Here is a 72,089-nt window from a genome sequence, read left to right as displayed (position 1 = left end):
AATCTCCAGTGGTTTCAACCAGATGCACAATTAGGAAAGAACATATCGCTTCCAAAATGTGTCATACAAGTTACGCATGCCAGTATGTATTATCTTTGTAAAAACCTCTATATGCTATTTACAGTGTAATATTAAACAGAAAAGGATCTCAAATAGGTTTTTATAGCTTTGAACAGATAAATAAAAAACTAAGCAGAAGACAATTGCTGTACAACATACCTCATCCTTAACACTGCTGCCATTTCCTAACAAAAAGGTGTTGTTTATACAGCATTTATAATAATCCTTGACTTCTAGCTATTATTTCCTAATCGTTTTCCTAATATCTTGTGCCCTGTGTCCTTTGATAGCATTTTTTATGACACTAGAGCAGGGAATGCCACCTCCCTGCCGGGGCTCACTGTGGATCTCAGACACCAGCTAATGCATATCCCTCGCCAGTGGATTACTTCTCAAGCACCCTTGATATCAAATGTTTGAAAACCCAAGTGCTAGCATAACTAAATACAGCTAAAAAGTACTTCAGTTTCTCACATTTAATGAGCTGCCAACCCTTCAATAATTTTCTTGTGGAGCACAGAGACATTAATGACAAATAATAGAGAGTGATTAATTAAGTGACATGATATTCAGTAAAAGTAAATAGTTACTTAAACATAAACCAAAACCAACATAAAATGGCTGTACTGAGCCACACCAAAAGTTCATCCAGCCATGTCTGCTGTTTGACAGCTGTCAGTAACAAAAGTCTCAGAAAGCGTTCAAGATTCATGCAAGCGTAAAATGCTTATTTCATATGACACTCTTCCAGTCGTTACCACCTTGGGGGCTTCTGGTACCAGGGATTGCATTTTCGACCACAGTCACTAAAGCAGATTGCATCTAACACCTTCCTGGATTTTTCTTAGGTAAATATGTCTGCTAACTTCAAAAACTCACAAATCCTGAAAAAAGAAATATTACATTAAATTACCAGTGATTCACAATCTGGACTATTGTAAGAGACTGGAAATGTCCTACGTGAAATTACAATTCTCTACAAATAATAGAGACAATAGGATTTTATGACACTGTGTGCAAAAATACATGCATGGTTATAACTGGATATGCACTTACATGAGGCTACATATACACATGTAGAGATGCTTAACTGCACGCTCAGAAGTCTTGTTAGTCTTGATGGAGAAAGCTCTAGGCTGTATTTCCAGGATGCTCTCAAATAACTAGAAGATATGCGAGAAGCTAAACCTTTGATGGCTTATTTCATCATCCAGTTTTAATTCCTGCATTAGTGGTGAGTCAATTACAATATATATATATATTTTATTATAATACATCCTCAAAATTACTTAGGCTACTGTCTGGAATTCACCATTTTAAATACGTTTCAGATGACAGTCATACCAGGCAACAGTGATATAGACTTGACTTTAAAATACACAAATACAGCAAAAATATTGTTTTCCTGCGTTTTGTGCAATGTCCTTCAACAAATACATTTTGACTGCATTCTCCTGCATTTCAAAGTGATCTACATTGTAAGTGTACACAAGCAAACAGCTTTGCATACAAAATTATTCAATAAAGTTTTTTAAAATATCTTTCAGAGTAGTTTATTACCTCCATGCATGTTAAAAACAGTTCACATGTAAAACTATAAATACTGAATATTTGAAGCAATTCCTTTAGTGTGGAACCTGGAAAAATTCACTGGTTGAAACGTATCTTTAAAAAGCAGTCAGAATAATGAGTAATTAAAACCAGGGAAAGTTCACTAACAAGTTGCAAGAGAATGAGCTAAATACTATGAATATGTTCTCTGCTCTCTATTCTTTCTCTTCCCCTTCTCCCAGTTACTTTGCATAGCATTTTACCTACCTTGAAATACATTTTATAACAATTTTGCATACAAAATATTAATCCTTCAATTTAGCATACCATAAGACCCCACAAAAGATGTCACTCCAAATAAATTCTCTCCTTGTGTTTCACCTACCTTTTTTGTTTGTTTGTGTTGGTTTTGGTTTTGTCCTGGAATAGATTACATTCCAGGACAAGTGCATCAGTTTTCAATGTTAAACCCATAACTCTGAATGTGGGAATGATATATTATGAATTAGCAACTCAGCTGAAAAATCCGAACTGTGTTCACACTGAACTTGCTGGAAACCCCCAGTTCCAGCAGGTTTGCAACCTCTGCACTGTCAGGGGCATCTGCTTCAGGGCACTGGACAAGCCCTCAGGGCTTGGACAGCCTCCTGACTGCCCCAGGAGGAAGCGATGCTTGGGGGACTCACCTGAAGCACAGGTCTGACAGAAGCTGACTAAATCTAGGCAAAAGATAAGGGTAATAGATAAGGATAAGGTAAGGTAAAAACCAAGGAGAAAGACTCCCAAAAAACATGCAAAGTTCAAGTTGGAGCCGACTGGCTTCACCATATCAGCTCCATTCCTGCACTCAGCTTCCATCTCATACTTAGGATCATAAAATGTTGTAGTATCTTTCTGAGTAACAGATGTTATTTGGCTTATACAATGGCTTCAAGTACCAGATTGCAATGACTTACAAGAATCAGAGTACAGTATGTTTCTCTAATACTTGGCAATTTGTGAAGCTGAAAATATGAAATATCATAGAAACCAACGTACATCAAATTTTTTAATGGTAATTTGCTGTATAGGAAACTGTAGGGTTTTATCGGGCTTTTGTATTTCAGAAACATCTATTCATTACTTTCTAAAAGGAGAGATCTGTGTGGCATTTGAAGCTGGTGGATTTACATTACCCTTTCAGAGCACTTGCACGGACAGAGCCCATTGCTGGCAGCCCCCCACCCCACCCCCTCCTCACGAAGAAAGGATCACTCACAGTCCTGTATCTGAAACCGTGACAGCACAAGGGAATACCATTCGGGCTGCAAATCTTGAATGTGTTGGGAAAACCCCAGGATATCTGGGACTGGTCCTTCCTTCCAAGTAATCCCACAGACCACAACTGAGAGCATCCACATTTTGGAGGTAAAAATCCTGCCTCTCCTAAAGATGCTTTTTCCCTCTGATCCTTCTTCCCCACATCTTTCCTGCACCAGGACCTTACTGCTGAGTAGCAAACACTACCGCAGCTACAAAACTATCCCCATTTCAGTTCCCAGGCAGAGGAGACTCTAACCCCTGTGCACCACACAGTCCGGAGGGTGGCTGTGCTATAAACAGATGCATAGCCTCCAGATTTGCATCGTCTGGACAGCACGTCGTGGTTTAATTAGCATTTAAATTCCAAAGGTTCAGAATAAAAACAGAGTGCTGCAATGTTTTCTCAGGCTGCACCACACAGTCTCTATATTTTATGACACAGTTAAAACAGCATAAACAGTAATATATTACAAATTGTGTACACGGAGGGTAGGGCCCCGCATCGTGCCATACAAGTACGCTTAGGGATTAAAAACTGTCAGCAGATAATCTGAAACTGTACGTAGCTCTTCAAGTATTTTACTTGAAAGCAAAAAGTTAAGCCAAAGTAGAAGCAACTTAAAATATTTTGATAGATAACAAATAATAAAAGGACAACCAAAAAAGTGAATACATTTTGGACTCAAGCATTATGCAATCGAAGTAGTTACAAGCTAGTGGATTTATAGAAACTATAGAATACTATAAAAATGCATATGTTTATATCAGTAGAAAGGAAGGTGCAGAAGGCATAAGTGAATAAAATTTTGCATGTTATAATTGTTTCTACAAAAGACTGAGAACTTCGTATCAAATGACAGCTGTCTTTTTCCCTGAGAAGCAGACGTCTCACTAGCTTCACCACCTTTATTCAGCTGTCAGCAGGCAGCATGGTTCCTTTGGAGCATTTTGAGTTATCCACAATCATACTTTTATTTTTTTTTTTTACATGTAGATGAGTAATATGTTTTTCTAATTGCAGCTATAAATTTAAAAATTATCAAGAAATATATTCTTTAGTACCATAAATTGGCGTGTTGCCATCTATGCAAGATGTTACCAGGCTGTTACAATAATTTAATTTTTATTAAAGACACATTCTTTTAGCAACGTTCTCTTTGCCTGGGATAAACAGATTTGGCTATACCAATTCTACCTATTTACATATACTGTAACAGGGAGGGAAAGACTATAAATCTCTTTCCACATTTTGAAGAAAGGTACACTGAAATCAGGAAAACTTTGCAAATTTTTTCCTGGAAAGGAAGCAGCACAGGAGGCAAAGCCTCCTTTGCCATCCTATAAGCAGTAGTAAAATTCCTGCTGAGGACCTACAGAAAAGATGGAAATATGCAGAGAAATAGTCCTTCAGGAGACGAAAGAGCTTCTCAGCTTGTGGAGGTACCCCTCATCCACAAAGCTCACGGAGTGTGAACATATGCAAGCAGGATCCCAAGGAGATCCCTGATTGCTCATACACTAAGCATAAGGAAAGATGTAACTCACTGCTCTTGGCAGCTTTATTTGTAATGCATAAGTGCATAAATGAAAGGAGACATTTCCCTTATACTCGCTGCCCAACTTCTCATCATGCAGTACCTTAAGCACGCTTCTTTAAGATGCGCTGATGCTACTTCAAGGTAAGTGTTACTAGCATATTTTTGTTGCAGCGACAAGTGACATGACATGTATTATCCTCACAATCCCAATCCAGAAACAAATTTGCTGTTGCTACAAACAACAGCAGGAGCCAATCAGCTCTGAATGTGATTTTAGAACATCAAAAAATTTGAAACCCAGAGCCAGATTTGAAAATGTATTTAAACATTGAATCTGAGTACATCATTTACAGACAAGAGAGCATGGAAGTAATGTAAGACCTTTAAGCCCACATACTTAAAAAATATTTGAATACCTTATTACTCAATGTATTAATTGAAAAGAAAGAGCAGAGCAATTAGGCAAAGGATGTAGAGAAATTCTCATGGCTTAAAATAAGTGACATAGAGAGATTGCTACTCTTACCAGTACCAGTACTACTACTTATTAATACTGAAGACACAGCAGTACCTTATGGTCTGTATGAAAATCCAAGCACTTTGTTCTAACAACGTTCTAACATACTGAAAAAAACTCAATTTATGGTGAGAGAAAATTGATAACAAATATTTCATTCTGTGGTTAGATTTTACATCCTATAACTACTAAAGGATTAACAATCATAATTTAAAAATTACAGTGCAAACAAGAGATATATTGCTAGCAATCAGTGGTTGACTTGTAATAGGAAGTATTTTTAAAAACCCAGTAAAATGTAATGAGTGAACTCGAGTTGCCCACCAGTAGTACTGCTGGCCTCCTGTGAGAAGGCTGTCATTCTGGAGACTCACAGGCTATTTATAGTGGCCATTTATTGGAAAGATTTTCTATAAAACCATGCAAAAAAACCTCCTAATGTTTAGTAAGGAATCTCTCAAGACACTGCTTCCTCTGCGAGGCATCAGATCATGCAATTAGCACATCCATTACTCAGAAGATAAACAGTTTTCCTGAAGTGCTTGCTTAGCCAGGATTTTACTTGCCAAATAGTTTTAGCTCTTATTATATTCTTCATGCAAAAGACAATTATTTGGAGCTGTATCACTTTAAAAAAAAGTCTTTCATAATCTCCCATGTTTCCTTTTTTTTCTCTTATGTGATACATATAAGAAAGAATATTTGTCATAAGAAAGATGGTGAAACCAAACCTATACATCCTTCCATTTTCATAGGTTTTTTGAAGATGCCCTTTACTGGGAGTATCATGCATGTCTCATAGGAAATAGCTGGCAAATGGCTACAACAATCCTTACAGTCCCATAATGGAATGTACTGTTTATTCACTGAACTTCGCTCACTATATCCCATTTAACACCTCAACATTTCAAAGAACAATTCAGCCCCCTATTTAATGTGAGAGAAAAATTGTGATGAACAGGACTCCAAGTGGAAGCAGAGAAGTCTTTAAAGTCAGATCTCTGATCTTCGCTCTTCCTGCTTCCTTAGCACTACTGCAATGGTTTAATTATTCAGGAAAGCAGTGAGCAGATGTGTTTTGCCTTGAAAGCAGAGGTCTCTCCACTTATATAAGCCAGCTCACAGGACCTCTTCCCTCACTCCAGCTCAGCCACAGGAAGAGCTAACTTAATAGGTTTTCATCATCAGAAACCCAGCATTTGAGAATTGCCTCTATCAAATTCTTCACTGGGAGCCAAGCTGGCTGTGGGTTCAGGAGAGAAGTGCACTGGGTTGGGGTAGAAGCAGTCCACATCTTCGTAGGCAGAAGCATTGTTCACCCTGTGGCCAGCCAAATCCCTCTGCCAAAACAAACCCCAAGGGAACCAACCCCAGGAGAACCAACCCCAGGAGAACCAACCCCAAAAGCTGCGCATGTGCACAAAATTTCCAAGGCAAATTGACACTGAGCTTACCCTAAGGAAGCAAACTTCTCTCCCTTTTTGGAGAGAGAGGAAAAGAAAAAACAAACCACCACAAAACCAAAACCAAAAACAAAACCCTAGTAAAACATGAATCATGTACTGATGATGCTCAACTTAGAAATTTCTAATAGACATTGCCAAAATAGCAGACAGAAGGAATGAAAGGTTCTGACTTTTCCTTTATAAAAATAAAAGCATGAGAAATTGCACATTTGCAGATATTTTAAACATATATAACACAAAAGCACAAAACATAAAGCATATTAAAGTATCATAAATTCTGGTAAGATTTAAAGAGCTTAAAACTTCAATTAAGAAAAAAAGTTTTGTTCATTAAGCTGAATATTTTGGACTTCAAGTGAATCCATGTAAGTAGGAAGACCATTACAGTGACAAAAAAAAGGCAGATTTTATCAAAGTATTACTTAAAGAAAATGGAGCCAAGGACTATATCCAGACCTCCCAGTATAAAGCCAAATCTTTTTTTTTTTCCTAATCTAAAGCATTTCCAAAAAAATACCCTGCTAAAATGTTCAAAATTGGAATTCATTGTATTAAGAAAATCTTTGTTCTTAATAAAAGTATTTACTACATGTAAAAACATAATGTACATAAAAAGTGCAATTCCAATGTCTAGCTTTATTTTTCATTCCCAGACTCATTTATTTTTGCAGCTACTTCAAATTCAATTTAAAAAGGGACAAATTAACTAGGACTTTGTGTAATGGGACTTTATGCACAACACTATCTTACAGACTTTACACAGGGTCTAATCTACGTAGAAATATCGCTTTCTTTGTTACCCAGTAAAATTCTCAGTACCTCAAAGCTTCTATTTAAAACTGCAATATTTTCTGATGTAGACTGGTTTTAGTGGTAAGGTTGCTTAAGAACAGGCATGCGCATTACACCCCTAGCAAAGTTATTGCTTAAAGAATAGATGGTGGAAGCTGATGAAGCAATCTACATTTTAACGCATTTTTGCTGCAAAATGCATATATTCCTACTACAAAGCTCTGTTAGTGATGCTGGAACCATTTTCTGTTCTTCTGGCTTTCTGTGTAAATTTACTTGCTGTAAGGGCAGCAGACCACTTTGCTAGCCAGGAGCGTACCCACAGCTGTACAGTGTATTTCCACCGAAGCATCAGCCAAACGGCCAAAACTAAAAGGTCATTCCAGTGAAATCTGAACTGATGTAACAGCCATTCTTCTTTAATTCCGCTAACTTTGTTCATGGACTGAACAACACCATGCCTACAGCCAACTGACAGGAATTCTAACCTGATTAAATGTCCCAGTATGTTTTAATACCCTTAAATGGAATTTTTATGGCCTGTTCTGCATGCATATTATTAATACAGAACCATCAAAGAAACCACAGACACACATAATAGCTCATCAATTTGTAGCTAGGCACTTTTGACCTTGAAAAATCAGCTGTCTTTCAGATTAATGCAGCTATGTTTTGGGCAGGATAAAGAAAAAGCTATAAAATTATCACGCTTATTTTTGTCACATGTCAGCACTGCAGTAAGGAATAAAGGCCACGCTGCTGGCTTTTTATTGATATTGCCATCAACCTCTGACATCTGAATTAGTATCTGGGAGACCTATTTCTAATAAAAATCCACTTAGACATTAACATTTCAGCTGCAGCCAGTCTCGAGCCGCAGTGCTGGTGGAAGGTGGTGTTCAGCCTGGCTCCCCCACCCCCACATTTCTTCTCCCTTGCAGAAGACCCTAAAGCACTTAAAAAACAGCTTGAGTTTGGACCACAACATCCACCTATGGACGGGGTCAAAAGCTCTTCTGGGGGAAGAGGCGGTGAAGGAAAAGGACAAGTGGAAGGTACCGATACCATCCCCATCTGTAAAAGGGGTGGCAGCATACGCAGTGTACTGGCCATAAATTTATAATGGTTGAAACATTCAGGGAACAGAAACGTGTACTTTGGGAATAAGTTTACCAATTAATACTTTGGGAAAAATATGGACCAAACAAGGATGAAGGCTGTTAAAAAAGGGGAACTGTCATACTAGACAGAAGCCACTAATGGGATTTCTGAAGGACTGGTCCTAGGATTTGAGACAGGGGGATGCTCTCTAAGGTAAGAGGAATTGCAAATCATTTGAGACTGCAGAACAACCTTTCCTTGTATAACTGAAGAAATCGCCCAGACAAGACAGCCTTACAAACAGGTTTTTAATATTCCCCCCCCCCCTTCAGTATCAAACGGCTTGCTATTGGTTATTTCTGAGGAGCCTCTCCCCTTGGAGCTGCATAAATAACCAAATGTACCTCTGAACAGATATACTGGTCTTCCATTTTCAAGTTATATATATACACACATATATATACATATATATATAACTTGGGAAAAAATGTATATATTCCATATATATATATATATATATATATATATATATATATACTGGTCTTCTATTTTCCAGTAAAATGCTCAGGCCACTGGGGTAGGGGTACAGGAACCATCTCTCATGCTTTCAGAGAAATACTTCTTGTATCACCAAAGTGAAGATAGAAGCTTGAACTTTCAATTTACCATGGCATTTAACTTAAAGAGTGCGCTTTAATTACTATGGACTTGATCTAGTTATCAATATTATTTACTTAAATACTTGGCACTAGGATAAACTTATAAAGGGATTTAAATTTTTACCAGATTTCCAAATACTTTTAACCAGCCTGAACCTGCATTTTTTATTGCAAGAATATGTTCCTTCAGAAAGCAAAACCAAGAAGAGCTCTTCCCCACGTTCTCTTCTTTTTAACAGACCTGTTTGGAAAATTAAGTAAACCACTATTCATATATATACTTATTTTTGACGTAGACGTTCAGTCTCCATTTTCTTCCTTTTGTCTTTACTAGATTTGTTGGGAAACAGCGAAAGTGAGAAGATTCTGCTTCTCCTGGTCTGGCTTTTTATCCTTTAGTCTTTAGAGAATATAATAAAATGAAATACCAATAAAACAAACAAACAAACAAAAAAACCCAAACCCAAGAACAGTATGAGAAATACTCCCACACAGGGCTTTGACTGCTCTTTCTAGCTTGATTAACAGCCTGTGCTACCCAATCAATTAAAAACCCAACCATGATAGACATCTTCCATTCATTTGTGTAATTACAATGTGGCATCCTGAAGAACCATTATCGTAACAGGTGACAGAATCCCTCCCACACATACTACTATTTACCCAAGCTTCCAATTACGTTAATTGTCTTTTAAAGGAGACGTTATCGGAGGAGGCACATACAAGCATTATTCACTACCAATATCAATATCTGACAAGGTGAAAATAGCTAGACCAGCACTACAAACCATCACATTTTCACCGACAAAAACGTAGCTATTAAAAGCCAAGGGCAATACTAGTATCTCCCTCATGCTCTGAATTCTATCAAGTAAAAATTTGAAAATGAAATTAAAAGTTTAAGGTGCCCTTCTTGAAACACATTCAGGATTTTCTGAGAGATCTAGAAAGGCTTTGGAGAGGAGACCATTACTTAGCAAGGGTGATTTAGAGGCAGTGAAGGTGGAAACCAAAGTGTGAGCAACCAAACAAAATCCTGCAAGACTATAATTTATAAACCAGGAAAATCAAGCAACCTACACAACCAGCAAAGACTCCTTACACACAAAATTCAATACTAACTGCTACTTTGTGATGCTCCTAAGTTTTGACTTTAGCTAAATGTCAGGCTCCTCCAAACACACGGTAATGATGTGAAAATCACCGAGTTCTCCAGCAATCATCTTCAACACCACCCTCATTAGAAGTGTCCCAGAAACAGCACCTGAACAACCTACCCTCACCAAAACAACCTTGTGATTGTGCCAAGAAGAATCACGGGAAGGAGAAAACCCCACTCCCAGCTTACATGTAAACACCCGGAATGTTCCCACAAGTCACGGCAGGCTGCCTAAAGGTTTCCAAGGCTCCATTTTGTCTCAGAAGACTCCTCTGTTCTCTTAGAGACTATTTTCCCAGAGCAGAACAGAGACAAACGGTCTGGAAAAACACTTCTGCTCCTTTAGTGAAACGACATATTGAACGATGCAATGAAATATGCACCGTCCTTCCAAGCAGAGGTGTACTGCTGCAGCTAGAATTACCACCACACTACCCAAAGACTTCTGAAAAATGAAAATAGCACAAGGAGACAAGGGACAGAATCCAGTTCTTTCCAACACAACACGTGAGGGCTGCCATTTTTGTTGTTTTTAAAGAGACACCCCAATCATTACCTTGTTTCACTTTTCCCAAAGGAGAAGTGTTGAAACACATGAAAGGAATTCTTTGAGGACGAAATTGCACACAACAAGGCAGTATCCAAGAGCCAGCCTAAAGCACTTTTCTGAACTGCCAGGACTTAACCACAAATGCTACAGGATAATCTTCCTTCCAGTATATTTCATATGGATGTAGCATCCTCATGACCAGCTATTCCTCTCTATCAGACCTCTATGGGTCCATGCTGCTTGCTAATGTGGGTATACTGCCTTACTATCCTTTTGACAAAAGGGGTTGAGTACATGTCGTGTGGCATTTTCTACAGATTTTCATTTCTTCATTTTCAGAGTTTTAAGGCTTGAAAAAATTTACCTCCTTAACCTAAAGATTTCAGCCAAGTTGAGTGCAAAATTCAGGCAGGCAAAGTGCACAGTAAAACTGTTTAACATCTGTATTAAAGTTTTCTGAAGCTCAGAGTAACTACAAGCTCATTAATCAATATAAAAGAGAGGTGGGAAAAGCAGTTGAATAATTGTGTAAAAAAATGTAAGTTCCACGCTTCACAATAAAAAATAGGTCACATGTTTTACCCTCATGTTTAGCCAAGTAAAAGAAATAAGGCTGACGTTTTTCAATCATACCTCATAACAGATCAAATAAAAATGACTAAAACTTACGTATTCACTTCCCTAAATCTCTATTTGTTCTTGTATTTGCACCTACTTGATATAACATTGGAAAGATGTTCATAAAAGTCTATATGGCCTAAGGGGTTTGGATTTCACAGTACATATAGACTCATTTCCAGAGCTAGCCCTGTTTGTAGAAAGAAACTCTTAGGAGTTGTTGGTTTTTTTCTTAGTTTCATTGTGCCTTCCCCAACTGATCTCTAGGCTATGGTTAACATCCCTGCAAAGGGAAGAAAACACACTATCATGGATCTTTGAGATTAAGAGGAAATTATACTGTGCTGCCTTTTATCCCCATTAGTCCAACTTTGATCCTAAATTTGTGACAAACGCCATAATTCTATTCTGCAGCAAGAAACTTTGCTACGATCACCCAGACTGCTTTTCCAGACTTCAGTGTGTATTTTCCTTATACTCCTTGACAATAATTTGGAAGCAAATGCTAAATGGGGTAAATACAGCTCAGCCATGTACCTGCACATAAAAGCTCAAGGTAACAGGAGGAATCTGAGGCTGGACTAACTGAATCAACTTCAGTAACACTGCTGCTGCAAGCACAACCCAGAGCCTAAACGTAGAACGTTCACACAAGCCCTTGGAAAGGCTTTACCTACCATCTTCATACTCTGAAATATATTAAAGAACTTTCTGGGAGACCTTAAGTCACTTTAATTATCATATAATCTGTTAGTAAACAGCACAAGCTATCTGAAGTGTATAATGTATATATAGGTCTTTTTTATCTTTTACATAGCAATTACACTAAAACCAAAACTTCTTAATACAAACAAATCAGTAACATCCATTTTGCTGAAATGGATAAAAACTCCAGTTATTTCAGACAAAAAGAGTTTCGGTCACTTTAAGCCTGCCAAAGGAAATTCTTATAAGACATGGAGAGAATCGCCTGTCATGGGTATGATAAACAGCGAACTGTAATGCGTCTAGGTGCCGGGCTTTACTTAAGAAACAATGAGATTAGAGCTTTTACCCTACCTCCTTCACACATCCACACCTGCTCCCTGCACCACCGTTTCAGTGCTAAATTCACTTGGTCTCCAGGTCCCTCCTCAGGAGGGAGTTCCAGGAAGTTTGGACAGAAAGTCACATCAATCTGTGCCATGCAGCTGCTCACAGCTACCAGTCCTGGGTGCTCCTTTAGCACCTGTCTCCACAGATCCCTCTTCTCTCCAGGACCTTCTTCTACTTCCAAGATCTTTCCTCCAGCCAGGTGGTTCATCCTCCTCTGCAGTCAGCCTCTTGTTTGGTGATTCTGTCTCATGTCCCTTTAGTCATGACAGAATTCAGCACACGCCTCTTTTGTTTAGTCCGTGCCTTCACAAAGTTTATAACTAGCCTGGACTGGTAGCAGCTAGCAATCAACAGTTCCATTTTGGACATACATGCCCATACATATGCCCAACTATCTGCCTGCCTCTCCATCAGCATTTACAATTTAATCTTAATTATTTTTTTCCCCCAAAAAATGTGCCTTCACTTACACTCTGAATATTAGCTGTATTTGCTGTTTAATTTCTGATGGTGAATTTTTTTAGTTGCTTTTTTTCCCCTCTAGCACTACGGTAGAATCACACCAAAGTCCCATCTTAAATATCAATTTTAGCAATTCAAATTAAAATACTAAAAACTTGCACTGGCACGATATTGTTTTAGAGGAATTTTGGATTCTATTCACAGAAAAGTAATTAAGACTAGCATCTTATAGAGCATATGATTTATTTTCAAAAGTAAATAAAGGTGAACCTGAGTTATATGGACAGCAAAAGAATATTTCACTCCTTATCTCAGTAGAGAGCTGTGTTCCCATTATTGACAGAGCAATATCTTTGCAGGGCTCTAAAATGTGTAAGAGTTGCAAAGGAAGCAGGTTAAGTGATAGATTTGCTGAAACCATTCAGGCCAAAATAAGTATTTATCCATATGTTTAATCATACAACGCCTGACAAGTCAAAAGTCTAGCTTCTAGAGATAGCACTGATGTGAACATGCATCTGAATCATAATAAAAACTACCCTTAGACTTGGAAAAAAAGACCTAAAACTGCTGCCAATAAATAGTGAAAACTGCGGGGGATAAGGAAATGGATTGTTTGAAGAGAAAAGAAGGTTCTTGCAGCACTGACAGACCCTGATTTCCATTGTACTTGCACCAGCTTTACACCAGCATAGCCTTCTTGACTTTGCTGGTGTTATTTCCAATCCACAGCAATAAAAAAGAAACAGCATACAATGAAAACTAACTACAACCACTGTAATAAAGGGAACAAGTTTCTGTATTAGGATGACACTGCTAAAGAACACTCAACTCAATGTAATCTCATGTTTTTCTTGAATTTTCTGTAAACATATTCTAAGGAAATGATATACCAGCAGCAAATAGAAAGATGTCTGAAAATTTGAATTTTTATGACCTAATGCTATGACCATCACAATAATTCATTTTTTTATTTCCCACACACACTTGGTAAGGAACAGAACATAAATTTATTCTACTATTGACTATTGTATTTCTTAACACTGAAAAAAGAAGCAAATCACATGATACAGAAGTCTGCAAACACAGAAAGAGAATGATACTGCAATTTGCTGATGCTATAAAGAGGTTGGGTTCACCTTCCTTCCAAACACGCATGAAAAAGATTGTATGGCAGTCCTTTAACTTCCGAACTTTGGCAAAAGAGACCAGATCAATAAATAAGTTATGTAACTTAAGTTATAAATACTATCAAGGTATTAATATAGTCTTTCATTTATAATTCAGCCCAAGACTATTTCTGCCTCCTAAACTTTTAATTACATTTCTGTCTGGTTTATTACAAGTTATCAAGTACCATCTTCCCATGCTTGTTTCTTCCAGAGAATTGCAGGTACCAGTAGTACGGTGTCCTCTGGTTTTCCCTATCTGACAGGTATTTCTCCTTTGTCATTTTAAGGATGAAAAGCAGGGAATTAAAATAATCCACAACAGCAATAAACTTAATAAAGGACTGTACTAAATTTCCAACTTAAATTATGTACTAACACATATTATATAAAGCCAAAACACAAAGAAGTGACCTAAAAATCTTTGCAATATAATGTGGGGGAAAGGTGCCACTTCCTATTACCAACAAACCAATTTCAGATTTAGCACCTGGTTTGCTCTATTTTATAAAATTGATTTTGTTTTTACTATACTAAATCCTTTTTGTGAAAATTGTCATCATGCCTCTGTTTCGCTAAAAGTGTAGCCAGGACAGCTGAGTGACTACCACAAGCTACATACATGATTTTTACCTCAGTCAAAGCAAGTGTGTCAGTGCTTATGCTTAATTATTAAGAACAGTGACCATCTGCATTCACAGATATGTAGAACAGATTGCACTTCAATTTTGAAAAGGAATTCATGTTCTGTACTCCAAATTTCATACCTGTTTTTTTAAAAGAAAACAAGACTGGACAAGTAGAGTCTGAGTTTTGTGTTGCAGCGCTGCTCTCCACCTACCTTACGTGTATTTGGCTGTTGCTGCTGCTATACTTCTGCTGACTTGATCCCTTCTTCCAGCCTTGACCTTATGCTTGCTTTTTCTGGAGGTTCAAAAATATTTCTTCCCACAGCAGTCTGTAAAAAATTAGAAAACAAAAATTAGAAAACAAAAATTAGAAAACAAAAATTAGAACAATTGGGAAAAAATTAGCAATTTCTTTTCTGATCTGGTCTTATTTAGTCACTCATAAAGGTGTACACTTCACTGGCTATTTACCAGGACACGGCTGCGGCTCACAGGCTGCGGCTCAGCTGGGTGAAGGCAAAAAGGGAAATGCTTGCCTGCTCCTGTAGCTGCCAAAAGCACTTCTTTCACCTATTCGTCTTTTAGATAATTCAAAGCAGATACTGGCTAAAATAGCAAGCAAACAAGTGGACTAAAAATACTTTTAGCATACTATTAAGTACACATAGGTCTAGATTACAGAGAGAGTCCTAAAGGTTTGAGACCTGAATCCAGACTCCAAACCTCACCAGAGTTCAGTGCATCTCCAGTATCACTTGTGCTCCAGGGACTGGGGGCCTAGAGAGGACTGCAGCGCAAGGGCTCGTTGGAATGCTATCAAAGCTACCAGAAACGAGAAGCATTTGATTTGGTACTTCTGTCCTACATGACCTCTAAATGTCTACTGTACACAAAATACGTGGCCAGTTTCCTGTTCTTATGTACTGTACCTAAACTTGTCTAGTACAGTCATAGAGTTTCACGTGTATTATTAGCATATATGTAAACAAAATATTTCTAAACAATTTTTTTTTTTCATTCCAGCACCAAAACACATTTACAAATATTGGAAAAAAAGCATGGTGATTTTCTGGACCATAACTCAGTGTCCCAGAACACAGTTATTAACAGTTAAAGGGGAACACGTAAATCTGGCTAACACCACTTCAGCAAATCAGCACTTAAGAGAAGCACATATGGTTCTGCCTTATGCCTGGCTGCACGCTGCCAACAGGAAGAATAGGAATGTGATTTAATGTTGGCACTTACTAGGAATCTTTTTTCTCCTTGGTTTTTTCTTGGGTTTTGGTTTTTTTTTTTGTTTTGTTTTGTTTTTTTTTTTTTTTTTTGTTAGTAGAACCTTGTTGCTTCGTATCTCTGGCACAAGATGGACAAACTTTGAGTAGGATGACTAAGCTCCCAACACAAATAGGAAGCTCCGTTAAATGCATTTACAAAGTTTTATGTACCCCATTGAGATCAGCCCATCAACCAGCTACTGCACTGGTTTAACTCTGAGAAACCCGGGAGCCAGGTCACTTATTTGCAAGAAAAAATAAGTAGAGGCTTTTACCTTTGCAATGCAGAGCGCCAGTCGATTAAACACTTCAGGATCAAAAGCAGCATTGAGCTGTAAAATCATTATCCCAGTCTCTCCCGGTAAGGATACACATATCCAGCCAAAGCAGTCAAGTACGCAGAGCAATTACATGGGACCGAAGCTCTGCTCGCTCACGGAGAGGCTGGCTACCACCGCTACTGAAGGTGGAAAGCAGGCTGCTTTCCTCCCAGCCACAGCCTGGGGTGTTACACACACTTTATCATCCCTCAGCCCTACTCTTGTTATATGCAAGTGGCACTGGTTTATCAATCTTACTTTCTTGTACAGTACCTGCAGTAAAAGCGATCAAAATTTTGGATGTAACATAGGCTTGTTGAAGACTAGCAGAGAGGAAAGAAAGTATACTCTTAAAAATACTTGATATTCAGTGGAAGTTTATTTCCTTAATGCTTCTGCAGTCACAGCAGCAAAGCTGACCCTGCAAGAAATGCTCCCTTAGCCCAAGAGCCCTTCCAAGTCCCATCAATTCCAGAAAAGACTAAGTCTGCATCATCACGCGGTCATCTTAGCCCTTGGACTAAGTCTGGTAATCCATTGCTGCTCTGTGGGAAAGATTACCATAAATGAACTTTCTGTGCAAACATTTATTAGCAGTGAATCTATGTGACTGGAGAATATAAAAACTTTTATGTAGAACTGACAATACATTAAGATTTTCAGTTTGTATTGGCATCTGCCTCCAAGTTGTCAGGAAAAAAAACCTTATTCTTGGAAGCTCTCAGTTGATAGGTAAGATTTTAAAAAAAGGGAAATTCTATGCAGTCATATATTAATATTTTTAATTTAAATTAGCTCATAGGTAAATACCCTCCTTTATCTGCCTTCTTCTTTTAAATAATCAACTTTAAATATTTATGATCCACCAAAGGATTTATGAAACTGAGCTAAACCTGGTAGAAGTCTTTATAATGCCATTTGATTTGTCAGAAATTTTAAAATAACCTGAAGAAAATGAAGGAATTTCCATTAACAGTGGATCACTGCTTTAGGGCTCCCAGATCCTCAATACTGTGGCTGAGTTTGCAGCTTTGGAGCTGACATAGAGGAATTCAAAATTTGAGAGGATGCAGGCAAACGTATTGGCTATCATTTAAGTTCTAATAAGCTCTTTTCCCTGATGACTGCACACACTGTGCAGAGGAAAAAAATACTTAATACAAGAAGATAGGCTAAAGCAAAATCATTATTCTTTATCCTGACTCAGACATGACTTCTTTAGGATATTGTGAGACACATTTTGTATGTGTGGTCCCAGTTCTAATTAACACCCCTGGCAATTACTGATTTTAATATTGCTGTACTATTTTAGCTCAAGCTCAAGCTGCCTAAGAGATTTCTTTTTTCCCTGTTTTGTTTCCCAAATTAACAGTTGCTGCTGTCTTGCCAACGGACCACATACTCATTTGCTGCAGCTTCACCGTCTGTGTACAAAGCTCTGAGTTCAATGGTTTGGTTGTGCTGACAGTTCCCACCGGTTCTGAACAAAACTATGTTTTACGAGTTTGTATTTATTTTAAATAAATCACCTGCATGGAGCTATGATGGTAATGCCATAGGTAAAGTCTCCAAGACACGGACATTGTTTCCATGTGGTGGACAAAGATCTGGGTCTTCCTTGCCTTGTGAACACCATGATGCTTTTCCCCCATGTACTTTTGGTATTCCTTAAGACGACAGACTACAGCTCTCCTGGATCCTCAATTCCATTTCTGGCTACAAGTGTGCTCTTAGGTATCCCCCACTACTCACCCAAACTGCACCAGACAAGCACCACAACTTTGCACCCAGCCTCTTGAAACACTAAAACACTTCAGTTAGACACTAAAGCATTAACACATCATCCACAGGGAGGGAAAAAGCCAAGAAATAGGAAGCAATAGTAGAGATCAGGCATAAGAATAGCCCTAAAAAGGGAATTTAGTTCATCCTGGTTTCCAGAGCTGATATAAATCTGTTTAGACCCTACAGTTAAAAAGAAGTATATTTACAAAAGGGAGAACATGCAGGTCAGACAACATAAAAAAGCCAATGTTTCTACAGCTCGTTTGATTGCTTAGTTCTGCAATTCAGACATGAAGATATGAAAATAAACATGAGAGCTTGCAAATTTTTTTTTCCAAGTTAATGGAATTCCAAACTTTATCATTGAATCATCTATAATTAGTTTCTGCACAGTAGCTAGGCTCTGGGAGCTAGCAGAAGTTCTCAGACCTCAACAGTATTATTCAAATGTCAGCATGAACCAACAGACTGATGTTCTCAAGAAAGTTCACCATAGAAAAGAGAGATAACCCCCAGTTACTGGTCAATCGATTTTTTCTCACACCAGCACAGCGATCAGTGCCATGGACTCTGCAAACCTTCTTTACACAGCTGCACTGAGACTCACTGTAAGTATTAAAGTTATGGGAATGAAGTTGAGACCTCATCATCTTCTGTTCTTTCTTACTCCAGGAAAATGAAGACACCACAGCTGTCTTAGAAATATTATATAAGTCTCCAACGAAAACCAAGATGTTATCAGAGTCAAGCCATATCTTCTTTATGACTAAGGTAGAGATCTCTTCTGTTACGAAGAATACTTTTGTGTTACGGCTGGGCTGTGGAAACCCCACTGCCTCTGAGGTTAGCTGGGACTATCAGCTTACCCTTCTCTCCTGCCTGTCCCTTTTCTCGCCACTGCAAAGGCTGACTTGCTGTCCTAGAAAGATTTTTGAAGTTAAAACCCTAATACAATTTCTTCCTTTGAAAAGTGGCTGGAAATCTGCCTGGTGGGAAAGGCCCTGGGGGCGCTGGGTGATGTCTGGCTGAACATGAGCCAGCAGTGTGCCCAGGTGGCCAAGAAGGCCAGCAGCATCCTGGCTTGTACAAGAAACAGTGTGGCCAGCAGGACCAGGGCAGTGATTGTCCCCCTGTACTTGGCACTGGTGAGGCCGCACCTCGAATGCCGTGTTCAGTTTTGGGCCCCTCACTGCAAGAGGGACGTAGGGGTGCTGAGCGTGTCCAGAGATGGGCAACGGAGCTGGGGAAGGGTCTGGAGCACAAGTCCTATGAAGACCAGCTGAAGGAACTGGGACTGTTTAGGCTGGAGAGGAGAAGACTCAGGGGGATCTTCTTGCTTTCCACAACTACCTGCAAGGAGACTGTAGGCAGGTGGCGTCAGTCTCTTCTCCCAAGTAACAAGCAATTGGACAAGAGGAGATGGCCTCAAGTTACACCAGGGAAGGTTTAGATTGGATATTAGGAAAAAAAATTCACTGGAAGGGTGGTGAAGCATTGGAACAGGCTTCCCAGGGAGGTGTTGGAATCACCATCCCTGGAGGTGTTTAAAAAACATATAGATGTGGTGCTTAGGGACATGGTTTAGTGATGGACTTGGCAGTGCTGGGTTAATGGTTGGACTTGATGATTGCAAAGGTCTTTTCCAACTGAAATGATTCTATCTAGAAATCTCTGACCTTTCTCTCTTTAGGATTCTCTTCCACTGTTTGTGTCCCCCTCAGAGCTCTGAGACACAGCTCTGAACATTTCAACAAATTTTATTCTGAAAAATCTGGATTTAGAGTTTGGTTCGTGTGTGTCTGTGTCCTGCCCCATCCTTTAACATAAATCAAGCCTCAAATACCTAGACCAAATTTAAAGTAAATAAAGCACTCCAAACTTCTCAGATAAAGCAGTTTTAAAGTCTTTTAAGACTGCTATAATCTTTCATAAACCATTCATCATAAGAAAGATATCCAATGTAAATTATCTTACCAAATGAACATTTTCAAGTTCATTTTTAATATTCTCTTAGATTAAAAAATTCCAAAATTCCTTCCATTTTGCCCTTTCTTGTTACCTTGAACAGCTGAATTCATATAGAGTGAAAGGAGCAGAGATATAAATGTGCAAAATATATTTCAATATCTCACATTAGAAGAGAGAAACAAAGATCTAGATTTTGTGGCAGAAAAGCATTTAAAACAGCAATATATGAAACTGAACTATATCTCTAGGGCAAAATCAGATTGCTCCCTTCCTAGGCATTGCAATAGTAGATACAAACAGAAATAGAATGATTACTGTCTAATAGGGTAAACAAAGAGGAAAACAATCACAAACATATAATTCTGAGAGATGTGTATGTGGATTTCCTATACATACAATTAAGAGGTTTGTGTCTGCATAAATATAGATGTATATATGTGTAAAAAAAATGTAGGTATAGATATATGCATCTGTGTTTAAAATGAACCAAAAAAAGCAGCTCATTATTTCTATGTACCTACACACCCCTTAAAAAATTTCTTAGCTAGCAAAAATTGTATTTGCTCTAATTGTCAGTTACGGTACCTAGGCACAATGTTGTCCTCATTTCTTTTATATTAATTGTTTTCTACAGTTTTACGTCTTCATAATTTTAAACCCATCTATAATAATTGTATTTTTGTTTTGCTTAGCAGTCTACAAAGTTATTAGCAATATATTAGTTAATTGAAAATCTCTTCCAGTTTATTTTACCACTGCCAGAGTATTATGAGATAAGGTACCAGCTGAAAAATAATACTTAATAAACTTTAAATTATTAAAATATAAATGAAGTGAGAGTAAATGAAACTAAGAAAGAAAATTATAATTTTCTATTTCTAATTTTGTTGTGATCATGTTTTTAGTCCCAGATAAGAATATGTTTTACTACTTTTCTCATGATGGTTTACCCTTCTTACTCTTTGTCTCCTTCATAAACGTTAGCTTAGATAAAATTTCTGAAGCCAGAGGATGCACGTTGCTTGTGATTATCATTCTTTCTAGAACTAGAAAAGTCTTTTACTTCTCCAATGACTGAATGCATCAAAAATTAAAGTACTCAGATAGCAAACTGATATGTACCTTTTGATCATCACTTCTGCTTCTGAGCTTAGAGCTATAGAACATACATCTTTCAGTCAGCAATTTAAAGTTTTTGTAATAGATAGAAACACTGGAGTCATATCATGAAAAAGAAAAAAAAAATTCATCCAGAGCATTTGTCAAACCTAGGAAGCCGAGTGGGATTTTCTCTTGAAGGAAGTAACCAAGCTACAGGTGTTTCTTGAGACAAAAATATTCTTGTGGCTAATGCTAAGCTATCTTCATCTTTACAAGGCATGTAGCAATAGGACAACGTGTAATGGTTTCAGACTAAAAGAGGGTAGGTTTAGATTAGATATTAGGAAGAAATTCTTCACTGTGGGGGTGATGAGGCACTGGCACATGTTGCCCAGAGAAGTTTGTGGCTGCCCCATCCCTGGCAGTGTTCAAGGCCAGGCTGAATGGGGCTTTGAGCAACCTGGTCTAGTAGAAGGTGTCCCTGCCCATGGCAGGGGGGTTGGAGCTAGGTGATCTTTAAAATCCTTTCCAACCCAAACCATTCTGTGATTCATGTGAGAACAAGTGCAATATATAGTCTTCTGGTTGCATGTTTTCTGGAGAGCACCCAGCAGACAGACAGGTACTGTACAGTAGAAGAGCAGGATACCTTCCTGAGCATAAGGGTGATGCTCTGAGCATGAAGCTGTAAGAGGAACTGCGCTGGAGGGCTAGAGAAATGGACCTTCTTTTTCCAGCAAGCTCAATCATTTGTACAGTCCCCACCCCACCAGACAATGCTTCTGTCTGCCAGGGAAAGGAAAAACACAACCAGTAAGTAGACTTACGACAAATTATTTGGTCACTCACATACCAATAGCTTTGTTCCAACAGCTACCAAGCAATGAATTAACACTATTTAGGAATCTGAGCTAAATCCCTTTAACTCAAATAAGGAAAGACTTGGTCCAAAGCATTAGAATAACTCCATTTGTGCAGTGAGAGGTGTTATCCATGTACAGCTCTAACATGAAGTCCTGCTTGGGCTTGCTTATTTTGTTGTTTTTGAAAACAGCTTCCAAAACATTGCTGATTTCTGGGAAATCTTTTTAGCAGCACACTATGCTGCTGAGAACTTAACAGGATCCTGAAGCAAGTTTTGCTGAGACAAGGAGAGAATGTCATCTTGCTAATTAGAAGAGGTTCTATCATTTAAGAACTTGGAACTATTTTCAGACTGTTTAGCAATTAGGAAAAACTACTGAACACTTCTCAAAAAGTTATAAATAGACTACTTGACTGCATTAAAGTAATAAATAATTGATCTACTGCACGGCAGCTGTGTGGTTCCACTAGTCCAGCTTCCCTCACTTTCACAGCAGATGAACTCTACAAATTTGCTCCTTCTCAACCTCCCAGGTTAAAGGTTTTATAGAGGAAAACATTCAGCGTAGAACTAAAAGCAGAGGAAGGCAGAGTTAACAAACCCCCACCGCCTCGCATCAGCCCACTGGTGTGGCAGCGCTCGAGGCACAAAGCCTGCAAGTCAGTGCTGGAGGAAAGCAAACCTGGTAGCATCCTAGCCACGTGGCTTTTAGGGAGTGGTCCCTGGCGCCCTGTATCTTCTGGATAGTTTCTGATCTTTGCTGTAGCAAGAACAAGAGGGAATGATCCAAAATAAAGCCAGAAACCTGATCTTACAGTTAAGTAGTGCAGATGATCAGGTACCACTCGTGCTCTCTGACCTTGCTAGCAGTGGACGCACAGCTCACGTTTCCCAGAGAAGCAAATGCAGACAGAAACGAAGGATTTGTTATGCACTAAGTCTTTTTCTAAAGAGACTGCAGTAAAGCAGTAGCTCCTTGTGATACAATTTCTAGTAGTGCCACTACATAGTGCTATACTAATTTGTGAATGTACATGATTTTTTAAATTTTTTTAAGAGGTTTATTCTGCTTTGGTACAGAAATGGAACATTTCCCAGCTCTGTTCTGCATAGTTCAGGGAATATAAACTAGGTCTCCTGCGATTTCAGTAATGCCAAGAAATTCTTGGATTTTACACTGGCAATCTCCCAAGAAAAGGAAGTCAGTGATTTATAGGAAAAGGCAACTATAAAAAGCCCTTGCTTTCTTCAGTTTTAATCGACTACAGCATCACTGGCCTTTTGGATTTACTTCCCCTCTAGATATCTTTTGAAGATACAACATGCATTTTGCAGAGTGCAGATTAGACTGCATTTGCTTTTGATTTGCCATTTCTCTTCTAAGAGAAAACCTGAAAAAAACCAATATCAAAAACATGGAAACCAGAGTCATGTCCATCCCAGCCCAAAGCTGCCTGCGAAGTCATTTCTCTGGTGTTAGCATTTCCTATCAAAACGGTGGATCATCAGGCTGTGGGCACTGCGGTACATCTGACACCGAGTATAGCTACTGCATATATGTGTGTATATATGCAAGGCACGAGGCCAAGCCTGCAAACACCTCTTACCAAGCAAACTGTTTCATACCGACACTACCACCAGTGAAGCATCCTCTCAAACAGTGTAGGATACTTACCCTGAATAGCAAAATTACACACTGTTCTGGTTTGCTGGGACATGGGATGCTCAGATCCTAGCAGAACAAAACCCTACTTGAAAAGATGGGCAGAATTATTCTCACCCATAAACCCAGATATATGCATAAACTAGACCCATTCTGAATAACGCTACAGCCTATAAATCCACTACACCTGCTTGTGCCGCTCCTCCAAGACATTTCCAGATGATATAAAACAGCAGCTGCCCAGGAGAGACTGAGGCCTGGCCCTTCAAAGCAACCCTAGTCATGCCCTTCTCTGGGCTATTGCTCTCAGTATAGAAATGCTGTCTGATTTTTTCTGCTGCTGAAGTTAGTCTTATTTGCCTTCAACACTGAGAAGCAAAGGTGTTTGTACGATATTAAGCAAATCATCACACTACAGAGAAATGCCTGGGTACAGCATGTAAGTGATCAGAGAGCCATCCAGTGGACCAGCAGGAAAAGGAAGAAAAAGTCACCTCAAAAAGGGAGGAGATGAAGTTATATCTACAGAAATAAATATCATTCCCCTCTGCTGAATGTTTTTATATATCTAACTTCGTTGTCACCAGTGACCAACAGATAAATAATTGTTATTTAGAGAATGGGAAAATGTAAAACTTGAAATATGTGCAGAGTCTGCACACATGTTAAAGGGCATATTTTCCTAACCTTATAGTATCATCTCCACCTTCTCTTTCCACAATAAACATTGGAAGGAAGGGATTATTTTTTCCCCTTCCCTTTCCTAATGCCCCAATGCTATTTTCATCCATTTCTGCCTTTGTCGTCTTATTTTTATACTGAAAACTCTTTCATGGATAAAATATTCATAACTAATTATTCTTGATCAGTCTTCACCCACTTCTACATCCTCAATATCAGAATAAAAATGAGCTTTCTTTAAATAGCTTTTTACAATGCAAAGCCTACATTTTACTTTAATCTGAACCAGCACACATTTCAACTAGCAAGGCACAAGAAACCCCATACACTTTACAAATATTTACTACCTAAACTCCTCCCTTCTGCCTTGTTCTCAGTCTTGAGCAAAACAGTATTTATTGTTACAAATGGTACGGAAGAAAAACAAAATAAAAGGTTTTCCATAGTAGGAAACAGCATTCAGTTAATGAAGACACCAGGTGAAATAAAAGCATCCCTGGAATTACAGGAATATTTGCACTAGAATTTATTTAAATTTTCCCCACTCATTTTATAATTTATTTCAGTTTAAGCAATGTGGTTTTGTTTTTTTTTTTTTTACCTTGTCATACAAAGCATTGAGATCAGCAAAAAGATTTGTCTTACTCCAAAAAGTCTGAGATTCTAGTTGTAACTGAAATTTTTACGTAATCGCCCAAGATTTTGTCACATCTGGAAAAGAGGAAGCAGAAAGGACTTGCAGCTGATTAGATGCCCTGATGGGAAAAAGACTGCATGGAGGCTCTGGATGGGACACACAGGCTAGTAGTACCCTCCTTGGTGGTCCCAGGTTATGAAAGGGACATGATTTAATTTGCTACAGTAAGCAAACGTGTTCCTAGATACTGTGGGCAAGAAACATAAATATAACTCATCATTCTGCTAAAAGTGACAGTTCCCACCACTGTTACTGAAATAAGCTGCAGTTATAATTAGATCTATTCTCCAGGTTCCAGAGCATCACATTAGCTCACCTTTGACAAAATAAATAGCATGCTTTTGCCTCAACCTGAACTTGCAAATTGTTCAAGCGGCACAATTGTTAATGCAAAATGAGCATTTCTGAGAAGTGATTGAAGCATTTTGACCTTGATACATTCCTCCATATGGATTTATGCTCGCAGGTCTACTGTTATACGCTTGCTTGAGAGCGATAGTAAGAAAGAGTGGAAGTACCAATTAAAAGAATCAATGCTGATATGCATCAGCTGCTTAATGAAGTCTCTGTACCACCTCCATACTACATACACCACCACACCACTTCCATACGACATCACACACGTTACTCTGATTGTAGTTCTGTACAAGAAACAATCCTACAAAAAGGTATCCTATTGAAAAGAAGCTGAGCCTTACTCCTCCATTTACCAAAGATATAGTTAAACAGAACCCTGCTACACTTCAGAGCACGATTCCTAGGGTTTAAATGCTTGCAAAGGGGAAATTCCAGAGTCTGCAGCAAAACAACGCAAAGTTCTAGAAATGAACCTAGGACAGGCAGAATGAGACCATTCATTGTAAGGCTGGTATTCCTGCTCTATGCATATGTGATGAAATTTCCATGCTAGGTATATGAACTTATTTTATATTAAAACGAGTCACTTGTATTAAGGTATATGGCAGATGACTAAACAGGGTTGCCACTGCACACCTACAGAACAAACTGCAGTGATATTTATATTATATTTCTACACACTTCGCAGGTAAATTCTAATTATGTTTAGTGGTTTTAGATCAAATCTGGCTCTTCTACGGCATTTCTGTCGCAATTAGAATACCTCAGAGACACACTGAACTTCTCTACATCATATATTTCATAAGACAATTTTGAATACTATTTTAAATACTGCTTGAAAATTATATTACTATTTTTTATTAAAATAGACATACTTGCATGCTCTTTATCTAATCATTGAAAATATATGGAGGATTGAAATCAATGGATTAAGGTATAGGTGGTACTTAGTGAATTGACTTATTTTATTCAGTTTACGCTATATGACATTAAATGAAGAGATATATACTGTGTTTTCATGAAAAATACAAAATTACCTATTTTCCTGTGATTGGAATATACCCACAGGTATCATTTTATTATATGACTGAATTAGTGATAATTAATTACTATAATTACCATTTCTAGGGAAGTCTGTGATGGTTCTAGAGGGACTTGGGTAGGTAGAAAAAGCTCTGATGTGTTGATAGGAGCCATGAACTTGGTGAAGAAAACTTGGCAGCGCAGCACGCTCCTCTATCTTGAAGCCCAAAGTATGGGTGCCATTCTTCCTCCATTAAGATGGCTCATCAGCACTATGGTATGCTGCAATGCAATGGGATTTCTGAATTTTTAAAAATGGAGGATAACCATTCATGTGAAAGTGTCACTTCAGTTATCCTTTGACAAGATAACCAAATATGAATATAATCACAATAATTGTTCATATTATTTTAAACAGAATCATAGCCAAAATACCTAAAAGAGGTCAAGAAGTCACCTAGTTCATTTGGGTTCCCAAGGCAGATAGCAGCTGTGCTCAATCCACTCCTGCAACATGCTTTTCTAACCTTCAAGCACTCCAAGAAGCTCCCACATAGTTTAGTCAAATGTTTAATTGTTGTATTTCCTACCATCAAATTCTACAATACAAAAGCCTAAACCATGATTCATTTAAAAAGAAAAAACGAAACTAACCAAAAAAAATGGACCAACCGCATGTATATTCTTGAAACTCTGGACAACCAAAAGGGAACTGGTGTAAGCACACAAGACAATTAAATAAAGCAAACACCTTGAAGGCCCAACTTCATGTGTAATGTTTCTTTGTAGCGATATATAGTGTGAATGCAATGTTCAATAAAAAGGGACAATCTAATAATATTACAATACTACGGAACAATCAAGTTCTATCAAGGTCCTTATTTTATCAAACACGTATGTGCTTATACATAGAAGCACAACACAATTCAAAGGAATTATTGGGCTGTGCATACATCATAATACTAGAGAGTAGAAAAGAGGACTGAAATGTGTTTCACATAAATTTAACGTATTTTATTTCAAATCAAAGGGACCTGAAGAAAAAAACCTCAACAATTCTTAAAAGTATCGGTTTTTAATCATGCATTGTCATAGGAGAAAAGCATTTTCAGTTCATTTGTGTTAGGCTGGGAAAAAAAGGATCAATTCGGTAACATATATCAAACTTCCTCTTCTCAACAGAGTCCAAGAAAGCCATGAAGCAGATCTAGACTTCTGGCAGAAAAATAAGCTGCAATGGAAACAGCAGTTCACCTCACTGGAGGACAAACACAGACTTGCTAATATCAAAATAAGACAAAGAACATCTTACAACAGTATAGCAATTATATAAAGGAAGGAAGGTAAACAGAATTTCTTTGTAGAGAACTTTGTAGAAAATTGGGAGTGCTATCACTATTTATGGACTGTTATTAAATGTCCGAGATCCACTTTTTCATAGGGGTAAGTGTAAATCCATCACAAAACATATCCTACTGTTTTTTCTGCATTCAGCAGCGATTAATATAAATAAATAAATGAATGAATGAATAAATAAGATACAAGTTTAGTAAAGACAAAGATTCATATATCCTAGTAAAATATACAGGTGTGAATACCAAAACATCTTCCCCAATTTTACCAGCTTCCCATTTCAAGTGTCACTTGTTTTCATTGCTATTCACTAAAATAATCTTAATATTCTAGCTAAATATTATAAGAAAAACAGAATACAAGAGAGGAAATAATCCATTATGTAGTAACACTTGTTCATGTTCAAGTACATTAAGATGGCAACAAATAACCAGTAAAGTCTCTGCAGAGAAATGCAGTGTCAGTTGTTGTTCTTGCCCTCCAAAATAAAATTATTCCAAAAGAACAGACGCTGAGATAACTATCTAACAAAGCACAAAGAAACCCTTTTTCCCACACTACATGTTTCAATACAGACAAAAGAACAATCCAAAGTATCTAAGATGGTGATACAGGCTCTCCAGACATAAAACAAGCGAACAATGTTGGATATCCTTAACCTCCCCCACACAAACTCTTACAAATGGATACTTCCGCTTTCATTACGGTTAGAAAATACAGGAACTACCAAACTCCTCCCCACCATGTGCAATAACGTAGTTTCCCCTACAAACTAGTGCAACAGTTTACATTAGGAAGCACAAGCAGCAGCAGCATGAACAAGTAAGATACAACTTGCTCACAGAGAACATCTATTTTCAGTCCCAAGTATTTTGTAATTGATTTATAAGATGACATTTATTATTTGATTTCTGTTATGAAAACTGTATCCTAATGCAACTGCAAATGATTGAACCGTATCCAGAAATACATGATCCCTTTCTCACCGATTTATCTTGCTACAATGTATACAGGTATTTGGGGTATGAATTCCTCCCTTTAAACAATTAAAGTGGTCCTTCCTCCCCCACAGAAAAAAAAAAAAGAACCTGGAGTTGGCTGACACCTTTCCCACACCAAGTCTGACCTGCTGCCATAGCAAACACCACATCCCAAAAAGTTTTTTTGCACTTATCAGTTCACACTTTCAAAAGGCAATTTAGTTATTCACTTCCATCCTTTGCTCAGCTTGATAGTCAGGAAATTCAATTCAAACATTCTTACTGGTATTTGAAAACTGAAAAAAAAAATTATCGTTTGCAAAGCTTTATCTTCCCCACCAGATATAAACACAGGATTCCTTCGACATGCTTCTGGGTGTGCACAAAGTCCCCTCTTACATAGGAAAAGGCAAAATATCAAAGGCCAAAAGCCTTCATCTTCGCAATTGGCATTTACTACAACGTATTACACACTAGAGAACAGCAACTGAAGTAGTAGGGATAAGGGAAAACAAGCAGATCTGAGAAATCGTGCGCATTTCATCTTCAAAGTTCCATAAACACAAAGCAAAACTTCTTTCTATTTTAAATCAAAGCTGACTTTTTAAATCAGTGTTCTGCCCATTAGGTAAGATAAAGCTCGGGAAACCTACTTGTTGCCAAATTCAGATGGCGAGTCCAGAGACTAGGGGCTGGAATTTTTTGAGACTAGCTTCATTCAGTGATCACACCATTTCCAAAAATCTTTTCTTTGTCACAGCAACCTAAGCAATGGGCAGCAAGCCAGCCTTACGCACACTCCTCCCCCCCCCCCCCCCCCCGCGCACATCCCACTTGGCATTTATTTCACATCCAAAAGAGTTCTCTTCCAAGAGCTTGCGCAACTCTCAGCAGGCAGCCAGTTTAAGCATCATGTTTTCCTTTAGGAATATATGGCACGGCTGACATTTAGAGTAAAGCATTTCATTTTGGTCAGACTTCATCCATCTCACTTACCAAATGAGACTCCTGAACAGCAAGATGATCTCTGAATCCTCAAAGCAGTATGTGTCAAGATCTTACAAAGCCCTGAGACATGAAATAACAGCACGGGCAAGGCACCAGCTCCTTGACAGGAATGACAGTAACTTAGCGTTGTCTTGCTTATTTGCAGGAGTAGATTGCGGCCACAGCTGCTGTGCAAACCGAATCACACTTTCCACAGAGGGGAGGGAAAAGGAGACACCTTTCAGGAGCCAGGCTGTCTGGCGGAGCCCTTCCAGGTACAGCACCACGGGCAGGGCACGCTCCCTGCTCTGCGGAAGCAGGGGTAAACACCTCTGCAGAAATCACGAGTCCTTCAAAATCTTCAGGCGTAAACAAGCCCTTCTGCTGGTTTATCATCGTAGGTGTTCTAACTAACCCTCTGTGGGCTGTGGGGGAATGAATAGGCCTGGGAAAACGGGTGATGAAGATTTGTCTGGCTGTACTGGGGGAGGCGAAAGGCAATATATCCCACCAGCAGGGTCCCGTGACAGTGATTCACCGAACTTGCACCGGGAAGGATCTCCTCAAGAACAAACCATCCTGGCTCACAGAGCCAGATGCTCACCTCTGGCTTATTTTTATCATGGTGTTGTTGGTCCGTGGGTTTTTTTCCCCTAAAAGTACTTGGCAAGCAATAAACAAGTTTGATATCATAATGTATGTCAAATCTAGCATAACCATATGAGGCTGAGGAAGCCTTCCAGCTAAAAATAAGGCTGGAAGAATGAGGGAGCAGGAGGATCGTGAGTGTGTTCTAATATGGCTTTTCCCTATGAATACATTTATGGCTACAGGCAGAAACAATACAGCTGTTTATTCATGTATAAAAGCAGAAGTTTTAATATAAACAGTAGCGGCATGTAAAAATCTGACAAACTTTAATCATTTTTTCCAGTGTTCCTTTCTGGATATGTTATTATTAGCTTGGTCTGAACTTGAACTTCCATTTTGAATGAACTCAAATTTTGCTGTAATAATTTCCATTTGTGAGTGGGCAATGATTTATTGTGGTGAGTAAATACTGTCAAGTAATCTTTACCATGAGATGTAAATGAAAAATACTCCAATTGTGGTTCAAATGTCCCAAGTTAGAAGCACTTCACAATCATTTAACTTTTCCATTGACACCCACAAGAAAACATTTTTCAAATGATCTCTAAACACTTGCATGACAAATGGCATTTTAGAAGCACAAAAATAGCAGTACCTGTCATTTGTCATTTCTTCTCATCGGCTACTGTTTTGATCATTCCTTCCTCAAAAAATGAACATTTACTGTACGCAATATGTAGATGTGAAGGGAAACATAAAATAACTAGATTCAGAAGAGACCACTCAAAGAATGTGTGATAGATTCTCTTTGCCTTTTAGCTGTAACATACCCCTGATTCTTAGCCAAACTAACCCAGTGTAACACCACTGAAGTCAATATTTGATTATTTTTTTCCAATGAATTGTCAGTGCTGTGGATGCAGCTAACAAACTTCTTGTTTACCTGACATCATCTTTTCCCAAATAGGGATACTTCATTTATAAACCAACTCCAAAACAAAAATTTTCAGGCGTACCCAAAGGTAGAATCTATCCTTTCCACTACTGCTCAATTAGTTCTCCACATAGAAGTAAAAGTACTCCAAAAAGTTAAAAAACATAGCTTTAACATTTACCCTTGTTGGAACGATGGCAGTCCACACATGCAGTTATATTACAAGTCATATGCAGAAGGTTTTTTTAAATAGAAAACAATTTCTATCTAAACTGTTAAAAGAAAAACAAATATATAAAATGCACATATTTTATTCCCTTATTAATTTTTAAAATCGTTTCTCTGGCCTGCTTGCCTTACAATTATGTTTCACCTGATTGCTTATGTCAGATGTATTACTGTCATGTCACAAACCATGCTGTATTCCAAAGTAGATTAATGATGAATATTTGGTTAGAGATGAGAAAACAACATCACATGGATTTTTGGAAGGCAAGGTCTGAGCAGAATTAATAAGGCAATCTGCACAAGGTAGGGATCCGCTCTGCACAGCACCGATGTTAACCACAGAATCCGTAGGCTGGCTAGCCAAAAAGGCAGGCTGGTACAGTACCTACGTGCTTCCAGACAATGAAACTTGAGGAATGATTTTCTGATGTCAACATCAATTTCTGTTTGGAAATCAAAGTTTCACTGAAGTAAATGGGACATACAACATAATACATTACATTTGACATTTTGAAATGAGTGCCCTTGCTGAACTTAAGCAGCTGGGAGTAGGCAGAACATGGAAAACCTTACCTAAAGATATGTCATTCAGTCTGATCATAAAACAGTGTCCCACTGAAATCAATACAAATTTTTTCAAATTATTAATTTGCCACTTCCCCTTGAGGTACTTATTGCAGGTTTTTTTCTGTTGAGCTGAGGCAAAACAAATTTAAGCCACTATATTGAATTCAGTGTTAGTTTTATAGACATAGGAGGAAATACCCCTGGTTTGAAGTCTCTCTTTGCAAAATTTCCACTTATTTCAAAAAAAGCTCACTGAAGTCACACATATTTAGCAAATGTTGCTGTACAAGTATGTATTTCTTAGGATCATCACCAACCTGAAAAAATCAGCAGTCCCAAACACCATTCCATTCTTTATTCTCACACAAGACACCAGTTACCGTGATGAACTCACACCACAGATAAACTGAATTCTGTCTTAACATTTATAAATTCAAGACACGACAAGCTCCAGCACACTGCTTTTCCCTCTCTACTCTGCAGCATGCCTGTTTGAAATCTGCTGCTCCAGAGACTCTCAAACTGTTTCCCAAACCTGTTCTTTAGTGTCAGTACAGCATTCAATGGCTGGGCTACAATGTGCTTATCTTCCTTTGACATTATGAAATGGAAATCCTTGGCCGTGAGAAAGGGAAAAAATTTTCCAGATGCTAAACTTTGAGGCCATTTCTAGGTAAACTTCATATATGTTTATAACTAATACGCTCCTTATTTTATGATGGGAGTGTCTGCAAAGGTTCAGTTTTGCCAATTTTACTTTACAGGTGAGAAACAACAGGCTGAGCAGTGCATGTAATGTTTGTTCTACTGTTTATTCTACTAGTTAAAATATTGTTGCTGGAGAAGAGCAACAGAATACAGAGTTCTTACACCGTGCTATTGATCTATCAACTACATCATGCCTTCACCCACCCAATTCCCAGTAAAATCCAACCAGCTGGCTGGGGCAGTGAGGTAAAGGGGACATACTACATCACTTTTGAAAGTAATTTATAAACTGTCTTCAGGGTTAGAAACAAGATTTTTGGAGAGGGAAACTGATTATACATCCACAAAACTCCAGCATCACATGATACATCACTTGACAAAGCAGACAATTGTCTATGGGATGTAAGTAGGCATAACTTTGAAAGCTTTAACATAACAGCATCACTTAAGTGGCCACCACAAAGACTATATATGTCCCATAGGATATGTGGTTGAAGTTTACTTACAGCAATGTAGTAATGAAGAAGTAATTCTGACATCTGACTGAAAATAAAGTTGCTAGCAAATGCTGGCTTGGCAGTTTACCACCACAGATTTAAAACATTCCTTCTTTCTACCCCATTTCTTTTTTTAATCTTCTAGATCTGGTAGGAAACAAACAGAATATGCAAATACAGCACATCTAAATAAGCAGTTTAAGGACTTCTTATACCTGAGCAAGTGAGAGCTGTCTTAGGAAAACAGTCCATTCTTCAAAGTGTCAAACACCTTCTCTTATATTGCTGAGTTCACAATATCTATGCTGTATCAAGATTATTTTCCCCTCCTGAGTCTCTCTGTACAATATCCTGAAATGATTGCTAATATAATTTGTTTCAGAAATTTGGCAAGTCATCGTGGTTTCTCAAGATTGGGTTAAATGTTTCTATACCTTTAAGCCACGACAGATCTATGTCAGTTATCTACAGAGAAGGATTTAAAATTTTTATTTTCATTTTTTGAAAATCCTTCCCCAATATCACATGCACGTGCTGTAAATCACACCTCACATTCAAAATACATACTGGGTAGCACTTGCTCATATTTTACAACCAAAAGCTGAAACAGGCACTTACCTATTGAATCTGAAAGTCATCATAGTCACATAAAGAAAATCAGTCTACGAACTCACTTGATGTTATCTTTTGTTACTTATTTTGTCTGTCAGTCTTCATCCAGACGGTTTCTTTCAGGGTCTGTCAAAAATCTGTGTCTGAATCTTAAGTGACTATTGCAAAGCTTTGAACAATCTGGTACTTTATCCAATTGTTATTTTGTCCTCTGAATAGATACTACACGAAATCATAGCTTGTAGAACAAGAACAGGGTGAAGAGACGTGTTTGAGCCACATTCTCTCCAAAAGGATGCCATTGAGTACCACTTAGGTTCTTTCACTATTTTTGGTATAAAAGGAATACAGGCAGAAACTTGTAGAGTGATTCAGAATAGATTAGACCGAACATTTTCATTGTTAAAGGTTACTTCCCCATTTCAGGTAACTGTGAGAATAGGTACTTGTAAATTATTTGGTGTTTTATGTAACTGCTTTATCCAGCAAAGAAAACTGGCATTAAATTTTCCCAGATTATTCTCCCCCTCCCCCCAAAAAAATAACTTTTTCACCAAAACATCTTCTGCCATCTTGAAAATGGAAATTTTGGCCAAAACCACAAATGAGATTTGATTCGATCTGGGGAGGAAGAAAAGAGAAGAGGATAAGAGAAGAAATGCATTCATGTTTTTACCAAGTAATTCAGTATTGAGGACAAATTGTGTGAGTAAATTTGGACCTTTAGCAGTCACGTTCTAGGAGAAGAACACCAGAATAACCAGTGTCATATCCTCAGGAACAGGTCCGCTAAATACATTGCCACTGGTGGTTTTCCGCTGGGTGTAAGATCATAAAATACCTGTTGCAAATATTTATTCTGCCTCCAGATCGCAATAAAACATGAGGCTATGGAGTTATTCTGTCTCTCATTCTCATTAAATTCATAGATGCACATAGCAGTGAATACCACAGAGACTAAAGGGGGAAAACACCCACCTGTCTAGCCCAGCTACCAGCTAATTTGGCAATGGACCCTTATCTCTGATGTAACTACCATATTACAGATTTATTCTGTAGCTCCATTTCTCTGACATAATAAATGCTTATATATTTCACATAAATCACCACATTGGGCATACAAAGTGAGGAGATTCAACCCTAGACCTCCTAGCACAGGCACTCTGAACAGAGTAGTGCTGCAGACTCCTCAATCAGAATAAAATTATAAAAGCCACATAGGTGCCCTGATTCCCAGGTGGAAGTGAAAACAACCTTCTACAAAAGCCAGTTTACAAAATCTATAGTCCCTGTTGGAAATGATACTTTCAAGAACTCAATATATATGCGAAGAAACATAAAAACACCACTCTTTCAAAAATATATGGTATACATAATGAGAAATACTATATTGCATGGCTGAACAAATATGGTTAGCGCTACGGATCATTGCTTGAGCTTGTATACAAAGCTCGGGTTTTGCTCCTAACCAGCAAGTGTCTGCATATTGACCACAGTATCCAAAGCTCAGTGGCACCTGATGTGTCACCACAAAGCTGCAAACCCTTGCTCACTTCACTGTAGTTGATAAATTGTCAGATGAGGATGGCCACCTAAGAAAACACCATACCACTAGCTCTTGTCAATGATGCTGGGAATTGAACCTCATCTGCCATCTTTCATGGCTGCATTTTACAATTCTGATTATCACTTGGTGCACACAAACATTTCACTCTTTTGTATTATTCCTGTTGATTCTCACAAAGACAAGCAGCACTTGATGGAAGAGGTTCAACAGCACTGTAGGCCATCACTATCATTATTTAATTCCCCTCTGTTCCCCTCTTTGCTACTTCACAATGTAATAAGATGAATTGCATAGAAATTTTTAGGTGAGCTTCCAGAATTTAAAACAAACCAAAATTAACATGATTACTATATGTATTAATATAATGCTATCATTTTAAAATCAATTTTTCTTTTCCATTTGAATACAAATATGTTATTTTTCTGACTTGAAAAGAAGAGAGAGAGAGAGAAAGAGACCAAGAAACAAATAGTCCTTTCTCTGTAACAAGTCGTCTTGAAAAAACTCTTACAGATGTGTATGAACATATTTCAAATAGGTGACATGTAGGTCTAGTAGTTAAAGTGACAAAGTGATCAAAGAATTCATTAGCCTGTCAAAAGTTCCTTATCAACCCAGACAGATGAAAAATGCATCTAGAATAAGGAATATATGAAGAACATTCTATTTCACAGACAAAAGTAGCTTTTTATTTAGAAGTTACAATTTTAAGACATTCTTTGCTCTGATTTTGCTAATTAATAGTTGCTTGCTGTCTATGCTGATTAAAACACGGCAGCATTATGCTTGCAGTATTGTCCTGACACTTTTAATATAGGAAGAGTAGAGTAGCACAAGGGAGAGTGATGAGATGCATAAGTATGCACAGATGTCATACTAGCTAAAGTAACCCCCGACTGTTTGTGATAAAGCTTCAAGTGAGGTTAATAAATCAGCATATTCTTTATCTCATTATAAATTATAAGGATATAATCAAAAAGCTTCACTTATATCCAGGAAGGATCCAAAGCTTAGATTTACAATTGAATCTAGATGAACGTGGAAATAAGTGTTTATAAATACCTTTCTGCATCCTTAAATGTGTTAGCATTCATTGTTCAGTCACCTATTGTGTTTACTTTATGCAAATATTCCAGCAAGAAGTTTGATGACAGAATGTTTATACAAATATAAAATTTCAGATGAGTTGCTTTCTGTAAGTATTCTAACAATTCTAACACAAAGATTCATTGAAACAGGAAACCAAATCTCCATGCGGTTCCTGCATGCTACCAAACAGCTTTGATTTCAAATAGCAAATATTTAAAATTAATTATACACAAGCAATTTATACTCCAAGAATTCTCCACACTGTTTGCTCCACACTGCTTGATGCCAAATAATAAATACATTTGAAGACATCTTAAGGCCTTCATGAAATTCAATTTAATAAAAATCATTAAGTGCTTTTTATTAGTGAGCTATTCATACACATTGCTCCTTTCAACACTAAGAGCATGTCTGAAATAGGAAAAAAGGTAGTAATGGTTTTAAATGGCCACAGCAGCACTAATAGCCTAAGTCATGATGATGAAAACAGTACGGACGCCAGTATGAGCTACTGAACACAGGCATGTGGACGGAGATTTTAGAAAACCAGATTGCTGAGAAAAACCTAACAGCAATACAAGTTCCATAAGGCTGAACTTCCCAAATAGAGATCACTAGCTAAAAGAGGTAGAAGCATGAAAATGGTACTACTGGTTTCTTACCAGTCCCTCTAAAGCATTTTAGTGCAAGTGGAAACTTCAAACTCGATGTGAAACTTTCTGGTTCTTCCTATATATCTATTTTTAGAGTAAAACCAGGAAACCCTGCTCTCTTCCATCCTATTTGTTATGAGATTGTAACCATTAAATGATCTCATTTAAAGATAACCTCATGGCGTAATCACATGAGAAGGAACTGCACATCCTATGGTTTTGAGAACAGACTCCACGCAAAGAAAAAATTCAGGTGTCAGCAAACCTAGCATCTCATTTTTTAACTTTATAAAGTTAACCCTTAAATTCTTAACCGTGCAATGATACCCCAACAACTTCTCAAAGACAGAAGGCACATCCCAAATCTGACATCAGCTACTGCTGGGGTCTAACCACTCCTGTCAGCAAGGGAAGGATTAACGCTGAATTCCAGTAGTGTAAAATTGGTCTTTAATTAATCGGAAGGAAATGTTTTATCCTCGGCCACTAACCATCACTAGCCAGAAGGTTTTAGACTAATTATTTTAAAACATCTTACAGAAAAATTAACTACACAATTCTAGTAACAAGAATCAAAATTTATGGCACTTCACTTCGTGGGGCAAAACCTGTTCTACTTCATAATATTCAATTTAATAATACCTCTTATAAACCAGTTCATTCTAACAATAAAATATTAACTGAAGTCCTTAACATTTCCCTAGATTTTTCTCACAACATGTCAGCCAAGCTTGGCATTTACTGGAAAAAGACGCTTAACAAATAGCTTTTTTTTTAATTGGGTTTTGTTTTCTTTTTTTTTTTTTTTTTTTTTGGGGGGGGGGGGGGGGAAGCAGGAGTGGGGCAGAGGGTGTAGGGGGGGCGCAATATAATTTTACACTTTTTAACTCTACTTACCCTGAGGCCTTGGGAAGGATTTCTGTTCATTCCGATGCATTCTGGCCATCACACTTTTGGGTGTAGCCATGGAAGTTCTCTACAAGGTCTGCAGGCAGAGGAAAATAGAAAACAAACTTGCTTTAAATGCAGGCACTCCGCACTCTTTGCTGTTTTGGAGTCTGGGTATACAACGACTAAGCAGGTTTGTACAGTCTGTACTCTGGCTGGCTGGTAGAAGAGCGCAGGGAAGATCACTTCAAGCCAGATTCTTAGACCATTGCTACATTTGCTGTTGCCCACACAACTATAACCCATTGGGCAGTTCATCATCCTCCGGCACAGAGCAGAATGACAGCGTAAAGGTCTGATTTCTCATCTTTATTTAAAAGTGAGCATTTGCAGACCCTTCTCCAAGCATGACCACTTTCTGGTAAACCACATCACTGTTTAATGCTTTCATGTATCAGCTTTATCTTGTTGCAAACCAAAATTTCTCAAGTCCCCAGTTAAAACAAAACCCTATGCGCAGCTTATTTTTAATTTATTTAAACCATAGCAAATCTGATACAGATAGACCTGCAGTTTTATAAGATGCAAAGGACTATTTTTTTTTCCTTTTTACAGTAATGCAAATCCACAGTTATCCCTTTGACTTTTGGGGGTTTGCTGCGAGTTCCTTCTACTTTTTTTTTTTAAATGATATATGGTTTTGCAAAATACCACATTGTTTTAATACATTAGGCATCATGTTTCACACACAGCATAGAAACATCAAAGCTTTCATGTGCAATTTGTTTCCACAGTTGCATGATGGTATACATTCTCATATATAAAGGACTCAGTTTTAACATCCTGACAGAGGACTTTGCAATGGGATTGGAAATCAGGCTAAAAACTGGAACCCTGGACACACTGATTCCTTAACCATTTCACTACAGACTTTGGTTTAGAGCCCTGTGTCCTAAAATGCAGCATTAAGTCCCTGCCTGTTGCACAGGAATAGAGGTAAAAGAATAAAAAAATCCCCAAACATTCTTGTAGTACGTTAGCTTTGAAAGGGATAAATGCAGCAAAATTTGTGCTGTGGTGCAGACCTCAATTATTCTGCTACAAGAGACAAGAAAAACACTGCTCTGGAATTCCTTTTAAACCATTTTTTCTCAGCTGTGCATTATTTTGTGTGATATATTACACTGAATATGAATGTCACCTAACCAAGCATTTGGCATTGCTATTCCAAGCACAGCTAATAGATAATACAGCAAAGCCTAGAATTAAATTTTCATTTTGTAATTCAATGTGCCCATTTGCTGATCAACAAACTTTGCTCCTGAGGAGCAGAACCACAAAGGAAGACTTTAACTGCAACTTATTTGTCAAACATCACTCACATGCAGTCTTTTTCCTGGCTGAAAAGCAGCCACCAAGTGTCCCTTACCACTAGCCGAGGCAAACACATTTTTGAAAATTGCCTTGTATGCTCCATGTGGAAAAGCAGATACGTGATTTCTCCCAGTTTCTCCATAGAAGTACATACACAAGAAATGCTGCTCACGGTTTCACAGCCATTAGCTGATACTCATGTTCCCTGAAAACTGAAGTTTGGCTATCACAGAAAAGGAAAGTCAACTAGAAAAGCTCAAACATTTCAACTGGGTTTTTTTAAAACGAGTCACTGAGATTAGATTTTGCTAAATACACCATGGAATATTAAAGGAAACTAAGCCAAAAACTCCTGTTAGTTGCCTGTTACATTTCAAGTCAAGAATGACAAAATAGTCACTTTTCTGGTTTGAGTCAGCTTTTTTTTTTTTTTAAATTCAATAGCTAAACTGAAAAAAAACATTTTCTGAACTGCTGTATTTCTATCAACCAATTTTTTCCTCTGGTCTGAACAAGATCAACAGGATGGGGATTACTGGTTTTGTGCATGAGTAAATAAGGCCTGAGAAAATTAAGTGCATCTTAAACGATTAAATTATTGTTTTAAAATAAGAATAATCATGGAAAAGATTATCCCAGTATTCTCAAGAATTACACGTGTTGGCATTTGAGTGGTACCTTGTGTACATTCGGTGGCTTCAATTTTCACTAAGAAGCTGCAACTTTACAGCTGCAGATCAGGTACGTCATTCGGATGCAATGTTAGGTCACAGGTGACTACTGCTCAGAGGAAAAAGCACCAAGACTACACTGAAATATACTTGAAATTGTTTTCTTTCCCTTCTATGATAAAGGCTTTATTTATAAACAATATAGCATATTTAGGAAAAGAAAAAAAAAACTTTATGTTTTTATAGGTTTAACGAATCTCCAGGAATCTATATAATTCCATACAAGAAAGATTAAGATAAACACCTTTGCTTTCCCCACACATTTGTGGCAAAAGCTTTTAGACTGAGAGGGCTACGTAAAGATAAAAAATAGCCAGAGTTAAAAAAATCCAAACAAAATCAGTACTTTTCTTTCATTAGCTATTCAAATAGGCATTCAGTCAATACCACGTATAGTACCTATCTATCACCAGTGAAATGGAGTAATTTTGAAAAGATCTCATTCTGATCTGAATTCAGCAAAAAGTATTGGGAGAAGTAAGAGATGGTTACTGTCAAAGTGCTACCAGCTACTGATTATTAAAAAAACCCAAATAGTATTATAGTAAAATTAAAATACCAATGAATAATCAGAGTCCAAAAGCATCACTTGCCTTGGTTCAGACTTGTAGGCATCCTCAGGTTAAAGGTCTGCATTGCTTTCCTCTTGATGATGGGATCTCAGCAGCTTCTCTGCATTCACTCCAATTGCATCAGCACAGATGAGATACTTGGCTTGAATAGAATGCCTGGACCTGGACCTACGTTATCAATGCCGCTTCTCCTGCCAATTGTTTCAAGAAAAAATTCAAAGACAGGACTAGACTGGAAGTAGATTATAATCCCTTTGAAGTTATATTGGGTTTGAATATTCTGACTGGGACTGTGAACTGGATAGGACTGCTTTGCTCAGACCTCCGCACCCACACCGAATTCAACAGCAGCTGCTCTGTACTTCTGAAGTCAGATTTAGACGCTTCACTTTGTATTCCTCAGCCCAGGAATCAAAAAGCATCTTCAGACAGAGTTATGAAGGGCTTTTTGCCTTTAATTTAGTTATTTTTAGTATCAAAAGTATATTAATTTCTGTGCTAAATACAAAGTCAAACATCTAAATCTACAGTTCATGCAGCCACATTCAGTACTGTACATGGGCCTTCTGAAAAGAAATCAATAATGCCGTTTTAACTAATCTTCAATTTAATAGAATTACTTAATTGCATATATTTTGGAGACACACATAAATTTCCATCACCAGAAATAAACTTATTTAATTGTGAATAAAATGTAAATAGCCTCATCAGACAGACGTTTACAAACCTTTAAATCAATCAAACTTTTATCCCCATGGTTTGTCTCTGTTCAGAATATTTAATCTTCCTGTGAAACACCCAGCCAGCTAATACCCTGATACAGTGACAGAGGTTGAAGTTTGACTTACACGTTTAAGTTCAACATCTGAAGACGAGAGATGCTGGCTATTGAGATTTGCTGCCTCAGCATCTTAATACACTCCCAGCCAAAGCTTGCCAAGATGCTTTAAAGAAAGGCAGCTAAATGTTTAGGGGGGCTGAGCTGGCTCGGAAGAGCTGCAGCACCTTTTCATGTGAATTATGTTGCCATGGCAAAAGCAGCCCCTTTTCAGCAGGTTCCTAAATTCTAAACACTTAGTCATCACTGCGTAGTCAGTCCCGAGAGCTACCGACCACTCATTAGTAGCAGTGGAGGATCCCAGCGCAGGGACAAAAGAGCACCCAACCAACCACCAGGTGATTCACATGAATCAAAGTGTACTTCAAGCGAAAAGAACAGCTGGCAGGTGGCAGTTGGAACAGTAAACAGATTTACAAGAAAGTGGCCATACTAGTGGATGACAGAAACAAAGTGGCATATGGGAAAAGAGGAAGGGACAAAAAAATGTCACAGAGATTTTAGGGGGAAGCTCACCAGCTACTTTGATCACATTGAGAAAACTGCATTGAAAATCTTCACCCAGAAAAAAACAGAAATTTGTTGGTTCCCCTACCAGGGAGGTACCCTGTATAATAAAATGCAGAGTACTATAAGAAAGCAAAGTTACTCCCTGAATAGTCTTAAAATAACCCGTTACTTTGCATCCATTAAACAAAGAGAGATTTAGACATGAGGAAGCAATACTTGTATGTGTGTTTTGTACAAAAGCTGTAGCTACACCAGGAGCACACGGTTGTGTAACATGCAGTAGTAGGTAGAGAGGGATGTATTCAATATCTTCCACGTATTGCATACACGATTCTCCAGAGCTTAATGCAAAGACAAATAATCCCAATCATAGGCAACTGCTGCTATCAACAGCATCAAGAGCTCAAAATTCAGCTCAAAGAATAAGGAAAGAAAAATCAATGCCTTGTAGATTTATTTCCTACATTTATCTAGTGTGATATGATCAGACTACTTTAAGTTGCATATTTAAACATGCGTTACTCACCAAGAATTAGGAAGCACCATATTTATCACTTTTGTTGAAATATGCTCCCTTGAACCATTTGACACTAAAATTAAGGTGTGCACTACACATATTAATTATTCACATCTGAGACAAAATTACTTATGCTGTTTTACAGACATGCAAGGTGATGTCAGTTTTAGTCAGACCAGCATCAGTAAGACAACCAACAAGCTAAACTTAGGTTCAATAGGCCGCACCAATCACTTGCACGTTATTTTAGTCATTTTGCTTGAACAATCAGATTATACCTGCATTTCAGTCTTTCACAATTTAATTAGGCAAAGCCTTCATTCATTCAAGCCGCTTGCACAATTATGGCAGATAATATAGGGATGTAGACAAAAATGAAGAATAAATCAAAGCTGACATGATGCAGAAGAAAAAAACTGAATTAGCATTTTCTTTTTGTCAAAGAGGCTTCTTCCCCACCTGCTCTCCCTCTCCTCCTCTTGGGCATCTATCTAAGCAGAGTATTCACAGGTGTTGACAGCTTGGCAGATTTCTGTTAATTTTTCAGATTTGTAAACATCCAGCCTTTATTTAGCTGCGCTGCCCACCAGGTAGAAGCAGCTTTAAAGCGCTGCCGTTGATTCACGGGGCGCTCCAGGGTCACTAGCCACAGCGCAGCCCCTCCGAGCCCACTCTGTGCAAGACCCATGTGGGCTTGTGAAGGTCAGAGAAAAAATTTCAACCTCTAGCAGTTAAAGATTCAGGTTGAAAACCGTGGTGAGCTAGAAAATTCTGCCAGCCATACTAAAAAAGAGGCAGCAATTTTAATACAAATAATTTTGCTATTTTTGCTTCTCTGAATGCAGAGGGAAACTTCTTATTCAACAAGCAATTTGACTGCGTATTCTGTATGCAAAACAGGTTACTCTGGTTCCTAGTGTATTTTTTTTGTAAGCAAGAGGCAGACAAGCAAGAGTGAGAGGGAAGGCCGTGTAAAGGGTTAGAGTAATTACTTCTAAGGTCTGTTACAACAGCCTGTAAAAGTGTTATATGTTGACACAGCAGCTACTTGAAAGCCGCATTTGGCTAAGCAACTGATACAACACAATTTCAAACCACTTCTCAGAAATTCAGGCACACTCAGCGTTGTTGGAGAGAGTTGAGCTTCTTGTTGGATTTATTGTTATTTCTTCAAGTATTCCAGAAGTGAAAGGGAAACCTCTCCAAAAATTAGCCATATCTGATTTCAAGGTAATTTGCACAGAGAAAAATACTGATTTTCCTACATTTTTAGATGTCAGATCAATCAAAATTTCTCAGACAGACAAGGATTAAAACTCATGAGCTGGAAACTGCATGGCACAGCTTTTAGTACAACAGCCCCAAATTCAATAAAATAAGCAAATTACTATAAAAAACTTCAAGAGTGGAAGGAAAGAAACAGTCACGACTTCAACAGAGTACCTCTGAGCACCATCCTTGGGCAGGTGTTAACCCAGCCACAGGGGCTGGGAATTTCCACATTCTGCTCATGCTAACGCTGTGCAGTATTAATGAGGACAGGACGAAACAAAAAGCGCACAGACACTACTGTGTACACTGCGGCATAGCAAGTAATTACGGGACACTTGTAACAAAAATAGAAAAATTAGCAGAAAAGATAAGCCTCTAAGCTTATTAATTAAGAGACCTATACCTGCTATATGCTGTAGCTATATAAGTAACTATAGCTCTGTCACTACGGCTGCTGCATCAGCAAGTTAGGCACGCACATATATTCACATAGAGAAGGAATGGGTACGTACAGTTCTCCACTTGCCAGCTCCAAGACTTCAGTGCTATAGGCAGTCTCCTGCAGCATATAATCAAAATACTTCATTGTCTGGCAGTACCAGACCAAAACCTCTTCAAAATCTGCATGACTTCAAGTGTACCAGAAGAATTAAAAGGAAGGGACCTGCTAGGTCTCTCAGCATACAAGAGCCACAAAAAATGCCCCACGCCTGCCGGGAAATCTCATTCCCTTTGAGTAGCCAGAGCCTGGTGTTTTGCAACGTCTGTTTCCATTGATGTTTTCTCTGAAGTTTTAACATGTGCACCACTCTCCACACTTACAAAAGGATACCTTTGCCCTTCAATTAAACCACACTTTATTTGTGTTTATTTCCATCTCTCTGCTTCCTGCACTACTAGCTCAGGACTCTTTACAAGTCAGACGTTCAGATGAATGCACAGAGCTGGGATGTAAGCTGAAACAAGCTTTTCTTTCAGTAACAAGAAGCTCAGCAAGTGATTGATAAATGAGAGAAGTACTGATGAAATCCACAACAGGTTTCCATTTGAATAAGAACATTGAATGGAAGCAGGACAGTTCTTTGAACACCTGAAATTACAGGACATTACTACCAGAAAGCTTCTCAAAGACTTTTTAATCACAGACAGTTTCCTTGGCCAGTTTCTGGATCACTTTTTTTTTTTTTTTTTTTTAATTGAAATAATTTGTAACTGACTACATCTCTCATGACCTTGACAACAGATACAGCTGTATTTCAGCTCTGGACATGTTTTCTTATGTGTATTATTAAGCTCACTAGAAACATCATCTGTTCTTCTGTAAAGCTTCTTCCAGCATACATTAGTAGGACAACAGGTAGCCATCAGCATTTGAGTCCAGAATTCAGAATTAAAAAAACTAAAAGGTTCAAGCACTCTTATATTAGTACCTGGTTTATTTGAAAGGAAAAGCTCAGCTAATGAAGCAGGTTTTGGGGGCTTATTTCCAAAATGCCGAAGAACACAGCAGGATTTCTGGTGTTGGTGCTTGATGACAGTAATGACAACTCAGGACATTTTCACATTGTTTATAAGTTATCCAGATTTACATAAATACTGCCATAAGTATGTTGTGCTGTGTGCTTGAGAGCCCTTCAGCAACCTTGCCAATCTTTTGTGATGAAATAACATTTGATTTTGATCCTCTAGGTCTTCTTGTTTTATTTTAGAAGGTTGCTTTTGGTTTTACTGTGTGCCTTGGACCCATCTCAATTTGTATTTTATTTTATTTTTTAAGAAATTGGAATCTCAAAGAAAAAAAAATCTACTTCAGGAATGGCATGAGAGGTGAGCAGGATGTTACCAGGCTATGTAGACCTCTCGGACTGAAAATAAAACACAAATACACAAAGATGTGAAATAACCTGCCCAACACAGATTAAGGTTTTTAAAAAACAATTTGAAAAATACCAGAAAAGAAAAGACAGGAGAAAAAAATTAACTGCAAAATCAGACTGAAAGGATTAAATTTTGAGCAACAATTAAAATGTTCATGCTTTCAAAAATATTTCAATCAGAATTTCTTTGGTAACTTATTTAAGATTGGATCTTCAGCATTTAAACTGAAAGTCTCAGGAATCCAGAATCCTTTAGCATGTATCCTTGCAGTGCTGTAAATTTAAGCTTAATTTCCATTGATTCTGAATATTGAGATATCAAAGCATTTTTCCTTGTTAAAATAAAAAAATTAAAAATATGTTATTAGGGTTGCATGAAGATCAATGAATATTAACATGAGATCATTAAAATCAGCAAGGACAACTCTGAACACTGATTTCAGGGAGGGTTCACCTGATACTTCTATTAGAAGACTTTAACTGTAAATCCATTGCAGAAACAGCCTTTAAAAGTTAGACCTCTCTTCACTACATGCAACCAGAGTATCAGATTCATATGTGCACTCCAAAAAAGCATGCTTGCTGCGTTTGTAAGACATTAAAGATATTGCACTTCAAAGTATTGCAGGGCATGTGTAATGTGAAAAGTCAGTGGGCTTGTTTCTGTAGTCTTACAAACATGTTCACAGGAGTGACAGTGACAGAACCAAAACTTTTGGATAAGCATCAATATATTTTTTTTTAAAAAGGATTTAAAAAAAAAAACCCACACTAAATCCACGTTAAGAAAAAAAAAAAGTATTATAAGCAGACCAAGCTTGAGAACAGACCCAGGCAAAAATTTGTCACTTTCACATGTGCAACAGTATTACTTTTACTTTATTTCCATCATTTTTGCTTCTTTGAATCTTCTTTTCATGTAATAAGCTTAAAGGCTTTGGACTTTGTCTTCTTCTGACCCAAATATATGGTGCTTCAGAAAATATTTTTTTGGGAGACACTAAAGAAAAGATATCTCTTGAAAGTATCAGAGATTCAGTTGAAAGTTTAAGATCTGAATCTTCTAATGTCTTGGGGAAAATAGTATAGCTGGAAATACACTGAAATGCAATGTATCATTATTTGTCATGTATATTGTAGTCACACCCAGAAGAGTCAGAAAACTCAAGCAAAGGAAAAAAAAATCTTTAATTCAGAGATTTCATTCTAAAAAGAGACAAGAAGTAACAGTATGAGGTGGGGCTAAATATGCTTGACTATAGTAGTGTCTGAGATGACCTCCTGCCATCCCTTCTACCCCCAGTTCTCCTACGGATTCACGATGTTAAGCTAATGTCCTTGTGCACATAATGGTAGGAACTGAACAACATGGTACAGCACACTACAGTTTCCCTCACGACACCACCACAGCTCAAGAACACATTTCATTACTGAAAAATCCATTTCCATAGATGGTTATATATCCTCAGAGCACCGACACAGCTTGATGGCTTTGGGAGTGGAAGAGGACCAGAGGGAATCTCTAGTTCTTGTAATTAATTTAGCAGCGCTAATCAATAGACCGCCCTTCTTAACCAAAGGTTTTAAGTGTCTTTTGGTAGCCAAGGTCATCTACAGGCTATTCCAGTCATACTGATAAAAACTCTACCTTGCATATCTTATTTTGGGGTACAACAGAAACTTTCCAAACAAGAAGTGTTGTACATGGCTAATACGCCAAGCCAAATCTAGGACCCTACTTCAGCCACTTCCGAGATGCAAAGCAATCATAGATCCAGTCCTTCACGAAGGACAAATATCCACGCAGAAAAAAACATAATTAGACGTGATACATCTAAGCTTCAGTGATTCACAGCTACTGCAGGAACTACCCCAGCTATGAACAGCTGGCACAGAATAGCACAGCACAGGACTTGCACCCTTCTTGCACTTAGGCTTCCACTCACACTTGTATCTAAGCAATGTCCTGTGAACACACACACCCCGTTTCATTTAGAATCTACCCTCCAGGCAACGTAAACTTGATGCTTTGCTACTTGTTCATTAGCACAGTATTTCTTCATGAAGTTTTGCTTCCAATACCAAATATTAGGTAAATTCAGTGAACCCAGTTCATTTCCTTTCCTTAAAATAAAAATACAAGAGCAATGACAAGACAGTCGCACTGCTCGAGATACCACAACTATAGTGCAGGGCCATACTAATGGTAAAGACTGTAAAACGAGGGGTGGAAATCAGCTATGTCAAGGCAGTCTTCACCAGCTAGAGCACTGACCAAATTAGTCCGTTATTCTTTGGCTGCCTGTATTACCACATGGTTAGCAAACAGCTGGAGGGATTGCGCATTATTAGTTGAGTACCAGTCACGTATGAGTAATACTTTACTCTATAGAAAGGAAGAGCTTATGGGTAAATAACTACCTGTCAGCTTCAGCAATGAATTGCATTTAAGAAGAAAAGCTCCCGCCCAAACCTGAAGACTGAAGTCTGTATCAAACACAGGCTTTGGTTTGGTCTTGTGACATTTAGCACCCCGCATGAAGGAGGAAATCTACCTAGCTCTTTCATTTGCAAAGAAAGAAGCATTTGATGTAAACTTTACCTTCCCTTTACCCAGGTGTATGGGGGGTGTTTTAGAACACAGCATTCTTTAGAGATATGAAGTTTAACATTTCCATTTGCTCTGATATTACCAACCTAACAGTTCCTGTAATTCCACTCCTACTCATTCACTTCTGCAGTCATTGCTGTCAAGACCTTTATTTTTTCCCCATACAGTTAAAGCTTCTGCTGTAAAAAGTTTTCTTCCCTTACCAGTAATTAGAGCTGCTTTGAATTCACCTCCCCATCTTGCTTATTATTTTTCTTTCTATCAAAAATAATTGAAAGTTACTCATGAAGAAAAACTGACCAATAGAGAATCTTAAAAAAAAAGAAAAAAGAAAAAAGAAAGAAAGAAAGGTAAGATTATTAAGGATAACAAGGGTCTTGTGCAAAATTAATTGAAGCATCTACATGCCTTTCTGCCAGTTGTCTTGCTCTACGGTTATGGTAACATGAAAAAGACAGGCAGGCTGTGAATCATAGCAAAGAGTGAAGAATAAGAAAATCCACCAGCTTTAAATTCATCGAAATACTTTGCCCAAAAAATATTTTATTTTACGTCCAGGGTAATTTGTGAAACTGGTGAAGAGCAAAAGTTCCAAGAAAGACAGTGATTGACAGCATTTTTCCGACATACTACATATGCTTCAACTGATTTTGCAGTCATAAGGGGATTAGAGACATCTTTAATGCTAAAAAATAGACTGTCTGAATACTGAACGCAGTATGCTTTCTTCTCTCATTCCACAACCCTCCAAAAAGGCAGAAAGTAAAGAAAGTGTTGAAATTACTAAATCAATCAAACAAAGAAAAAAAATAATGAAGTTCCACTAAAGAAAGACAGGTCACAAGCTCCCTGACTATATACAACACCTGGTGGGGGAAAAATCTGAGGAGAAAAACACCCTGTGAAATTCCAGAAAGCAATACATTAGCTACAACCAGCATAGTTTTTGAAGGAAATACATTCTATTAGTAGGTCAAAACCCCAGCATGAACAGTGATGAGATAACTACAGTTATTTTTCTGTCTGGGGTGACAAGGGAACAATAACTGATGACAAGAATGGCATCTAGGAGAAAAGTTTTATTGGCAGCCATTCAAGAACACATTTCTCCAAACATGAAAAATGTCAATATGTAGCTAAAAATAATGAGTTTCACAGTTAAAGCAAAAAAAGTTTAAGTAATCTTAAAATGGTATCAAATGAAAAAGAATAAAGAATTTAAAATTACTACTAAAAATACCAATACAGTGGGAGTAAGAAAGTTTTATGAGGAAATTTCATGGAGGCTACACACTAACACCATAAAACAGAGCCCAACAGTCCATTTTCCTTTGCTCATCTCAGCTGTAATTTCGAGTGACTTCAAGTCTGGGCGCATCAGCATCACAGCACCTGATTTCTCTTTGCAAGTAACACGTGCAGAAATGAATCCTGGAGTTCATCAATCAAGCTATGCTTAGAGACATATTTCCTTGTTCTGAAGGATGTGTGGCAAATGGATACATATTCCATTAAAAACAGAGGAAGAAACCACTTTATGCCCCTTTTCAAGGCAACAGTAAGGGGATTAGAGATATACACCACTGAAAAATGTATATTCTAAAGTTATTAAGCAGCAAGTGAAATTACAAGTTATTCTTCAGATACCTAACTTTTTTGCCATATACGACTTTTAGATCAGTTATTTTTGTACAAAATATCCTTGAATAGATACATAATGGCTAAACTACACATCAAAGGTTTCCTTTCACAGCTCTTAGACAAGTACTACTTCTTAAATCCATTTCTTTTAATCGGTCCTGGATCACTGCATCATATTTGATCAGGTGAAAGACCAGCCATTTCAGAATTATAGACTGACAGTGCTGTGTGCTGTTTCCTAAAGAGTCACCAAACAATTTAGCATGAAGTAAAAAAAAAAAAAAAAAAACCACAGTATTTTTAACATTTAACATTAATTAAAAAAGAAAAATAGTGACAAGAAGTGGTATATGCAAGAGCAAGTTAAAGAAGGAACTAGACCTCTTACTGAACAGACATGTGCATTCACATATTTTGGATAGCTTCTTGCCTTTTAAAGGCTGAGTCAAGGGAATTATGAAAGAATGGATGGTAACTCACAGCAAGATGAAAGGCATTGCTGCTAGCAGTTAAACCAGCTCTTGAAAAATTAGTTATCACTACTGAGTCATTACATGACTTTCACCTGGCTCAGAGATGATGTTCCATATTTGTCAGGAGAAACAGGGAGAAGGTGACAGCAGAATATAAAGAGTCAAGTCAGAAACTGAACTAAAGGCATCTCATGAAAGTCAAGCGCTAAAATATTTTGGGGAAAGATAAAAGGCGAAAGAATTTAAAAGCTGAATTAGAAAGAACACATGGTATCGATCACTGCCTAAGAACAATAAAGGAAAAAATGGTGAAGAAATGGATAATTATGTTTGAGGCATAGTAGAGGCACACAGTGGAACAAATGACATTTATTTTGGTCAACTTACTGGGAAAGCAGCAGCCGATTATGATGGTGACTTGAATGTCACAGGAATTTGATGAGGCATACCTAGGAGCTCAGCAGATCCTGCACAAAAGCAAAAATAGAGGCAACTCAGTCTAGTATAAGCTACGGATCGCTGAATATTTAGCAAACAGATTTACAACAGTATTTTTCTCTGGGATTTGTTCTCAAAAGACAGTCTGTTACAATGTGTTTGCAGCCTCCCAAGCCACAGAGACTGCAAGTTCGTGTAGTCTAGTTCTCAATTTATTCAAGCAAAATGTCAGCTAGCAAAAATAAAAAAATTCTTTCTAGAGAGAAGCAGAGCTGCCCCAGGAAAGGAGAATGCGTACAAATAAACTGTACCTCCAAACACGCTGATGTTCTGTACTCGTGTTCTGTCCTAGGCCTTCCTCCTGAGGCAAGGCATTTTTGGGAAGGCTGTTTCAGGTGTGCCAGCCAAAGCCACTGCCCAAGGCTACAATCCCCTTTACAGCTATTAGTCTGTTGACTAATAGTCACTTGGACATTTCTAACAGATTTCCAGCAATACTGCTCGTCATAAAACAAGTTGGAAACAGTGAAGTCTGAGTACTGGTGTCACCGGGAACCCCCTGGGACACACCACAGCAGTGCTGCAACAAGCAGAGATTTTCTGTTGTGGATATTGCACCTCATGGAAGATACAGACCAAAGTACTGAGTTGGTGGCATTGCCAGGAGATGCTGAGAGTTCTCTCAAATTGGGCTTCACAGATGCAACATATCACTGGAGATGGAAATCTTGAAATTCATCTCAAGTGTAAAAGTTTTGCTTTCATTGAAGAATCAACAAGCAATTTCATTACAATTATAAAAAGATAGATCTAATTAAATCTATCCCCTTTACTTGGAGAAGTGAAGTTCGATAAACTTCATTTCCTAGGGGAAAAAATATGTAAATTAAAAGAGAATTTTGCCAGATCCTCTTTACTTTGAGGGTGACAGAGCACTGGTACAGGCTGCCCAGAGAAGCTGTGAAGTCTCCCTCTCTGGAGATGTTCAAACTGACATGGAGGCACTCAAAGAGACACAACTGTGCAGCCTGCTCTAGGTGAACCTGCTCTAGCAGGGGTTTGGACTGGATGATCTCCAGAGGTCCTTTCTGACCCTGACCACTCTGTGATTCTGTGGAAATGGCACTTTATCTCCATATTAAATAAAATACTTTAAACCACAGATATATTAAAATCCAAAATAAAAGACAATAATTGCAAAGTAAAATAAACACAACCACCATTAGCATACACAATATCTCCTTCATAATGTTTGTCATAATAAGCATCTAGTTTTATTAAGAAACATACATTTTAATATATGAATGTATTGAGTAAGAAATAATTTTTGTATATATTTCTAATGCTTAAGAATTAGGGGACTACAAGTATCATGAAACCAAATTATTGAAAAAAATAGGTATGAAGCAGCCTAAACCTACACTAGATATTAATTTGCATTTCACTAGTCTACACTGAAAACTGAACTCTCCTGAAATGCTTTCCCCTCACTTGGCAGCCCTTGATGAAACAGTGCTATTCCCTGGATGCAGTCTGATGATGGCTTTTGGCTGTCCTCTACAAACTTCGTCAGCCGCAGTGGTTTTTTCTAGTGGGTTTTTCAACCTTTGTAATGACAGGATATAGCCTTGCTTGCCTGGTTTGTCCTGGGGGTTGGGGGGGTTGGGGCGGGGGGCTTCCCCTGTCCCCTGTCGTGTCCATCTGTACATCCGTCCCCAGCTTTTGGTTTGGAAATAGGTATTTGTCAATCTATTGGAAACTTAGTTTCTGCAGGACTGTTTTAGCTGTTTAGCTTAACTGGAGGCATAGGTACCTAGGCAGGAGCATGTACACCTAGCTCTCTCTTTCTCATCTCCAGTCTGCCTCACACTTTTTAAAACCAATAAAGCAGTTAAGTACCTTCTCACAACTAGATTCATTTTCTGTTCCCAGCCTCCTTTCTACTCTTCCCCTTTTCTCTCAGCCATCCCGTATGTTCCCTGTGACATTAATAGCACCTGCCTCACTTCCACAGCTCTGCAAGGACCAAGGCACAGCCCGATGGGGACCTGTCTCTGCAGGAAGGCAGAATGCATCACCTCATCCACCCTCACTACGCCTCTGCCTGCATCAGTGCCAAGATGCAGTAAGTCCTGATGTCATTTTGGGGCAGGGCACTGCAGCACCCTTCCCAGCAGTTACTGATCAGCAAGGTACATGTCACAGATTCAGGAGATCTGAGCAGAAGAGATTCAAGGGAAAGGAAAATATAAGACGCTGGCTCCAAAAAGTTTAGGAGATGTTCTTTTGCCTTGCTGTATTGGCAATTTATCTTTTCAATTACTCACAAACATTTTTATAGCATTTACTTATGCATAGGTACTTGTCAACAGGGTCAAAAGAGAAACTTGTTTCCTTTAGTTTTCTTCATACCATATATCTTGAATATCCAAGAGGTAAAAAATAGAATAAAGTTGTACTCTGGTTATTAATTAGCACTTAAATGGCAAAGAATATAAGATTTTCTGTATGCAAAACTTCATAAAATATGAGAAAACCACAAAGTTTACTGATATGCCAGTTGCCATTTAATGATTACAGGCAGATAACTTCTCAAAAAGTAATACTATCCTCAGAGCAGTGGATCACGTGTTAGAATTATCTGAATACACTGAAAAGCACCCTGAGCACCCTCTTCCCCAGCGCAGCTGGTACTAGAGATTGCCCATACCCCATCTCACCCCCTGCAACTGGCTGCGAAACACCTAGCTCTGTTCCCAACCACAATGCCCTGTCACCCTCTTACACAGCATGTCCAAAAGTACATCTGTCCCCATAGGGAAGGACTCTGGTGGGCTGAGTTCTTCTACCCAGGCAGTTTGAGGAAAACGTATTCCCAGAGATCACCATTACAGATGGACACAGCAAATCTGGGAGGAGACAAGAACAAAGGTATCAGAATTTCGTCCCATGCTTAATCAACAGAACGAAGCCTGGAGGAGTTAAGCATGTTGACAGTTCTTCACACTAAGGAGTAAGGTGGACAAAGCTTCATGCCAGGAATCGTCAAAGAACATACAAGTCTTCCCAAGTGTTTACAACCAATTTGCACTTTGGCCAGACAGATGCACTGATGCCTGTTGAACATTAACCAAGTTGTCATATGCTGCAAGCAAAGTGTAGGCAAACTCTCAAAAGAGACTGTAGGCAAAGTTTTGATTGCAATGGAGAAAGCGATGGAGCTGAATTGGGGGAAAGCAAGTACTTAGCTCCCAAAATATACAGTATCTGTAATAAACACTCTTCTCAATTGGAGATTTTTTTAAAATAAGCCCTTGTCTGACGCAATAACCCTACGCCTGACGATTAGAGCAATTTTTACGATAAACAACTATCAAATGGTCACAACTAACTTGAAACAAAAAAAAGATATAGAGCTCTAAATATTCAGTCAGTCTTTCTCTTGCAGTTTATTTCTGAGAAGACAAAGTATGAAAACCTACTTTTAGCATAACAAACTTTACAAGGTATAAAAGATATGCAGAGCAGAGTAAATAGGGGAAATCCTTAGACATTATGTTGGGTGCTTTAAGAAAATTAGTTTTTTATTGAAAATTCTTTAAGAGTAGCCTCCACAACTAGACTTGAGCAAGTTATTGGCAGGGAACAATTTATTCATCACATTTAGCCTGGATTTGTCCCTAAATGAAAATGAGCTAAAAGAATTACATTACACAGAAATAGCTTTAGCTAATCCTTTATAATGCACCAGGGATATATGCAAATTAATTTGCTTCTCAAAGTTTAAAACATCGCATAGCATAGAATCATTTTATGATTGTCTGGCAAATTGTTTTAATGTTTGTTTATGCCTGATAATGCATACTACCAAAAATGCAAGAATTTAACAGCAGTGTACCAAGGGGACTTATAAAAATATTGTAATTTTTCCAGTGTAAAATAAGAGGTTCAAGTCATGTAAAGATGGATTATGATAAAATACTAGGAATATCTTCAGCATCTCTATGGAAAAGCCTTTACAACGAAATTTGATATAAATTGAAGATTTTATTTTTTTTACTTTTTTTTTTTTTAACTAGCACATCAGTGGCTCATACACAAGCTGCTCACTGGAGATCTTGTGGAATAATTTTCCTTTAGGTTCTATCTACAGTATTCCTCATGGGAACCAGATTTATACAATTTGTCTCATGAAGAAAACCCAGAAGTTAGACTGTCTTTATCTGATCATGAAAGAAGGGAAGGAAACAGACACATCTCCTTCCCTGAAGTATTTGTGTACCAGTACACAGCTAAGCACCACCATCCACTCAGCTCCCAAGTAACCCTCTAGTACATAACATCCATTAAACATTAATTCTAATGTTAATGACAATTCTAGACAGTTGATTACTAATGAAACCCTGTCTCCTTAAGAATGAGTACTCCTGCAAATGACTGCCATCAGATGCAGAGTCATATCAGCCTAGATAACTTGGTAGCTAAGGGTATTAATTAAAAGAATAAATACCCAAAGTCATTTACTGTCATCCCCCTGAACTGATAAAGCCTCCAGAAGTTTTTCTGGTGATGGGCAGTACAGAAGTAAGGAATTGTTCTGTAGGAGTCATGATTTTTTTTATGAACTCAAGCAGAAAGCCATCAGAATGTCAACCACAGCCACCAGAAGCACTCCAAGGTAGCCACTGTGGAGGGTCAGATCTTGCAGTTGAAGATTAAAGACAGAAGAAGAATTTCATAGCATGAGACATACTAAATTAAGACTTTGAGTCTTTGTTTCTGCTCATCTTTGCACCTCTACAGCAGTTTGATAGCTGAACCACATTTTGCGATGACAACGTTTTTACCATTATAAGTTTACAACAGACATTAGATAAAAGCCCACAAGAAATACACGGCCAAGAAAACAATCCCCACTTCTGTGCAAATGCACCAGTAGAAAGACCACCACCAATAGAGTGGACTTTTACATGATTGTAAAACATCTGTTAGAATATAGACATTACTGGAAACAAATGCATTACTCTTTATATCTTAATTCAAGGCCAGAGTAACTCCACTTATGGCTACGTAACAAGCTCTTTCACACATCTTGTCAGGTCTCATAGTCAGCCCCTAGAAACATGGAATAATTTTCCAAGAAAGAATCAAACTTTTCCTCCTTCTCTCCCTTACCTGTTCTGCTTGGATGGCTAAGTTTTGAAAGCTAAATGTACCCCAAGTATAAAACTGCTGAGAAAACAGGGAATAAGGACAACTATGTAGCTGTTACAAGTGACCTTTTGGTTTTTGCATTTATGTCAACATGGGCAACTCCCAGTCCTGAGTCACTTCAAGCCGAGGAGATACAATTTATTCCACACAGTATTTTCTTCTATTCCAAGTGTCACACAATGATAATGATGAAAGCTAAGACTGAATATGTATTTATATTAATTAGCAATTATTAAAAAGACAGGTCCCTGTGATTACTGCTTCACAGACATGGAAATGAATTCATTACTAAGAGACCACTGCCACTGAGAGAATATCTGATCAGCTTTGGCAGATCAAAAAAGCATGTTAAATAAATGAGTAATCAAATGATAAAGTGTATCATTTGTATAAATTACTAAAGGAGGCCAACCTCCCCTACTGATTGAAATATGTTCAGCTTTACAGAGATTATTTACATAGTTTCAGGCAGCAAGCAAATCCTTTGTTACCGGAGTCGCACTTGTGGAGGGAATGGTTGTTATGAGACTGGAAAAGGAATTGACTCAAAAAGTCTTCTATGTTCTGCCTGATGGTTCCCTAGCACACTACTACCTCAGGTTTAGATTTGAACTGAATAGTCTTCTTGACCCATACCACACTATTTCTATTTAACAACAACAACCACCACCACACAATAAACTAAAAGATGTCTCAGTATGGACTGAGAAGGGAACCGAAGATATTCTAGATCGTAAGCAACGGAGTATTCATATTCTTTGATATGTTTTTGTTAGTGCAACACAGCATTATTATTTTTAGAAACACTCAAGACACCAGTAATGAACCAGCCCAATATAACCTAAAAAATAAAAGCTATTTTGGGCCCCAAAATGTGTTGTTTGATATTTAGTTACTTCACAAAAACAGGTGGGCTTTTAACTGGTTACTATGAAAAGCAATAAGCCACTAAAGTTTTTCATAAATAGGCAGCATAAAACCAAAGGATTCCATTTTCAAAGAATTATAGGTTAATTTCAGACAGTAGCCACAGCTTGGTGGCCTCTTACTTAACAGATTATAGAAAAGAAATAGCTGGCAGGAAGGAAGTTATTACAGAGATACGCTTCATACAAATTTTAACATAAAACCCCCAAAGTTATACCCATTTCCTCAAAACTGATTTAAAATAGCTGTTCATAGGCTCCAGAGTTCCTTTCAGCATATCTCACATAGCTGAATAGTGGCCAGCAAGTTTTGTCTTCAGAAGGACTGATACTTCGAGTTCATCTTAATTTGGAAGTTGTCCACTTCCTGATGAAGTTACATTTTACAGATTTCTTTTATTATTGGGCATGTCTCTTGTGGATAAGGCTTCTTCCCTGGGAACATATTCAACAGCAAAAAAACTATTATTAAAATATAATTGAGTCTTATGATTAGGAACTTAAAAGTGTATATTTTCATTTTTCAGAGAAGCAAATAAGGTACACAAACTGGCTAAATTTCTCAAGTGAATCAGACAACAGTTTATCAGATCTAAAGGTAAATTTCCAACATTCTAGTTGTTGGTCTTTATTCTGGTTATACATCCATTTTCTAATTAAAAGGCTCTTAAAGTCCCACACTTCCACTAAAATGTCATACTCTTCCCAAAATTTATCCTCACACATAACTGATAAGTTATCTCACTCAAGTTAACTCATGTTAACAGGTATAAATCAACTTCTAAACCTCCATTTCATTCCTACTGCTTTCCACTCAGGTTTTGCTTTCCTTTTTCTCAGTTCTTTACCTTTTTAAACTCTCCCACCTATTCCCCCAAGATCACTTTTCTATCATAAATAATGTATGCATGTGCCTGTAACACTAACTACAACAGAGAAAAGTGAGTATTCACCATATTAAAAAAAACACACACAGAGAAATTCAGTAAGCAGAAAATTGGCTCAGTAGTTCTGAATTTTAGAAAATACTTGAAAACATTTTTTTTTAGAAGAAAATATTTACAGAAAGTTCTACTTTCATCTGAGTAACTTTTTCTTTGTTGTCATGGTTTGATACATTGCAGCTTGGAATTTTTGTGACATTGATTGGCAAAGTGACATTCCAGTTTGAAACTGTAGGAACGTCATATATTTTTTTTGTCATTTCAGTTAAATCAGAATAAAGAAAATACTTCACTAAAGGTAGAAAATTACAAAATTGTCCTGCTTTTAACTGGGATAGAGTTAATTTTCTTCTTAGTAGCTGTACAGTGCTGTCTTTTGGATTTGGTGTGAGAACAATGTTGGTAACACATGGATGGGTTTAGCTGTTCCTGGGTAATGTTTATACTAAGTCAAGAGCTGTTCAGTTTCTCAGGCCCTGCCAGCCAGAGGGCTGGAGGGGCACAAGAAATTGGAAGGGGACACGGCCAGGACAGCTGACCCGAACTGGCCAAAGGGATATTCCACACCACGGGACATCATGCCAAGTATATGAACTGGGGGAAGCTGGCCAGGGGCTGCTGGTCACTGCTCGGGGACTGGCTGGGCATCGGTCAGCGGGTGGTGAGCAAGTTTATTGAGCATCACTTGGACTCTTTTCTCCCTTCCTTTTGGAATTCATTCCTCTCTCCCTCCTTTTCATTGTAACCGTTACTGTTATTATGGCTCTTTCATTTTTATTTTATTTCAATTATTGAATTGTTCTTATCTCAGCCCTCAAGTTTTACATTCCTTTCCTATTCTCCTCCCCATCCCTCTGGGTGAGGGGGAGCGAGCAAGCGGCTGCGTGGCGCTTTAATTACCAGCTGGGGTTAAACCATGACAAAAATTTATTAACATGAAGATTTCGAACTGAAAAGTAGGATACATCTAGCAGCATTGGTCATAGCAGTTTAGGTGTACAGTCAAAGCTAATTACAGAGGCACACTCTACATTCAGCGAAGGCTGATGGACACCAGATGACATTTTGTTCGGTAGATCAATTAATTAGGTAGACCGAATCTGCCTCTTAAAATGCCTGATTTTCTCCCTTAGACACAGAAGGAGTCCAGACAACTATCTTAAGCTAATGATACAACTTTCAGACAGCTGAAAGCAACTGAGATGAATGCCATTCTACCAGTGTCACTTTTAAAGAATAAGTAACCCCACTCTTCCTAAAATTCACCAGTCACTGTGATTAATGACAACACTGATAGATTTTTATAATAATGATTGAGTGCCTTTTTCTACAGGAATAATGCACACATCATCACTCTTCAAAACAGCTTCCAGAGACCCTAGACCAACCATGGACAATTTCTGGATAACTAATGTCCTACCAAGAGTAGTTTCATGATTTAGACATTAGTAATTCATAAACTTAATCTTATTTTCATGTTAAAGACAAGACATAAACCTTTTTGGTGCTACAGAAAAAAAGATTAAAAGTATTTGCTCACAACACATCCTACTCATTTGCTGCATTCACACACAGGAGAAAGTATTAACTGCACCAGTGTCTGGCGTGATAGTTATTGAATTCAACACAAAGAAATTTCCAGATGTAAACTGCTACCTGAATAATATGTAAAGGATGATAATTACAGAAAACCTCACACCATCACCCCATCAAAAAGCAGAAAAAAATCGCTGCTTTCAAAATATTCCTACTTTGCCAATTAGGCAATGGTTAGGCAAGGTAGAAATTCAGAAACTGTTCTCAACACCAAAATATCACTCTTACACTTAAACAGATCTAATTAGAGTAATATATAGATGCTGATTGCCTGCATCTAGCACATTATGCCAAGACACATAGGTCCCAGTCATCAGAGGACCTGGTATTTTAATTGATTCTCATTAAGAGCCACTAAACTGATGTACAAATAGCAACTTGTTTTGACTATAGATCTGTCAAATTATATATTTACAAAGAAACTTTCAAGCATCCCATCTGCAACTTTTATAGGTGTGTTCCTTTTTTAACTAGAAGATACACATAACAGGCATGCCCTAAACTGGGAGATCCTACTAGAGAGGGACCAGACACCCTCATATATACACCTATTTTTATATACATTCCACATTGCACCAAAAAGGTTAGGAAAGGAAAATTAGAAGCAACTGACAACACCTGGCATCACTGTGTGCACTGAAGTGCTTTTCAACAAGAGCCCAGATATCCACTCAGCGCAGTCAGAGTACACTGCTTCAAGGAGCTCTCCATGTCCGTGCCTGATTCTGTAACAACAGAGACCTTGGTGAGCTTCTGGTTTATATTTTTCACAAAAAAGTTACCTACTCTAGTGCCAGGGCAAGAGCCAGGGAAGGGGCATCTTTCGCTTTAGTATCAGGATTCGGAAGTCATTTAATTCACATTTAAATACATGGAAAATATAGTCAAACCCCTAACTATGCCTGATGAAAATAAGGGCTTCTATTTTAAGATTTATTTTGAATTAGAATTTAATACTTTCTATTCTCTGCCTTAAGTATAAGTCATGCCAAAAATTTAAACACCAGGGAAAACTGGAAACTTTCCACAGCCTTTCATGAGCTTTACATTAGTCCCTTACATTTCTGGCATTGCTCTTGGTTATGTTTCCAGACATGCCATCAGAAGAGGTTTCATCCAATAAACCTATTACCAAACCAAGACAACAACCCACAGTACAATCATCCCACCGAGGAGTTTTGAGCTCTTTATTATCAATTTTAATTGATTACATATTTCATCTTTCACATGGCCAGTCCATCAGTGAATACCTATTAAAGCATGACACAGACACTGCATGTCAAACGCCTGATCTGAGTACCGCTTCCCAGATAAATGGCATGCACCGGGATGTTTGTGAATACTAAGCAGCTCAGCACAGTTCGGCATTAGGGTATTAGATGACATTAATGTGCGACCTTTGGCTCCCATTGGCCTTCTAGGGCTTTAAAGTATTTTCTGTAGAAAACTGTTTATTGGTAAGGTGGCTACTCTCTCAATAATTTCTTTCTTTGATACAGTCATAAGCAATAGATGGGGGACACAAGTTCAGTAAGAATTCAGTAGCTTGAATTGCTTTTGCAATCTATAGCATAAAAGAAACTGAGGAACTGCAGCGATATTTACAATACCAAATACTCACCGATCCCTTGAACATTTAAGCATAACTGAAAGAAAAAACATGCTAATTCATAAAGTTAGTTTAATAACATCCTCAGCACTATCATGCATGCTCTGTCACATGCAGCACTCCAGATCCCAAGAGGAATTGGAAAATGCAATATTGATCTAAAAATCAGACTATTCATCAGAAATATTGGAAACATCAGTTATCTAGTTAAGTGATTAATCAGAAGCAGCGTGACTACTTTAGCATAAGCATCTGGGAGATTTTGAACTTTCATTAACAATATTTGCATTTATAGCCATTGTAACATATACTGACAGAACCTAAGCAACGGCTGAAGACAGAAAAACATGTTTACAAGCTTGAGAAAACAGTATTTGGTCCTCAAACTGTTTTCAATTGTCAAAAAGATCTTGTGGAAACAAGCACAACAGATTAAGGGCTCGTAAAAATATGCATAGTGAATTAGGAAAGATATATATTAAACTGAAGGTAGTTAAGTTAGCAACAGAAAAATTGAGAATATAATCAGTTGCTGTACATGCATGAAAATGTCTCTGTCAGCATCCAGGTAAGACTTCGTAAAGTAACCAGACAAGTTTTAACTGATTAAAATTACATCATCTTTAGCGACCCTGCAGAGAACTAGATCAAAGGATGTATTTCTATCCCTTATGCAATTGCACCATAGATTGGTTTCACTGGTGCTGCAAATATATTTTTTCACTTGCAAAGTTGGTCATCAAGAATTTCAGGGATTACAATGAGAAGCTGAATTGCTCGTTATGTATATTGGCAACAAAGTACCTCTCATCAAAACAAGCAGCAAGTAAGCAGTTGTGTTTCTGTAGTTCATCACAACTTCTCCATCAGGAAAATGAAGCTATGGGAGATTTGGGGAGGAACGAACGAAAACATTTTTTAGACTATTAGAGCAATGAACTGTAACTGCATTGTAATTTTTCCATATTTTGAATTTACAAAAGCTTATTATCTTTGTGGAAGATTCATCTTTACTCTAAAAACAAAGTAGTGCTAGTTATACACAAAAGTAGTGCTAGTTATACACAAGACCAATAAATTACAGGGATAAGACTGTGACATTTAAACGAATTTGATACATGCTGTATCAGGATTGGTGATTTTGTGGATCTTTCCTGCCTCAAATTCAATAAATCCATTACATAAGTTACAAGAGTGCTTAGACTCCTTAAGCTTGCCAGCACTTTATAATTAACATGGAGAATTATTTTTGAATAAAATTCCATGAAGTCACACTCATCTCAGAACACCACCACACTTTTCCATTAAACTAATCCCATAATTCTTATTCCGGAGAATGACTGCCTGTGTGGGAAATCTATATCAAAGCAATTATTCAGAAAAATTACTCCAGGATATTTGGGGGGGGAATTTGCATATGCAGACAAGTCACTAATCTCTCTACTTGAATAAGAGAAAATTTGGGGACACAGGCTGGACCCACATTGTATTCTCTGTACCTCATTAATTTAAAACAGTTTAATAGAAATGAATTTGTCCTACTGCAGCTTCAATTTGTCTCTAATACACTTGATAAGTACTTTTGAAATTACCTGGTTATCTCTTAAGTATCTTGGACACCTACCAGCACCATAATAAACAACAAACAGACAAATAGAAGTTTTTCAGAAAAAAGAAAATCATTGCATACAATTTTCCAATCCCTCAGTTTTAAGTGACATAATGAAAATAATTCACAGCCAAAGAAAATAGCGTTTGATTCAGCTGTGTAAGTAGCTGGAAGTGATATGGGGAGGTATTAGTCCTTTAAACAAATTACTCTTAGCATTTTTTTCAGCACTTTTAGTATGAATACTCTGCATGGCTTCTTTGCAAGTGGAGTATGGTGTGATTTACTATCAGCAAGTTCAAAAGCAATAGAAATTAGAGTATAAAAATCTACCCAACATATTTTATCAGAAATTAAGAAAGTGCCACAATATATAACTGGAAATGGTAGATCAGCCCTCAGGAGCAGAAGCCTAAAGCTTTCTATCCAATTTGAAAACCGCCTCTAATAAACACCCAGTTCAGACAAGAAACGTGCTCAGTATGCACAATTACTTCTCTAAGGCTTCTTTCACATAGACCTTCAGGTTGTTCATGCCGACTTACAGATTACCGCAGTCACATTTACATCATCTGAATTCCACTGGGAATCCATCCCTAGAAGGGATCTGCTTTCCAATCAGACCTACAGTGTTGCTTCTAATTAAAACCAACTTTATTGAAGTAACAACAACGCCCCATTATTATGGACATCATACATGCCTAATTCCCATTAAGCGCTATGAATTTGGGACTTTAGAATATCAGACCAGAAAGGGAGGCAAAAAATAAGTCAAGCTTGTTAGATGAAGGGTGTTTGGGTTGGAGCACAAGCCAGGTTGTACAGACTGTGTAAAACACAAAATTATAGTTTCTATTTCAGAACGCATGCTGTCCCAAATGCTTGTTCCTTCCCCCAAAACACAGCACTGGGAATTGCCTCAAACCCATGCTCTATTACATTCCACAACAGCAGTGCTGAAAAAGATGTAAGCTATGAGTTTCAAAGGATGCAGAGGTGTTTCTCCCATTCCTCCCCCTCTAGCTCTAGGATAGGTATTTTTAAAAGATAATAATCTAAAGCAGTAATTAAAAAACTAAGCCAAATTTAGTGAGAAAGGAATGTCATCAGCAAAATAACTCCAGTGAGTGAATGACCTGACCATATGTGCAATCACAAGGTAAGAAACTAATTTTCGTGCACCTCTGCTCAATTATTGCGAGCTGGCACCCTGTTGTCAGTTCCAAAGGTTAATGCAGTAATGAAAGATGACAATCTCTCCTAAGCGATTACTGAATTCCCAAACAGATATTCACATTTTAAATTAGAGGTGCTCCAAGCAGCCTGAGGATCCAAGGTTTGTCCGAAGCCTCTACCGCACCCTGTGCGGAGCACCAACGGAGGCTCCACTGCCCTGAAGCGTCACGGACAGCTCTAATGCCAAGATGCTGGCAAAAAAACTTACTCTGAATGTAATCGTCTGCCCAAAACTGGGTCAGAAATTTACATCACCTGAACTGTTTATAATTGAATTCATGGTGATTTTTCAGGAAACAAAAGGTTTGGGTATTTGCTCATGTTGATCAGTGTTTCCTAGATTCTCATTTAAATTAAATTAAATAGATGTATTAGGTAAGTGGGGAATTAAATTATAAATTAATAATCACCATTCCAATTCTCTTTTTAAAAAAAAACTTTACAGGCCAATCTGAGCTCACTGATGGCTGTCATATCTTTATCTAGAGATAATGTACTCCAGGGACAGACCCAATACTGAAACATCCAGCACACCCAAACAAATGCTCCGCTAGACACCCAGGAATTGTACACAAATATGCCACATGTGATGGAGCTAGTGAAGGAGGAGAGGAATAATGTTCATTTACGCTCTGGGTAATCTCAAACCCACTGAAGGATCCATTATGCCAGTCATAAATAAACCCATAATTAAACAATAACTAACATCAATAAACTAGAACTAGTGGGCTGTTCAGGCACAACTAAATCTTCAGCCCTGCCAGAAATCATAGCACTGAAGTATTCTCTTGGCCACCTCAGCTTTAAACAAAGCAGTGGTCCTCTTACACCCATAGGTATCACCAGCAGCTACAAGATTTATTAAGTAACCCCCAAGCAACTCACACAAGGCCAACAATGATGATAATGTCTCCTTTCAGTGTGAAAGGGGTTTGTAGTTAAATAATGGATTTATCCGGCTTTGACCGTTTCTTGCAAGTCTTGGGTCATTTTTCAAATCATCTCTGCTGCTGAAATCCTGGAAAGCAAGTCTAACGTTTAATTTCAAGGTTACTTTGTATTAGCTTTAAGCAGATGAGAAGAGGAAGGTTTAATGAGTGAAAGAGCATAAAGTCAGTGTAATCACCACAGACTCTGCCAGAAAAACAAATTGTTATAAGCTTCATGATGTCATAAGATATGAAACTCAGAAATTATAACCAAATAAAGGGTATGAAGTTTTATACAGAAGTAGTTTAATTTGTAGCTTTTACTAATGCCAAGGTTTAGGAAAGCTGGAAAGCAAACCAAAGGGAGATGGCACACGCTTAACACTTGAGGAAGCGGGTTTAGAGAGTCAGAAAATAAAAAGTCAGTTTTGACCTTAAACATGATTTTGTGATATCATAGTTAGTGGTTATAGCACAGTTATTAGTTTTCATAAGGTAGTCTGCATTTGAATCACATACCAAGAGGAAAAAGGACAATCTACTTTTTCCCAGAACCCTTCATTGCCTTAAATTCCTGCTTTGTACCAATTCCATTGCAACGAAAGTGTCAAAGATGAAATTGCAGGATGATGTGTCTCACCATGATCTGAGAGTATGTTTAATCCCAAATCAGAAATATAAATCTGTATCTTTAATGGTGCATAAAAAGTAATTATTAAATGTCTTAAAGATGTTGGAATTCAAGCCTCTTCATGCCAGCGTGACAGACATCCTGATCAAAGTAGTGAGAAGTATGAAAGGAGACACTGTAATGAGGTTTCTCAGGTCCAGGTAAAATGATAAACTAGTAGTTACTGCTGAAAATAAGAAACATTTAAATATTATTTTTTTTCAATCTGTAAACAACTCCAAGAGGCTGGCACCTCCATGTGAAGTTTTACACATTCCTTAGAAGAGAAAAAAAAAAAAAAAGTAAACCAGAAGAAAATCAATTGAAGTATTCATATTTTAAGCATTTAGCATTGATAATGTTTTTCTGTAAAGATTACATAAATCATATAGCGCTCCAGTTAAGAGTAAAGGTTAATATATTCACCTGTTGCACTGTGAGCAAGAAAAAGTGCTGATAAAGTGTTTTGGAGAATGCAGTTGAGCTCCCCTCTTGGAACCAAAGCAAATGATGAGTGCCCTAATCCCAGTCAGACTATGAGGGAGCAGAGGCAGCAGATCACAGGTTTAAGTGCAAATGAGATTTTGATTTTTAAGAGCAGCATATTTGATTTTTATATGAGATTTGATTTTTAAATGGGATGTGATTTTAATAGCATCGTGTGAACATTGGGACAAGAACAAATGTAAAATGATATCGTCCTCATGATTTTGAAGTCACTTGGTTTTCTGTTGCCAGAGACAGCAAAACACTTTGACTTTGCTTTTTTTGAGAAAATACCTTCTTTGTAGAACACCAAACAAATAGCTTCAGGAATGCTGAGCTCTCTCTTGAACAGCTGAACTACTACACTAGACCTTTTATTTACAGAAGTACAGCTTTTGTCATGATATTTCTCATTAGGGAGTGTTTACTGAAGTCCACAATACCTGTGAGACATGCTCAGGTGCACAGATGTGGCACAATCCTGACACAGAAGGAAAAACTTTCTCATCATCAGAGGCTCATCTGCAGAGCTCCTTCCATTACAGGTGCTCATGGAGTCCCATTGCAACTCTTTTCAAGACTCATTAATCCCGTTCATGACCACTGTATTGTTGCTGCCTATGTTTTAGCCGTAGCAAGTCCTGGTTTTAGCACCACACACGTAGCCCTGTGTGTGTGGATGTCCAAAGGGGTAAAAAGCCACGGAAGCCGTGTCACCTGAGATAATTAAATACTTATCTCTTCTCAATTATTTTAGTTTTCATTTGTAATTTTTTTAGCAATGCGAAAAAGTTCTCTGCAGTCTCACTTCTGGGAAAGATGAGAAAAGAAATTCAGCATTAAAATGAAACATCCCTAAAATGTTTCTAATTTGGGGAAGTATAAAATTAAGTAATGTGAGTTCTTTTTAGTAAGATATTCAGACAAAAGGGTTGTGTAGTACCTAGACACATTGGTAATTTTCTGGTGGAAAACATAACCAAAAAGAGGAAAGAAAGAGCTAAGGGAATGTAACGACATTTTGTTACTCAAACTGAGACTTAACTGACATTTTCAATCATCATTCTTCATGTCACTCATTACCACATTCTTTTTTTCTTCAAATTGAAATGTTCATACAGATCAGAAATTAATTTTATTATATTTAACCTGGCAAGCTTTTACTGACTTCAGCACAAAAGGGTTTCAATTCCAACCGAGAGGAAGAGATGAAGCCTAGGGTTAAACACAAAGCAAATTCCTACCAGCTGCCCTTGAAGCAAACTGAACAAAATGGACTGAAAAACAGAAAACTGACCCCATATATATAAAGTTCTTGGTTTTAAAATATTTTTGTCTAAAACTAACCTGTGTTATTCTTCATGTACTTGAAGAAGCGAAGTGGTAACTGATTTTTTTTTAATACCATAATTATTAGTGGTATCCTTTTTATTGCTTTCTATTATTGCTTACACTTCTCCCTTTACATACCAGAGGCTCATGGAGGATAATGAAACAATCAGGTTTAAAAGAGTCTACATTTCACACAATATTATTTTTGTCATCCTGCTCCTAGGTCAAGGTCAGAGAGGGAAATGCTGCTCACAGACTCTCTTTATAGTCTCAGTGGTATCCCTAATGGAGTAATTAGAGTCGGTCGAGCCTGACTGCAACACCACACTGAGTAGATGCATTTGTAGTCCCAGCTGGCAGAAAGGACTCATTCTGGTCTGCTTTTGCTGGAAAAGCTTTTTAAATCCTTCCTTTGCTAAACACAGCTGAAATCTTACACACAGAAAGGCTCTGAGAGCTTACAGACAGAAAGGCTAACTCTAGGCAGGGGGGAACCAAACCCAAAAAAAACCTAAAACCACAAAAAAACCCACTAAAAAAAAAACCAAACACCACACACACAAAAAAAAAATCCATGAAAAAATACACATAAAGCAGAACAAGCCAATGTTCTATCAAATGTTTTCTTCAAATCACTTAAGATCCTGTGGAACGTGACACAAAGGTAATACTTTGTGTAGAATGCACACAGCTGAGTGAGTTAGTATTATCACAAACTCATACAATGTTTCAAATTCAGCCTCAACATTGCTTTTTTATTATTTTAAGTCTGCTCAGAGGGAGGGACACATCAGATAATACCAAATTACATTTTCAGAACCCCTGAATAAAACAATATGCAACTTCTCAGTGAAAGTGGGTGTTTCAGCAACAAAAGTCTAAGCCTTTCATGGGCCAAACAGAGGAAGTGAGACGCCACCCAGCCCTAGAGCCTGCACAACAGCTGCGCTCCTGGCCCCTCTCAGAGGACAGCAATACCTAAGAGTATTCACAGCCTGTAAACTGCTGGTTTATGGTTATTATCTTAAGAAATCTGGAAAATGCACTAAACCCCCAAATAGTTATGAAATAAAAAAAATATATTTTTATAATTAGGTTAAACAGATAATATTTTTTTTAATTAATTAAATCTTTCACTTCATGGTCCTCCTTATCCAGACTCCTTTAAGAAACTGCAAATCCTTCGCATACACCCTACAGCTGTAGAGTTATATACTATGTGAGTTTAAGGAAAAATGTCGATTCACTTTTAGCATACATTCCTGCATCTAATCTATCTTGCTATAAACATACCTTTACACTGCCCAGCATGTAACTAATGTTACAGAAAATAAAAAAAATTAGATTAGGCAGGAAAACTTCCAAATTCAGCTTCTAACCTAAGCCTTTTACTTTTTTCTGTTAGAAAACACACTAATTTTATTGCTATTTCACAAGAGCTTCAAAGGCCATGCTGTTCTTAAATATAGCAATACTCCAACAAAATATTGTCCTTTTACTCGTAAGCCTTTATCTGCTAGCTGCAGATGATATCACATTCACTTTTTAAATAATCTTTAAAGGTCAAACCAATAAGGCATAGAAAATGTTGAACATCTTGTAAAATTCAAACAAGGCACTGCAGAAGCCACAGGGGGGTAACTTGCTAAAATGATCGAGCACTTTTTAACATATTTATTCAATGATTACCAGGGGCACAATGTAATCCACTTCTAATGGAAACCCATGGGAAGGGAAAACTCTGCTGAAAATTCTTAAAAAAGGTCTTCAGAGCTTCTTCCTCATCTGTTTTCAAACCATATGAAGGAGAAGTTATAGTTCAGAATACATTTAAACCATAGTTTATTATAAAGGAGCCCAAGCTATTTTTAAATTGCTCCAGGCAATAGGGTCTCCCAGATGGGGGAGATGACCAAGCTTAGGGAAACACAGGGGTCCACAAGACCAACAAACCCCATCAGTCTTGAGAGATTCTTGGGGTATTCAGAGCATTACTGCCAACAGGGGCAGGTTCTCATACAGGATAAACAGCCAGTTGCTTAACTAAGGAGCTAAAATCTCAGTGGACAATTGCAACTTTGTTCCGTATGCTGTCGCCTCATCTCTGAAGAGCATAAAATACAAATACAAGAAAGCACTGGATTTTTCCCATTCTGACTAGCAGAATTTACCAAGCAGACCTTCAGATGGCCTGTATCAGATGCTGCTAAGATGATCTAATCTACATGCAGAGACAATAAAAAGGTAGATATTAAATTATAATCCTGTTTCTATTTGAGATTAAGTGTGTGCTTTTTTTCTTGTGTCATAAATTTTTCCAGTTTAGCTAGAAGTAACCTCAGGGGAGCATATAACCTGCCACTCAAAGGGTCTCAATGAAGCTGCTCAGGGCTTTATCCAGACCAGCATTTATGGTCTGCCATACCAAGGTCTAGGTGTTTGGTCTACAACAGCAGTCCCCGAAGCCATAAATTCCTATGCACATACATTCTTACATGCTTAAAGAGCACTAAACATGTCAAAAAAACAATCAGAACCAACAGTGACTCAGAGGGGTGGTTTGAAGTCAGCACCTTCTACCCATGTAAGAAATACAGCTTTCGGTTCTTCCGAGAAGAAACATTTAAATCTGTTTTCTTCCTGCATGAGTAATTGCTGCAACCTACAAGCCATTACATACCAAGTGTCAGACATTTCTCTGATCACACATACACAGAAAAGAGGGAGACACCTGTGTTTCATGGGAAGTTGCATCTTGCTGGAATGCCATGTAGGGTGCTGAGCCTGACAGAGATGTAGACGTGCTGGCAGAAGGGCACCCCAGCGCTGACAAGAGACAGCAGCCAACTCCTCCCTCCTTGCAAAGCTGAGATAGTTTTGCCCAACCAGAACAACAACTTTTGGATGCCAAAGTTAGGGAACAGCTTCCAGAGGCATTGACTACCAAATGTTTTCCACCATGGTGGACCGAGTCCTTGTCCAGATCCCTAGTAATTCTGGGCATAAACTCTGTTTCAAGGTAACAATTAGGAAAGCACTTCGGCACAGTCTTTTTCAAGTGTAAATTTAATTTAAACAAGTGCCTAAGGCACTGTTCAAAAATGCATTGACTTTTAATGGTAAGAAAAGAAAGCCTTCACGACAGCACAGTTATGTTCTTCATTGAAAACTTATACATAAACCCTGGAGGAAAACCAGAAAGAGCATAGTAGGAAAGAAAACTTTTGAAGCAAAACTTTGTTTCCATTATTGCTGCCACATGAACGAACCTTTCAGCATACATCTGTATGCCGGATACACTAACACTTTGGAAGTGTGTGGGCACATATGCCTATAGCACATAAATTTATCTCTGATATTTATGAGAATTTGTATGATATTATCATATTAAAAGTTAACTTTTATGTGTCCATCCTGCTACAGCAGAGCTGCACTGCACTTGCTTCAGGGCAAAACTGCCTCCAGACAGATGAGTTTTAACAAGACTACGGTCTTAGAAATCCCTTCTAGCAGGGTGCTTGAGAATTTCTGTTGAGTAATATTTATCAGTTTTTGCAGACTCACCTCCCAGTTTCTGGAGTATCTTGCTCTGAGTTTGATTGATGGAGTTAATTATTGTTGCAGCCTTATCTCACAACAGCAGTACAACTTTCTGCTTAGCTTGTTATCATGGGTATTGAGTTGGTATTGACAGTCCAAACACCAACAAAAATGCAATTTTCATATTCCCAGAATGTTAAAATGTACAGAAATTCCTCCTGTTCACGGTCAATCTTTGAGACACATTCTCTCTTCTTCCACAGAGATCTTAAATATTATATTTCTAGTGAATTTTAATGTACAGACCTCCATTTTATTCAAAAAGCATAGAAATCCCTTAATCATTTATGGATTTGTTAGCGTACTTAGACTGAATGCCTGTGTAAGTGGATGTCTTGTGTGTAGAATATATTGAGGATATTTAGTTCTGAAAACAAAGGTGGCCTGTGATCTTCTCATCCAATGAATAGTAGATCTATTTTCTATTCTAGACCTCATCTTGTTTCACCTAGGATCCTCACTTCAATCACTAGCCAGAGCTCCACATCCTCTCAGGAGCTTCCCTAGTGTGGTCGATACCACTGGTGTCACCAGCTGTAGCTACCAGCAAGATCACAAAAGCCACAGGAAAAAAAGACAGCTCTTCCAATGGCTAAGGCTTGACCAACAGGCAACGCAGGACAAAGACAATGAACTAGAACCCAAATTCAATTAAGAACCCACAACTAACACATTTTGATTAGTTATTTACATCATTAGGTCAGAAGGTCTAAGGGAAATCAGGGGAAACAAGTTTTCTCACTTTTACTCTTCCAGTTCTCTCCCCCATCCCAATGCAGGCGGAGCCAGCGAGTGGCTGCATGGGGCTGAGCTGCTGGCCAGGGCTAAATGATGACACCAATATATCTCCAGAAGTGAACATCCAATGCCTACATGCAAAGTAATGTCAGCTTTTATACATACCCATAAGTCAATGGTGTTTACACAGATCCCACACATAAGCAGTTAAAAATGGCCCAGCATTTGAAATACAAAGCCTATTTAATGCTATGGCAAACACTCCCTTAAAACAAATATGTAAAAAT

This window comes from Falco peregrinus, chromosome 8 (genome assembly GCF_023634155.1).
Source record: "Falco peregrinus isolate bFalPer1 chromosome 8, bFalPer1.pri, whole genome shotgun sequence".
Classification (NCBI taxonomy): Eukaryota; Metazoa; Chordata; class Aves; order Falconiformes; family Falconidae; genus Falco; species Falco peregrinus.
Note: the sequence above shows the minus strand (reverse complement) of the source record.